Source organism: Lissotriton vulgaris, chromosome 3_2, assembly GCF_964263255.1.
Source record: "Lissotriton vulgaris chromosome 3_2, aLisVul1.2, whole genome shotgun sequence".
Lineage (NCBI taxonomy): Eukaryota > Metazoa > Chordata > Amphibia > Caudata > Salamandridae > Lissotriton > Lissotriton vulgaris.
Genome location: NC_141690.1, coordinates 299,527,972 through 299,600,060, shown reverse-complemented (window position 1 = coordinate 299,600,060; position 72,089 = coordinate 299,527,972).

Here is a 72,089-nt window from a genome sequence, read left to right as displayed (position 1 = left end):
TGTTGGATTTCCTGTGGCAAGGTGTTCCAAAGCCGTGCCGTACTTACGGAAAAAGTTCTTCCACCTAAGCGCGCCCTTTTCACTCGAGGAACGTGGAGATGGACCTTATAGCTAGACCTTAGGAGTCTGGCCTGAGAATATCTAGGCAGTCATTTTTTTAAGTAATTTGGGCAGGTCCTATGAAGGGCTCTGTAGGCCAAGGTGAGCGCCTTGAATTTTATGCGACTTGCCACAGGCAACCAGTGTAGCATGCGCAAATGGGGAGAAATGTGATGTCTAAAAGGGACCTGCCTGAGTAATCTAGCCGCTGAATTCTGAACGATTTGCATCTTTTGCAACAAAAACTTCGGAAGGCCTAAATAGAGGCCATTGGCATAGTCAAGCCTTGAAGTGATTGTGGCGTGGATAATCGTTTTGCGGCAGCTCACTGGGAGCAGTCGGAGAAATCTGCGTAGGCTCCTCAGTTTACCAATGCATCCTCCAACGACCTTCTGTATCTGGGGAGCAAAGGATAGGCCATTATCCCATGTAACCCCCAAATTCTTTGCCTTTATGCTCGGAGATGGAGCGGGACCCATCTCTTCCGGCCACCAAAACTCTGCGGGGGGGTGGTCGCTTGAGCCAAAGAAGATCACCTCCGTTTTGCCTGCGTTTAATTTCAGTTTGTTGGTATTCATCCAACAGGCCACGTCGCGGAGGCAGCCCTTACAGTTAGAAAATGCTGCCTCCGAAACCTCAGAGAATGGGAAGACCAGCTGGGTGTCATCAGCGTAGGAAATTGCAGTGACTCCCCAATTGGCAATCAGTGTGAACAGCGGGGCCAAGTAAATATTAAAAAGCAGCGGGCTCAGGGCAGAGCCCTGTGGGACCCCGCAGTTCAAACTCCTGGAATCTGAGGAGAAGGTACCAAGGGCCACCTTCTGCGATCTGTTGGACAGATAGGAGTGGAGCCAGCCTAATGCCTGGGCTTGGAGGCCGATCCCAGCCAGGCGTTGTAATAGCCTGTCGTGATCCACCGTATCAAAGGCGGCCGATAGATCCAAAGGGAGGACTCAGTACAGAGACTGAGATCTGATCCAGAGGGAGTGAGTGTTAGACAGGATTTACAGCAGCTGGTGTGAGACATTGAGACCTTTACAAAGGTATACTGGGACTGAGATCTGCTCCTGGGGTAGAGCCCACGAGGCAGAGAGAGAGGAGTCACAGCAGCAGGTGTGAGACACTGAGAAATTAATGAAGGATTTTGGCTAATTCCCAGATTTTCCATTACTGGTAACCCCGGGAATGATCCAAAATGCTGCAGCTTCCCAGGTGAGGCGTAAGGAGGAGAAATATCTTATCTTCCCCTCTTTACTTCCTCTGCATTCTGCAGCACACACAGAGAGAGGAATATGCCTCAGGGGATTGTTTTTGTACAGGAAGGTGTCACCAAAACAATCTTACTTACAAAGCAGGCACCCTTGCACCACGGTGCATGGGCGTCTGCATTGGCGCATGGCAGCACATTGTGGCCAGCAGTGGGGAATGACAGGAGCGCGCCGTATTATGTTAAGTACAGCGTATTCCTGCCTTTTTTCCTATCATGCAGCCCAGCACAGCTCAGAAATGGGACTTGCGGCACTGCGTGGCATTTTAATAAATATACCCGAAGACTACAGAGCACATGGTCAGCTCTCCTCTCTCATAAGAAATCATTTTCCCTTTCAACAATTATTAGTCAGTCAGATTTTGAATTTCACTGTGTGTGTATAAAATGTTTGATAACTTTGCTGGCTATCAGATATTGCTTTCAGAGATGCACATCTAAACCAATAGACATTTCTGTGGCTCTCGAAACATGTCATCTAAAAATTCTATCCAAAGGATTGGAAAAACTGACTGAGATTTTAGTTTGCATCCTTCCAGAAAAACACACGAGGACATTGCTATAATCAAACACTATCTCTGTGGGGACTTGAATAGCCTTACACACCATCACTATATGGACTTCAACACGATACTCTCCACACACACAATCGTCAGGGACTTGAACACCATTAAAATCACAGACTATGTGGAGGCGTGAACGTGCATATAATCACACACTATGTGGAGGCATGAACGTGCATATAATCACACACTATGTGGAGGCTTGAATGTGCATATATTCACACAGTATGTGGAGGCCTGAACATGCATGTAATTGCACACTATGTGGAGCAGTGAACGTCCATATAATCACACACTATGTGGAGGCTTGAACACCACTATGTGGAGGCTTGAATGTGCCTATAATCACACACTATGTGGAGGCGTGAACATGCCTATAATCACACACTATGTGGAGGCTTGAACATGCATATAATCACACACTATGTGGAGGCTTGAATGTGCATATAACCACACAATATTTGGAAGCCTGAATGTGCATCTAATCACACACTATGTGGAGGCTTGAACATGCTTGTAATCACACACTCTGTGGAGGTTCGAAAGAGCATATAATCACATACTATGTGGAGGCTTGAACATGCTTGTAATCACACACTATGTGGAGGTTCGAATGTGCATATAATCACACACTATGTGAGGTGAACATGCATGTAATCACACACTATGTGGAGGATTGAACATGCATGTAATCACACAGTATGTGGAAGCTTGAACGTGCATATAATCACCCACTATGTGGAGGCTTGAATGTGCATATAATCACACACTACGTGGATGCTTGAACTTGCATATAATCACTCACTATATGGAGGCTTGACTGTGCATATGATCACACACTATGTGGAGGCTTGAATGTGCATATAAACACACACTATGTGGAAGCTTGAACATCCATATAATCACACATTATGTGGAAGCTTGAACGTGCATATAATCACACACTATGTGGAGGCTTGACTGTGCATATAATCACACACTATGCGGAGGCTTGAATGGGCATATAATCACACACTATGTGGAGGCATGAACGTGCATATAATCACACACTATGTGAGGTGAACATGCATATAATCACACACTATGTGGAGGCTTGAACATGCATGTAATCACACACTATGTGGAAGCTTGAACGTGCATATAATCATACACTATGTGGAGGCTTCAATGTGCATATAATCACACACTATGTGGAGGCTTGAATGTGCATATTATCATACACTATGTGGAAGCTTGAACGTGCATATAATCACACACTATGTGGAGGCTTGACTGTGCATATAATTATACACTATGTGGAGGCTTGAATGTGCATATAATCACAAACTATGTGGAGGCTTGAACATGCTTGTAATCACACACTATATGGAGGCTTGAACGTGCATATATTCACACACTATATGGAGGCTTGAACATGCATATAATCACACACTATGTGGAGGCCTGAATGTGCATATAATCTCACACTATGTGGAGACTTGAACATGCTTGTAATCACACACTATGCGGAGGCTTGAATGTGCATATAATCACACGCTATGTGGAGGCTTGAACATGCATATAATCACACACTTTGTGAAGGCCTGAATGTGCATATAATCACATTCTATGTGGAGGCTTGAACATGCTCGTAATCACACATATGTGGAGGCTTGGACGTGCAAATAATCACACACTATGTGGAGTCTTGAACATGCTTGAAATCACACACTATCTGGAGGCTTGAACGTGCATATAATCACATACTATGTGGAGGGTTGAACATGCATATAATCACACACTGGGTCAGATTCACAAAGTACTCTAAGACAAAATCCTAACTTTACAACTTTCGGTATTCACTAAAGGCATTGAGTAGTAGTAGAATTCCTAACTTTACTACTACTAAACTGAAAGAAAATCCTAACTTTACGACTTTCGGTATTCACAAAAGGCATTTAGTAGTAGTGAAGTTAGGATTCCTAACTTTAATACTACTAAACTGAGAAAAATCCTAACTTTACGACTTTTGGTATTCACAGAAGGCATTTAGTAGTCTTAAATTAAGATGTTGTCTTAAGTTTAGGATTTTGTCCATCTTCGGTGTATTCCTTACAATTCTAGCATTAATGAGTAAAGTTATGATTAATACTTCATCCACAGAATGCCGTGGAACATTGATTAACAAATTCTGTTGCTCGTCATTGCTACTTCACACCAGTGAATTACTGGATTTAGCATCCAGCCGTTTGTATTTGTATTTGTATTTTATGGTATTTCTAAAGCGCAACAATCGCTCCGAAAGGAGCATCCTGGCGCTAAATATACAGTGTGCGGAAGTTGAAAATTAGAAGACTAGATGAAGGTCATTGCGTAATCATCAGGAAGAGAATAGATCCATGTTTTAAGCTGCTTTCTGAAGTGGTTTTCTTGAGTTAGGGATCTGAGATTATTGGGAATTGAGTTCCAGGCTTTTGCAGATAAAAAGGACAAGGACTTGCCTCCTTTAGTTTTGTATTTAAATTTCGGTAACTTAATCAGGTTTTGGTCTGAGGATCTTAAGGTCCTAGAAGGGTTGTAATGGGGAAATCTTCTGATGAGGTAGGGATGGGCCAGTGCAGTTGTATGCACGGAAAGTTATTGTTGGAATTTTAAACAAAATTCTTTTGGGGAGTGGCAGCCAGTGAAGGGTTTTTAAGGCGGGGGAAGCTGATGATCTCCTGGGTAACTTGAGGACAAGTCTAGCAGTTGCGTGTTTTACGCCTTGAAGCTTTTTGAGAGTGGTTTTCCTTTTGACACCTGCCATCAGACCATTGCAGTAGTCAAGACTTGCAAGGATTAGGGCCACCGCTACTGCCTTTCTTGAATCTATGGGCAAGAATTCAAAGAACTTTTTCAGTGATTTAATTATGTTGAAGCAACTTCCTGCAACATTCCTGACATGCTGGTCGAAGGATAATTCGGCATCAAATAGAACGCCCAGATTCCTTGCTGATGCCACAGCTTGCGGTGGCGCAGGGGTGTCCTCAGGCCACCATTTGCTGGGACAGAATTCGGGGTTTTTACCCATAGGGAGGATTTCTGTCTTATTGGTGTTGCATTTAAGGTGGTTTTGATCCATCCAGCGGAAGACATCTCTTAGACACTTTTTTAGATTTAGCTCAGCATCTGTGGAATCGTTCTCCAAGGGGACGATGAGCTGAGTGTCATCGGCATATGATGTTACTAATATGCCGTATGACTCTATTAAAGAGATGAGGGGGACCATATAGATGTTGAACAGTAATGGGCTTAATATTGAGCCCTGAGGGACTCCAGAGTGTACCTTTTTCTCTTTAGAAAGAAAAGGACCCAAGGAGATGGTTTGGTATCTATCTGTCAGGAAGGAGATTATCCAGTCTAATGCTACATCAGTGATTCCTATATCCCTCAATCTGTCTATCAGTATGGAGTGAGAGATGGTATCGAACGCCGCCGTGAGGTCTAATAAGATCAGGACGGCGTTCTTCCCTCCATCCTGTAATAGTTTTATTGAATCGGAGAGTTCTATCAAAGCAGTTTCCGTTGAGTGGTGTGGACGGAAACCCGATTGTTGGGGATGAAGGATGTGATGAGCTTCGACATAACTTTTTAGTTCTTTGTGGACCATTTGCTCGGTTATCTTGCCTAAAACAGGGAGGAGTGAAACTGGGCGTAGATTTGTGAGGTCTGTGGGGGATTTGTTAGATTTTTTCATGAGAGGTTTCACGATTGCATGTTTCCATTCGCGGGGCACAACGCCTGAGCTCAAGGAAGCGTTGATAATCTCATTTATGATGGGATTAACCACCTCAATTAATTGATGAAGGATTCGAGGGGGGCATGAATCACAGGGGGCACCTGATTTACATGTCAGAATTGCCTCCCGGGTCTGGAGGAGTGTGACCGGGGTGAAGGATCTAAGGCAACTCGACGAGTTCTCTCCACAGGCCGTTGGAATAGGGGGCAGGGCTTGACGAGGTGGTTGGAAGTCCTTTTGTATTGATAAGATTTTTTCCTCGAAGAAATCCGCAATCCGGTTCCAGAACTCTGAGGATGGTGGAATTTCAGGTTGTAGAGCTCTTGAATTGATAAAAGACTTGACAATGGAGAAAAACTTTTTTTGTTTTTGTTTGGCTGTATTGATGGCGTTGATGTAGAAGTTCTTCTTACCTATTTTAATAGCGTAGAGGTAAGTTTTCCTATGCTAAATGTATGAACTTCTGTCTATAGGGTGATAGGTTTTTCGCCAGCTGCGTTCTTTTTTCCTGCATAATAGATGGATTTTTGCTAGCTCAGAAGTAAACCAAGGGGAGTTTATCTTCCTGTTTTTCCCTTTTCCCTGGGGGCGGTTTGGAGGTATCCTGTCCTTGATCTCCTGTCGTAACCAAGTGTGAAAACATTTGGAGCCCTGGACAGCATCACCAGGCATATTCGGGATAGGTGCTTTGACAATGGGGTTGATTTTAAAATTAGCTTCTACTCGGGTCCAGTTGACTTGGTTCACTGGATTATGAGAAGGTTTAACTGGTGTTTGAGACTGTGGGAGTACAATGTGAAAGGGAATCAAGCAATGGTCTGACCAAATTTGGGGGATGGGATTCTGGATTTCCAGAGGGGGAAAGTTGGTGCATATTCCGTCTAGGGTGTGGCCAGCTTGATGGGTAGGCTGTGTCACTGCTTGTTGAAGATTGAAGATCTCTAAGGTTTGGAGAAAATTCAATGCATGCGTGTCAGATGTAGATTCTAACTGTAAATTAAAATCACCCAGAAGTGTAAAGTGTGGATAGCGAAGTAAAAGTTCTCACAAGGAGTCACTAAATGAATCTAAGAACCCCGTGGCGCTGCCGGGGGGGCGATAGATCAAGCCTCCTGAAAAAGAGGAGGACTCACTTAGCTTGATGGAAAAACCCAGTCCTTCGACGCCTTTTGGGGGAGCTAAAGTAAAGGTGTGACATTTTATATGGTTTTTGAGCACCACAGCTACTCCTCCTCCCTTCCCTTTCAGTCTATCTTGTCGAAAGATAGTATAACCAGGTGGGAGAGCAACTGCTAAGTCAGGGTTGCTGTTCTCTGTTAGCCATGTCTCAGTTATGAAGAGACAGTCTAACTTATTATTTACGATAAGATCGTTTATATCTTGACTAGGGCAGCCCATAGAGCCAGCGTTTATCAACCCCCCTTTAAAGTGTGAGTTGCAAGCCCTAGAGTTATTGGGAAGAGTTTGAGTCTTAACTGGAGCCCAAGGTGAGTACCAGTGACAAGACCGACATGAGAATGGCCCCTTAATTGTGTCCATGTCAATCTTACAGGGACAGCCTGTGAGCATATTGAGGCTCTTAAGCTCGCTCAACTGGTATGGTCGGGCAGAATGAAAAGGACCAGCCGTTCCTGTGCCTGGCGCGAACTTAGTGCGGACGGGCGCAGATGGGCTTTTCTTTGGGGCGCCTTCAGCGCACCGTCGTCACGCCCGCTGCGCCCGCCCGCTGCACGGACGGGGACTGTTGTTATTCATATAGTTCCTAGTTTCCCACTAGGCCCTGCGCATTGGAATAACATAAACAGTAGTATCGACGTGGAACTGCTTATATTCCAGGCCTCCACTGACTATGCTAAACTTAATTGGGTTGTGTTACCAACTAGCTCAGAGGTCACTGGAAACTTTCTTCTCTGCATAGGAAGTGATCAGCTTCCTTGGCACAGACAAGAAGGGATTCAGTTTTCCAACAACCGTGCAACATGACAACTTTGCTCCTCAGATCAAGAGTCAATCTCTAGGGTCGTGTGAAACAATAGACATGTATTTCACTCAGTCAGTCTAGTGCAGTTTACTTTCACGAGATGTAGAGAATAGAGAGACGGGCGTGTATCAATAAAGGGTTAACATTTATTGAACAGTCTTTCTTCTCGTACAAGAGAAATGTATTGCCACAATTGCAATAATTGTTATTATAAAAAGTACGTACAGTATGATAAGTATTGCGAAATAGAACTGTAAAAGCATTGATATGGTTTATTAGCCATACAATGGTTTAAAAGTAATAAAACATATATACAGTCATATATACATTAGGCTAACATACTCAACTGGTGCTTCTAACTAAACCTACCCCAGTGTGCCTGACCTAAGCCTAACACGTGAAAGGGGAGTAAGTAAGTAGCTTTAAGTTAAGTTGGTTTTGCCAAGGTTTGTTTCAAGAATTCTCGTCTAAGGGTTTAGTCAACACCATACCTCTGAATAGAATGATGGAGGATTGGTATCTCCTTCAGGGGTCTCTCTCGATATCCCAGTCACCCGCGAGGGTAAACCGGAAGCGCCGGGACTGGATTTCTCTGCACGAGAAAGGCAGCGGCTTCTCTTCAGCGCGTCGAGGAAGGAGGGGGGACAGCGTCCGCGGGCAGCTGGAATCTGCTGGATGTCTTCGCAGAGGACGGCTGTTCAGCTCCTTAAGCGTACTGCACCATAGTTCGCGCTGTAGCGGCGATAATGGTAATCAGCAGCTTCACCACCACAGGATAGCAGGCTGCAGCGACAGAGTGCTAGATTTACCAACACAGGGTCATGCAGGCAGCTGGCATCAGCAACAGGCAACGAACATTGCTTAAGGCAACGTTGGTAATATTTATACCTGACAGGTGCCGGGTTTGACGCAAGTTTGCTGGACATAAGACGTCAATTAAAGATGTCACTAGGAAGTGATAGTTATCAGTTGCTCATTAGAGTTCCATTACTAATCAAAACATAGCAAGCGGGGATTTCCAGGTTTGCTAAGTTTTTATCTTGTTGAAGAACTCGGAGTGTTATCTAGGAATATCAGATAGGGACTGCTGCACTGTCATTGCACTAATTGGTCGCAAAGGAAGTAGCAGAGAGTCATGCTGGAATGTGGCTCTGTTCGTGTGAGGCCAGAGATGACTTTCCAGAAAATCGCACTTGAACGTTTATGCCAATATAGGGAATAAATGGATTTATAGCCGAATAGGGGCATAAGGTCACAGTATCGATCAGGAACCTAGATAAACACGCAACACCCACTCCACGGGTTAATGTCCATCAAAATTACTAAAACTAAAGCAATTAGATGCATGTGTAACATTGCCCACCCCAAAATACATAAATGCATTCGAAATAGGCGTACTTGTAATACATGAAGTTAGGTACTGTACGTTTTTTAAAGCGTAGTAATCATTCAAAAAATTATTGCATATGAAATCAATGAGCGATTATGCAAAAGGAATTACACATGAAGTATCTCTGACAGAAGAAAAGCGAGATAAATCATCACATAAAAATGCATTGTAATAACATGTGTGCTAGAGGCTGGTGTAATGTTGTTATGTCTCTAGATGTGTTTAGAAATAGAAGTGTGAAGCTTCTGTTCTCTAAGAATAGTTTTTACGTTAAGCAAATAATTGTTCGTGCCAAAAAAGGGGTCAGTATTAGAAAAATTGTCCAATTCAAAGAAAAATAGATTTCCAAAGCTCTTGGCAGTTTTTGTTGATCAAAACTGAAGGCCGAATTCAGAGTTCATGGGAACGCTGTGTGTCGGAAAGCTTTTCAAAAGTTATTGTTTCTGTACGGGTGAGAACATCGTATCAGACAGGCTCTCAAAGAATTGGTCTACAAAATCAGGTGATAGTTCAAACAAATTAGATAGCGCTGTAACTTGGCAGGTGTGAGAATGATTGCTGTCATCGAAGGCAGGACCAGCAATGCTCACAGAACGTTGTACCTGGATGATGTTGCTTTTGTCACTCGCTCCACTGTTACCACTTGGCTGTAGTACAGGAGTCTCCACGAATGCCGTCATCAGGATTGGTAGCCGCTGGGGACAACACAATGCGTGAGCCGTTATTGGACTGAGCAAAGTATCGACGTCCATTGGTACTGCTGATGGAAGTGAAAGACAGATGTCCAACACGCATTCATCGCCGCAAAGCATACACCGTAGCACAGGTAAAATGCAATTTTGCCATATCGGTCTGAATGAAAGGAACCAGGTCATGTTTAGATCTCTCAGCCTGGCCAATCCAAGGACGTTAGTTATCCTGTCCCGGTAGCGCATTGCTAGGATTGTCTCTTCCATTCCCATGGGAGCTATGTCTGAGCCGAGGCTTGCCATAACGTAGCAGGAGGGTCAAAAATAGAATCCCTGCGACGAGTCCCAAAAATAATGGTATGCCGCCAAAAATGGAGTGCACAAAATTAGGAAAGATTCCCAAAATTGCCTGGAAGGGTGTTAGCAGTCCCGTAAAGACTGTCTTAAATATGCCTGGGATGCTTGTTGCACTAGACATGTTAAGGAGTTGGCTGAACATTTCTACGAAATGCACGGGGCAATTTGTTGATAAAAGGTCATGAACTTCAGTAGCCGTCCTTGCAACTAGAAGATCATACGTCTCTTTAGATGACGTTATAGGCACTGTTGTCTGTAAAAGTACAGATTTCATTTTGCTTAATGTATCAATTCGTATAGAATAGAGATTCAGACGAGGCCAGATGGGAGTCACTATGTCTGGAGGCCCACTCGGGAACAATGCTTGCATACAACATTTGACCATGGACGTTACTTGTACTAGATAACTTTTCCCTGGCGTCAGGCCACAACATCTGTGATCCGTTCTAAGAATGTAACTCCCGTTTGCGAGTTGCATAAAGAAGGGCTCTATCTGAGTTGCAGGTGTGACTAGCTGGTGGCATGAAAGGTTGTTTGAATTTCCATCACATGCTCCGTGTAAATTAATACCCTGACACAAAAGTATACCGCTTAGTGAGCGTTTACAATTCTCACCACTAAGAAATACATTTTTGTCACTGTCACTATAGCAAGAATGAGTGTATGGTAATTTCCATTCGGATTTTTCTGTTGAAATGTAAAATTTGTGACACGTCTAACTCAATATCTGTGGTTGCATTTTCAGGTATTGGCTTTGGAATAGACGGTGTTTTAAGGTCTTTGATCTTAGCTACGCCAAGACAAGATGTTTGGTGTATTGTGTCATTTAAAAATAACATTTGTTCAGGTATCATGCAGGTTCTAAATAGTGCTTCAATGCCTTGCACCTGCCAATCTTTTGTACCCCAAATTGTTTTCGTTTCAATATTATTTTTCCAATAATCAAAACCAAATGTCATCATTTTGTCATAAAATGCTTCTGAATATATCAATTTAGAATTTGTCAGCATTGTTTTCATTCCTGTTTTATCTAACAGTTTGTAAAAAAAACGTTTCTGCATCACTGGTGTTAAACCCTGAAAAATATTTGAATTTCTCAAAAAATGCTTTAGAACTGCTTTTAGGTGGTGTAGAACAATGTTCCCATTGATTATACATAAAAACATTTCTAGGCTGTGCAGATTTATGCAAGTAATGATCCCCATAATGGTTGTAACAGAATAACTGCTCATAACTAGATGAACCTTGTAAATAATCATGATCTGTGAATCTAGCTGACATTACTAAATCAGACATCATGTCATTAATACTGTTAAAGTCCCAATCTTCAGAGAATGTACTAGGTGTTACAAAGTCACTTAAGGAAACCTTTAGTTGATGAGGATACTTCAGGCTTTCTACCGGACCATAGATCTCATAGTCTGTTTTCTCCCATACTACCCCACCAGGTATTGGAATTGCTGTGACATTTACTGTTGACAGTTCTCTTTTCTTCACGTGGGATGATCTGTGTGGTTTCAGGACTAGGTTGATGTTCTGACTTGCTGTGTCCATTGTAATATATTTTCCTTCAATGAATTTTCCCAAACAAAGTACCATGATGATTTGTACGAAAAAGCAGCAGCGGACCTTAAAATGCCGCACCTAAACTCCAGTGCCAATAGGTTTATGTTCAAGTCAGTTTGATATTGTGCTGCCAACCCCGACACCAGCTGCTGTTTGGCGTCGCTGTGCTCTCCAGATCAGTTAAACAGTTTAGATACTCAAGGGGGCGCACCAAAATGAGAGTCCAAATAAAATAAGTAGAGAAATGTTCTTTATTTATCTTTGTTCGGCAACAAAAGGCATATCAATAAAATAAGTAGTGAGATCAGCCAACGCGTTTCACTCCCTACCAAGGAGTTTCTTCAGGGCGCTGCGAGTATATCCGGTAAGTTGTCTTTTGTAAGATCCCTCTGTAGTCACACTGGGAATTTTCTGGTCATTTCTTTATTCCAGCTTATTTCTTTAAAAGCCTTTGGAGTATCTCTCTTCCCTTATCTTTTCTTTGTATCGTGGACTTTGTAGGTTTTGTCCGAAAACGTTCTTGTATTTCAAAGAGCTACCCGTCCCTGGTTGTATTTGTTACAGGTGGGTACAGTGCTGTGGTTACCGTTGTCAGTTTCGGCGTCTCGGCATGGCTGGTTCTACTTATTTTATTTGGACTCTCATTTTGGTGCGCCCCCTTGAGTATCTAAAAAGTACCATGATGAGCCAAAGCAGGAGGAAAAATACACCTAGACCGAACCAGAACTCTAGCCAAGGGGAAATTAGGTAGATTTCCTTCAGTTGATGAAAGAGTTCCGTTGCTTTTTCTTTAAAAGTCTTTTTAGTTTCTGGCATCACTTCGGGGTCATTTAAATCTTCAGAGAAGTTGTCGAAGTTGATGAAATAACCAGAGGCAGTTCTGTCAATTGATGGGATTGTTCTTTCAATCTGTCTCTCGGTAGCACTTTCTGATGCCACATCATTGTAGACTGGTGTTGTTTCTTGACGAACTGTTTCAATCTGTGTTTCAAGAGGCACGAGTTCCATGGCATTATTGCATAGTCCTTCATTGTGCACTGCAGGCTGATCAAATGTGATTAGTCTTTCAGTTTGAACCTCTTGGATTGTTGCAAGTTTGGGTATTCTGTTGTTTCTTGGGAGTCCACTGGGCCTACTGTTGATTATAGGCCACATGCTTGTGGTTTTACCAGATCGATAGACACGATTCTGTTCTCCTTTTTACCAGCAAGGGGCGGTAGCACAACTGATCTTGTTCCGGTGACTGCCAAGACAGGTACTGCTTTTCTATAAGAAGGCCCAAATTCCTTCTTCACCGCGATCTTTTCTCTGACTAGATCCCCAATCTTTGGAATCCAGACAGGCCTTGCTGGGGCTGTTGCGGGTGGTGCCTCGTCAGTGGTACTTGGCTGTTGCTTTAACTTTATGTTGCTTAATGATTTTCTTGTTTCATTCAGTTCCTGTAAAACAGCCAAACGATCTTTTACATCAAAGTGCGTTGTTTCTTCTTGTACCACTGACATCTGACTATCGAGGTCCTGAACGCGCATTCTAATTCCGAACAATAGTTCGTATGGGCTGAAACCTTTTAGAGAATTTCTTGGCATGTTGTTAAGACTAGTCTGGACACTTATTAAATGTTTGACCCACCCAGCGCCTGAACCTAATACCTTCGCTGTTATAGATTGCTTTATGTCACGGTTTTTTCTTTCTACCACACTGTTCCCTTCCGGGGTATGACGGACAAGAATACCGCAACCCAATTCCCATGCTAGCCATGGCCTCCTTATAGGCTCGAGAGCTGAAAGCAGGACCCTGGTCAGAATGGAACGTGGTAATTGCGTATGTGCCGATATTGACTCGCAAATCTTTTATAACCGTTCTAGCGTCAGCCGAGCGCTGGAGGCCTCATTTTTTTAAGTGCTTTTCGTCTTAACTGTTAATAGGACGCAGGATGGGGTGTAGGCAGCGTTACGCTCTTTCTGACTGGTAGCCGGTAGCAAGGTTCCTTACTGCGATCCCTATTACAGTTTTCACAGTTGTTTGCATATATTTGGTGTTCTACACTCATTCCCGGCCACCAGAATACTGATTGTAATTCAGTCAGTGATTCCTTGATCTCTCTGTGCCTTAGACCCAAACCCATGTGTGCGTCTGCTATTAAAAATATTCTCCTGTTCATGTTTGGAATTACTCTGTCCCCCACTCCAGGGATTCGAGCAAAAGGAACGGAGTTTGCATCGATTATGTATGCATAATTGAGTGGATAGTTTACGGGTAGTGCTGCACAGTCGCCTTTTATGGTCGTTTTTACTGCTAGCATGGTTTCCCCGTCTATGTACTTATCTGTACGCTTTTTTGTGGCTACGGAAGCCGGTTTAGTTGCTTCCGCGGTGGCTGTATTAGCCAATGAATTCCCTGCAACGTGAACGCCATCACGTTGAAGACTTTGTGCGTGTATCACGTGAGTCTTTTGTAGTTCTTTGTGTAAAAGAGCTACCTCGTTCCAGAGCAATTTATGCTTTATTGTGGCACCTGTGTCATCTTTGTAGTCGTTTTCGATCCAACTCTGCAGTTTATTGTTGTAAGAGTTGACGCAAAAATGAGAATCGCACACTATAAGTGTCGGGAATTCACGTTCTGCATTTTCGAGCGCCATCTTTAAAGATCTGATTTCAGTTCTCTGAACCGAACAGTTTCTTACAGATTCAGTTTTTGTTACTTTTGGTCTGAATTTACCGCACAGCCAACGACCTTTAATGATCGCACATGCTGCATCGTAGGATTTTCTCTCTACGTTGAAATGCTGTACAAAGCTATCTGTATAGATTATACAGGCATATTGTGGGAGAGGCAGAATTTCGATTGGCAGAGGATATTCTTCTTCATATTCTAAATCATTCAGTTCTTCAAATTGCGGGGCGAAATAGTATTTCACATCTTCCGCTCCTAGAGAATCTATGCACTGTATCCATTTCGGGTCCAGTGACACTGTAGGCAGGTTTACTGGGCTGAATAGCGCCTCGAAGGCGGATTCCGCTGTAAGGATATTAATCCGTTTGCCGTGTGCTAGTTCTCGTTCATTTGCTAATGCGATTTGCACTGCGTTCACAGTTCTTTCTGTGCGACTGAATGCTTTTTCTGCTTGTGTGTACAAGTGAGATTTAATTGAAATTGGTACCTTTTCTCCCTCATTAGAGGTTAGGTACGTGAATCCGCATCTTCCTGGGATGACTCGGATTACAAGATCGATCGTGTTGTCACGTGTATCTAATTTTGTTTTTGCTAACATGTCTGTTTGCAGTGATCTCAAAATTTCTGTGTGTTTTTGAGTCCAATTGATTTGTTTTAAATCAGGTTTTATTAGTTCGTAGAGAGGTTTAACCCTCTCTGCGTAATTTAGAATGTAAGTTCTTCCGAAATTCAGAAAACCTAGTATTGATTGTAAATTCTTCAGCGTTTTTGGAGCTTGGAGTACAGCGCACTTCTCTAAGAAGTTGTCCGCTAGGCTTTTCCCTTCACTTGATAATTCGTACCCTAAAAATAGTACTGTCAGATGGGCAATTCGGGACTTTTTAAAGTTGAATTTGTAACCCTCTGCTGCGAACCCAAGTATAATGGTGTTCACTCTTTTCAAGTGAGTATCCAAGTCGTCGTCTGTGAGATAAATATCATCTACGTAAGATAATGCTTCATCATCATAGATTTGTAGTAACTCTGTTACCCTAGCTGAGAATAGTCCTGGGCTGTTCTTGAACCCCTGTGGGAGTCGACAGAATTTTTTCTGTGACCCAAATGCGGAGAAAGCGGTCAAATATCTGCTTTCTGGTGAAATGTTTTGACAAAAGAAACCATTAGATATGTCTAATGTTGTTTTGTATTTTTTCCTAACTATGTTATTCATTAGGGCTGCACTATGCGAGTTTTGTACTGCAAAAGTTTTGCAACATGTATTAAGGTGTCTGTAGTCCAAAACTAGACGATATGAATTGTCTGGCTTGGAGACAGGAAACAAAGGATTGTTCATTTGAGAGGTGCATGTTTCAATTACCCCCTGGTACTCAAGTTGATCTAAGATCTCCCTGACTTGTTTTTTAGCTTCTTGCTTTATGGGATACTGCCGTTGGGCAGTTGGTTCACTTTTTAATTGGATTTTGTGAGGTGGTGAATCCTCATCCCATCCTACATGATTTTTATATAATGCAGGTGCCTGGGCTACTGCCCATTTCCTTGCATATGTATATTTTTTGTGAATCGGAATGTGATTCGAGAAGGCAGGCATAATCACTTCTTCGCCACGAGGGCACTCCCTGACAAACTCTGGGGGCCAATCTTTTTCAGCTAACAGAATATCATAGCCTTTTGAGAGCTTATCCCAAAATAGACCCTTAATTTTCCTAGTCTTATCACCCTCTATACGCAAAGTTATTTCGTATATTTTATGGGGCTCGCTAAGTCTGGCGTCGGCAGTTTCAACCTGAATGTATTCATTCGTGTCCACTGTCTCCAGATGACTCATCAAGATCTTGCGCGCTATACTGATTTCTGCTGCACTGTCCAACATTGTCAATGCCCACTCCCCGTTTTTCAACTGTGTCCTCAGTATTCTCGGCATGGTTGATTACTCTAATACTGGCTACCTTCTTTTTCTGAAATTGAGATTTCCTATTTTGAGCAGGTTCCTTGTCTTTGGACTTGGTGTGCTCTCCTGGGTCTGACCGTCCTCTTCTTTCCGATTTCTGTGGAAAAGATCCAGAGGGACGTGTATCAATACTTTGATATCTATCAGGTTATTTCAGATTATCCCTATTTCTAAGGTTATATCTTTTCTCAGAGGGCTCCCTCTGGGGAGACTGGCGTTCTCGAGTCGGAGTTCTTTCCCTCCGTCGAGGAGACCTTCCTCTGGACTGGAAAACTTTTTCCTTGGGAGTGGATTGTTTATTTCCATCCCAGCTCTTTTTAGGAGTGTTTAAATTATTTTTAATAATTAATTTTTCAGGATTTTCGAGCAGTTGGAGCTTAACTGGTTTTCCACCCAGGCTGTCTCTACCTAATTCTTCATAGCATTTTTCTATGATTTTTGCAAGCTCAACAGGATCTTCTATAACTGTTTCCTTCAACTTCTGGCGAATCGCCACAGATGCTGCTTCTCCTCTAATGTTGGCTAATAATATAGCCGAGACCTGCTTGAAGTCTTTCAGTAATTTCATACCTAGATTTAAAGCGGGCTCTGGACCGAATTCATTTTGAATCTGTTTTAGCACTTCTGGTATTACCGCCATAGACGGAACACCGTGTGTTTTTGTGTAAATGGAAGCAAAGACTGTACCCCAAGTGTCGCAGTCCTCCACGTGTGGTGCGATTCCCATAGGAAGGCAGATGGTCAAGATTCTGTGTTTCTCAATAGGGGTAGTATCAGGAAATACTGCCTCTATTTGAGTGATTTTCTGTGCTAACCAGAAAGGAATCTGTTCCCGTTTTACGGGTGTTTTACCAAGACATGACTGTATGTTCTGTGGTGTAATTTTATTTGTGTTCCCCTGATGAGGGGTCAGCTGTGGTGTATTAACAGCTGGCTGGACTGTTGCAGTCCGCATTACATATTGGACTAATTGCCTATGCATTTTTATTAATGTGTTTAGCTGTACTAACAGCTCTTCCTTAGACATTTTTACAATGTCCGGATGTGGTGTGTAGCTGGCTAGAACCGGCCACGTTGCTCCTGGTCTACCTAGTGGACCGAGCCTGGTAATGTGATCATTGTGTTTTAGGGCGCCATTAAACCAGAGCAGGTGCTCTTGAAATTTAAGTGGAATTTCAATCTCCTCGAAAGGAGCGTACTCTTCCGGAGGTTTCTCTATTTTGTAATAGTGAAACTCTTTTGTTATAGCGTTTACCGCTGGAAAGTTTATCCATGAATAGAATACCTCTGTCTGCCGATATTCGTGAGCCTCTATCACGAAAATTACTGTACCACCTTGAGGTGTCAGTCCGTTTACTATAAGTTTTGAAGTTATAGATTTTCCTAAATGTGCCGGGATGATTATTGCATCCGGGTCTGTGTATTCGGGACCTTGCTGAGTCGCATCTGCTGCGGCCCCAGTGGTTCCGTTTTCTGGCATTGTAAAAATGCGAGGTTTGCAGAGTAGGTCTCCAAGGAGACAAAGATTAGATGCACAATATTTTGGAACACTGTATCCTTCAACGTTGAATAAACAAGAGCTTTACAAAGGAATCTCTTCCTACTAAGGTCGGGCGGATTTTAACCTTTCACCCACTCCAGACGTCTATTGGAGTATTTACGGGAGAAAGGGTTGTGAAATATGCACAACTGAGTTACTCTAAAAGTCTTGCGTTAGTTTATCGCCTTACCAAACGTTAGGGCGCCATGTAGTGTAGTTCCTAGTTTCCCACTAGGCCCTGCGCATTGGAATAACATAAACAGTAGTATCGACGTGGAACTGCTTATATTCCAGGCCTCCACTGACTATGCTAAACTTAATTGGGTTGTGTTACCAACTAGCTCAGAGGTCACTGGAAACTTTCTTCTCTGCATAGGAAGTGATCAGCTTCCTTGGCACAGACAAGAAGGGATTCAGTTTTCCAACAACCGTGCAACATGACAACTTTGCTCCTCAGATCAAGAGTCAATCTCTAGGGTCGGGCGTGTATCAATAAAGGGTTAACATTTATTGAACAGTCTTTCTTCTCGTACAAGAGAAATGTATTGCCACAATTGCAATAATTGTTATTATAAAAAGTACGTACAGTAAGATAAGTATTGCGAAATAGAACTGTAAAAGCATTGATATGGTTTCTTAGCCATACAATGGTTTAAAAGTAATAAAACATGTATACAGTCATATATACATTAGGCTAACATACTCAACTGGTGCTTCTAACTAAACCTACCCCAGTGTGCCTGACCTAAGCCTAACACGTGAAAGGGGAGTAAGTAAGTAGCTTTAAGTTAAGTTGGTTTTGCCAAGGTTTGTTTCAAGAATTCTCGTCTAAGGGTTTAGTCAACACCATACCTCTGAATAGAATGATGGAGGATTGGTATCTCCTTCAGGGGTCTCTCTCGATATCCCAGTCACCCGCGAGGGTAAACCGGAAGCGCCGGGACTGGATTTCTCTGCACGAGAAAGGCAGCGGCTTCTCTTCAGCGCGTCGAGGAAGGAGGGGGGACAGCGTCCGCGGGCAGCTGGAATCTGCTGGATGTCTTCGCAGAGGACGGCTGTTCAGCTCCTTAAGCGTACTGCACCATAGTTCGCGCTGTAGCGGCGATAATGGTAATCAGCAGCTTCACCACCACAGGATAGCAGGCTGCAGCGACAGAGTGCTAGATTTACCAACACAGGGTCATGCAGGCAGCTGGCATCAGCAACAGGCAACGAACATTGCTTAAGGCAACGTTGGTAATATTTATACCTGACAGGTGCCGGGTTTGACGCAAGTTTGCTGGACATAAGACGTCAATTAAAGATGTCACTAGGAAGTGATAGTTATCAGTTGCTCATTAGAGTTCCATTACTAATCAAAACATAGCAAGCGGGGATTTCCAGGTTTGCTAAGTTTTTATCTTGTTGAAGAACTCGGAGTGTTATCTAGGAATATCAGATAGGGACTGCTGCACTGTCATTGCACTAATTGGTCGCAAAGGAAGTAGCAGAGAGTCATGCTGGAATGTGGCTCTGTTCGTGTGAGGCCAGAGATGACTTTCCAGAAAATCGCACTTGAACGGTTATGTTAATATAGGGAATAAATGGATTTATAGCCGAATAGGGGCATAAGGTCACAGTATCGATCAGGAACCTAGATAAACACGCAACAATATATAGGTGGAGGAGGGTGGGAGGCGTCGCAAGACTGGAGCGCTACCCTTCTTCCACCCCAAGATGGCGGCCGTCCCTGTGTCCGATCGCGGCAGCTGCCAATCGCTGCGCGAGGACCAGGGTTCGAGGTGCTGCAAGGGCAGGGGTGAGTGCTTATTAAAAAGGGAACGTGAATCTTCCCAGAATTACACACAATAAGACTACAATTTGCGCAGTTAAAAAAGATAGCCTTACCCCCGGCTTTCCGCCTCAGGGGAAGAGTCCAAAGCACACTGAAATTTTGCGCGCTATGATGAATGCCGACTTTATACCTGGGAGGGCGGGAGGGGTCGCAAGACTGAAGCGCTACCCTTCTTCCACCCCAAGATGGCGGCCGTCCCTGTGTCCGATCGCGGCAGCTGCCAATCGCTGCGCGAGGAACAGGGTACGAGGTGCTGCGAGGGCAGGGGTGCGTGCTTATTAAAAAGGGAAAGTGAATCTTCCCAGAATTACACACAATAAATGACTACAATTTGCGCAGTTAAAAAAGATAGCCTTACCCCCGGCTTTCCACCTCAGGGGAAGAGTCCAAAGCACAATGAAATTTTGCGCGCTATGATGAATGCCGACTTTATACCTGGGAGGGCGGGAGGCCGGGAGACCGTTCAGTCTATTTGTATAACAGTGGAATAAAAATGTGTCTAAGAGGCCCAGCCAGGGATCTGTGCTTTCGGTTTGTTACTGATAGGGCTCCTTAGTACAAATGTAGGGTCTTGGGAGTGAACATCCCGTCACCCGGAGGGCTTCATCTTCGATGTAGGCGCAGTCTCCGAAGTCTGTTATTGAACATCTGGGAAGAGAAAGAAAACATCTGGAGTCAGAGAGTGTGAGGCAGAGAGAGGAGTCACCACAGCAGGAGAGAGAGGCAGAGACCTTTACGAAGATCCAAAGGGAGGACTCAGTACAGAGACTGAGATCTGATCCAAAGGGAGTGAGTGTTACACAGGATTTACAGCAGCTGGTGTGAGACATTGAGACCTTTACAAAGGTATACTGGGACTGAGATCTGCTCCTGGGGTAGAGCCCACGAGGCAGAGAGAGAGGAGTCACAGCAGCAGGTGTGAGACACTGAGAAATTAATGAAGGATTTTGGCTAATTCCCAGATTTTCCATTACTGGTAACCCCGGAAATGATCCAAAATGCTGCAGCTTCCCAGGTGAGGCGTAAGGAGGAGAAATATCTTATCTTCCCCTCTTTACTTCCTCTGCATTCTGCAGCACACACAGAGAGAGGAATATGCCTCAGGGGATTGTTTTTGTACAGGAAGGTGTCACCAAAACAATCTTACTTACAAAGCAGGCACCCTTGCACCACGGTGCATGGGCGTCTGCATTGGCGCTTGGCAGCACATTGTGGCCAGCAGTGGGGAATAACAGGAGCGCGCCGTATTATGTTAAGTACAGCGTATTCCTGCCTTTTTTCCTATCATGCAGCCCAGCACAGCTCAGAAATGGGACTTGCGGCACTGCGTGGCATTTTAATAAATATACCCGAAGACTACAGAGCACATGGTCAGCTCTCCTCTCTCATAAGAAATCATTTTCCCTTTCAACAATTATTAGTCAGTCAGATTTTGAATTTCTCTGTGTGTGTATAAAATGTTTGATAACTTTTCTGGCTATCAGATATTGCTTTCAGAGATGCACATCTAAACCAATAGACATTTCTGTGGCTCTCGAAACATGTCATCTAAAAATTCTATCCAAAGGATTGGAAAAACTGACTGAGATTTTAGTTTGCATCCTTCCAGAAAAACACACGAGGACATTGCTATAATCAAACACTATCTCTGTGGGGACTTGAATAGCCGTACACACCATCACTATATGGACTTCAACACGATACTCTCCACACACACAATCGGCAGGGACTTGGACACCATTAAAATCACAGACTATGTGGAGGCGTGAGCGTGCATATAATCACACACTATGTGGAGGCATGAACGTGCATATAATCACACACTATGTGGAGGCTTGAATGTGCATATAATCACACAGTATGTGGAGGCCTGAACATGCATGTAATTGCACACTATGTGGAGCAGTGAACGTCCATATAATCACACACTATGTGGAGGCTTGAACATCACTATGTGGAGGCTTGAACGTGCCTATAATCACACACTATGTGGAGGCATGAACATGCCTATAATCACACACTATGTGGAGGCTTGAACATGCATATAATCACACACTATGTGGAGGCTTGAATGTGCATATGACCACACAATATTTGGAAGCCTGAATGTGCATATAATCACACACTATGTGGAGGCTTGAACATGCTTGTAATCACACACTCTGTGGAGGTTCGAAAGAGCATATAATCACATACTATGTGGAGGCTTGAACATGCTTGTAATCACACACTATGTGGAGGTTCGAATGTGCATATAATTACACACTATGTGAGATGAACATGCATGTAATCACACACTATGTGGAGGATTGAACATGCATGTAATCACACACTATGTGGAAGCTTGAACGTGCATATAATCACCCACTATGTGGAGGCTTGAATGTGCATATAATCACACACTACGTGGATGCTTGAACTTGCATATAATCACTCACTATATGGAGGCTTGACTGTGCATATGATCGCACACTATGTGGAGGCTTGAATGTGCATATAAACACACACTATGTGGAAGCTTGAACATCCATATAATCACACACTATGTGGAAGCTTGAACGTGCATATAATCACACACTATGTGGAGGCTTGACTGTGCATATAATCACACACTATGCGGATGCTTGAATGGGCATATAATCACACACTATGTGGAGGCATGAACGTGCATATAATCACACACTATGTGAGGTGAACATGCATATAATCACACACTATGTGGAGGCTTGAACATGCATGTAATCACACACTATGTGGAAGCTTGAACGTGCATATAATCACACACTATGTGGAGGCTTGAATGTGCATATAATCACACACTATGTGGAGGCTTGAATGTGCATATTATCATACACTATGTGGAAGCTTGAATGTGCATATAATCACACACTATGTGGAGGCTTGAATGTGCATATAATTATACACTATGTGGAGGCTTGAATGTGCATATAATCACAAACTATGTGGAGGCTTGAACATGCTAGTAATCACACACTATATGGAGGCTTGAACGTGCATATATTCACACACTATATGGAGGCTTGAACATGCATATAATCACATACTATGTGGATGCCTGAATGTGCATATAATCACACACTATGTGGAGACTTGAACATGCTTGTAATCACACACTATGCGGAGGCTTGAATGTGCATATAATCACACGCTATGTGGAGGCTTGAACATGCATATAATCACACACTTTGTGAAGGCCTGAATGTGCATATAGTCACATTCTATGTGGAGGCTTGAACTTGCTCGTAATCACACACTATGTGGAGGCTTGGACGTGCAAATAATCACACACTATGTGGAGTCTTGAACATGCTTGAAATCACACACTATGTGGAGGCTTGAACGTGCATATAATCACATACTATGTGGAGGATTGAACATGCATATAATCACACACTGGTTCAGATTCACAAAGTACTCCAAGACAAAATCCTAACTTTACAACTTTCGGTATTCACTAAAGGCATTGAGTAGTAGTAGAATTCCTAACTTTACTACTACTAAACTGAAAGAAAATCCTAACTTTACGACTTTCGGTGTTCACAAAAGGCATTTAGTAGTAGTGAAGTTAGGATTCCTAACTTTAATACTACTAAACTGAGAAAAATCCTAACTTTACGACTTTTGGTATTCACAGAAGGCATTTAGTAGTCTTAAATTAAGATGTTGTCTTAAGTTTAGGATTTTGTCTTAAATTAGGACTTTGTCTCAGATTACTTTTGTGAATCAGGTCCACTATGTGGAGGCCTGAACATGCATATAATCATACACTATGTGGAGGCTTGAACATGCATGAAATCACACACTATGTGGAGGCTTGAACATCACTATGTGGAGGCTTGAACATGCCTATAATCACACACTATGTGTAGGCGTGAACATGCCAATAATCACACACTGTGTGGAGGCTTGAACATGCATATAATCACACACGATGTGGAGGCTTGAATGTGCATAAAATCACACACTATGTGGAGGCCTGAACGTGCATATAATCACACTCTATCTGGAGGCTTGTACATGCTTGTAATCACACACTATGTGGAGGCTTGAACGTGCATATAATCACACACTATGTGGAGGCTTGAATGTGCATATAATCACACACTATGTGGAGGCCTGAATGTGCATATAATCACACACTATGTGGAGGCCTGATTGTGCATATAAGCACCCACTATGTGGAGGCTTGAACATGCCTATAATCACACACTATGTGGAGGCTTGAATGTGCATATAATCATGCACTATGTGTAGACTTGAACATGCTTGTAATCACACACTATGTGGAGGTTTGAATGTGCATATAATCACACACTATGTGGAGGCTTGAATGTGCATACAATCATATACTATGTGGAGGCCTGAACATGCCTGAAATCGCACACTTTGTGGAGGCTTGAACATCACTATGTGGAGGCTTGACCATACCTACAATCACACACTATAAGGAGGCGTGAACATGCCTATAATCACACACTGTGTGGAGGCTTGCACATGCATGTATTACACACAGTGGGCCCGATTCACAAGCAAAGGTGGGATGAAAGTCTTAATTTACGACTTGAGGGCCCAGCAATTAACTCTCCTTTTAAAAAAATGAGATTCATAATTTCTATTATGATCATTGTTGAGATCAGGATCAGAGAACCTTTGAGGCAAAGGAAGACTCTCTTCAGAGTCTGAGCAAAGCTGGATACGCCCTCTCAGAGGTCCAGGTGAACGCGCCTGCGGGACAGCCGGTGACTGATTCACTTCAAAGTTTGAAACAACAATCAGTGCTTCTCTGGCATTGGAGATGGCAAGGATCGAGGCACGGGGTCGGTAGCTGAGATAGGTGTTGGTCCCTGAGTCAGGGTGGACTCCTTGGATCCTTGGGGTCCAGAGGCACACCAGAGGGAGCCAGCCGGATGCCAAATATCTGCAACATAGTTTCTTTGAAAGCTTCATCTTGCTGCAGAGTGTGCAATGGACCTGGGAATTTGGATTGTATTGGAATCAGTTGAGGGATCGGCTGCAAGGCAGACGGCTGAGACTGGGTGGCACCCTAAGGCAGGCGGCTGAGACTGGGTGGCACCCTAAGGCAGGCGGCTGAGACTGGGCGGCACCCTAGGGCAGGTGGCTAAGACTGGGTGGCACCCTAAGGCAGGCGGCTGAGACTCGGTGGTACCCTAAAGCTGGCGGCTGGGACTGGGCAGCACCCCAAGGCAGGCAGCTGAGACAGGGCGGCACCCCAAGGCAGGCGACTGAGACCGGGCGGCACCCTAAGGCAGGCGGCTGAGACCGGGCGGCACCCTAAGGCAGGCGGCTCCTAATGTCAGCCTAATTTCCCTTGACAAGACTGGTGAGAAGAAAGGGATTCATATTTTGACTTAATGTATTTCTTTTTGTACTTTGACTAACCTGACGATTTGGAGTGGAAAATGGACCTCTACCGAGAGCGACCTCATGAGCAAGAATATATTCATATCCGCAATTTTGAGAGACCTGCCCTTACACACTGTCTGACAGCGTTCGACAACAGGCTGTTGCATGACTTTGAGTCGTGTGAAGAGCCAAGGCACCAAAAGCAGGCCTCGCATGTGTTCGTCACCAACATGTGCTTGTGTTAGTCTTTAACAGGTATTTTAGGGGGAAACATTTCCCTTGAACATTGGAAATTTTGTGGAAATTAGTCTTCTGCCCCTAAAAGAAAAACTAGGGTGCGAGGTTGTGATCCACACTGGAAGGTGCAAAAAGAAAGGAACTGATATTGATGCCCAGGAGTGCAGGTATATCTGGCCTGATGTCACTTAATGGAGGGACAGACCAGACGCAGAGCTGCAAAATGCCATCCACTGGCGAGCAAGGGAATTGCTGAGAAATTCGCCAGGTCCTGTCTGGTACCCACGGATATTCACAAGGTGAGGATCCTCCGGTTAGAAGCATTCATCAAAAACGCTGTATTCTTACTCTAAAAGCAATAATTCGATTTGGCAACCAAGATTAATGTAGCTCATTTATGCATGGGATTTAACTTCAAGTAATTACCGTATCCCTTCTTGTCACTAAATATAATGCACACCACCACAAATGTTCTAGATCCAAGACGCAAATGTCCAATCCCCTGCTGGGTATGTGTGAACCATGTTCATGATGCACCCTCTGGAATGATGATTTCACCTCTTACCTCTTTCCATGCCCTGTCTCCATCTACCTTTGTCTTCTTGCATCTTTCTTTCCTTTTACTATGAAAACTGGGTACCCTAACTGGGATCCGCTCAGGTGTCCACATTTGCTTTATCTTATAAACACAGCTGTATCTATAATTAGAAATTACATATTCATTTTTTAACTTCTCTTTAAGGTTGAAGTTTATTTTTTTTAAACTAATAATATATGGTTAACTCCCCCACCTGCATTACTTTATAAGAATATTCCAAGTTCCATGACCTTATAGAGGATTGAGGTTGGATGTCGAGTTCATTCATAAAGTCCGGCAACTCCAAAGTGACTAGAAATGCTTTTTTAATGTACATCATGGGGTACTTTATTCCTTCTAATACATGCCTACACCATCACCCTTACCACAAAAAGCTTACATTTTTTGTGTGTTGCTCTTTCATATGGAGGAGATAGAATCTTTGTAAACATGAAGAATAAAATTAGAATCTCTAATGCAAAATTAAACAAAATAAAAAGTAATTATATATTTATTGTAAATAAATATAAGAACCAGCTAATGCGAGTCAAATTGTAAACAATGCTGATGCTCAGAATGTGTAGAAATATGCAGAGAGAATGTGTATGTCTTCGAATTACCTAAAGTGGAAAGATCAACATGTTGTCATACATTTCTCCTTTCTCCTTATCACTGCTTGTTTAGAAAACCAAGCAGAAGAAAAAGCCATTTTTTATTTTTGTCTCTGCAACTGCAGCTTTTATTATGATCCACGACCTGCCTTAACCCTCAACTGCTGGGTCTATGAGCAGGCATTACTGAAACATCAGAATTCAGCCGTAATATGTTTTTACAGTTGAGCATCTATGTAATTTCTTTATTACAGATGACTGGGTGCATCATAAGTCACCTGTAATAAGGAAATTAGAAATGGGCTTTTATACAAGGACTGCAGGTTACTACAGGGGTTTTTATTGTGTGTGCTCCCTGAATTGTGCGTCTATAATTGTGTTACAGTCTTGAGGACTATGTCTCGGTAAAGTCTGAAGCACTATATCTGGGTCTAGCTGCAGTACATTATCTCTGCTATCTAGCCAGCTGCAGAGATAGTACATGATCTCTGCTGTCTAGCCCGCTGCAGAGATAGTACATGGTCTCTGCTGTCTTGTCAGCTGCCGAGATAGTACATGGTCTCTGCTGTCTTCCCGCCTGCAGACATAGTACATGATCTCTGCTATCTGGCCGGCCACAGACATAGTACATGATCTCTGCTATCTAGTCGGCTGCAGAGATAGTACATTGTCTCTGCTGTCTTGTCGGCTACAGAGATATTGTCTCTGCTGTCTTGTCGGCTGCAGAGATAGTACATGATCTCTTCTGTCTTGTCGGCTGCAGAGATAGTACATGGTCTCTGCTGTCTTGTCACCTGCAGAGATAGTACATGATCTCTGCTGTCTAGCCGGCTGCAGAGATAGTACATGATCTCTACTGTCTAGCCGGCTACAGAGATAGTACATGATCTCTTCTGTCTAGTCGGCTGCAGAGATAGAACATGGTCTCTGCCATCTTGTCAGCTGCAGAGATAGTACATGATTACAAAATGGATACAAAGAAATTAACTTCAACTTGGGCACCTGCTGTAACCCTGTAAATGCTTCCTGAGCGGCGCCTTGTTGCCTACTTGCACCTATTCTCTCTCCCTGCTCTGACCCTCGAAGCAGGGTCAGAGAATAGTTACAATTAGGCTACAAGGCTCCTGTCATTAAAATTAAACCTCAGCAGGAAGCACTTACAGATAAATAAAGCAGGTGCCAGAGTTGAAGCTCAAATTCAGTAACGCATTATAATCAGCCCAAGAATCTAGTGAGCACGGTCGATGCTAGGCAGGTGTGCTTTCTCCCCAGATCTACTGTCTACAATTAGCTGTAATCCGTGATGGGGGTCTAGGCATCCATGAATTTCTCGAGCGCAATCCCCCTGTACTTCCAGTGACGAGCACTTACTGCTTTCTCCTCATTTGCTGCTCTGATCAGTCTCTGATCCTTTATAAACGAGAGGCATGTGAACTCGCACAGAAGCCCGGCCCCACACACACTAGGCTATGCAACCTCTCCCCTCCCTTTCCCCCACTGTGATGGACAGCTCACTCGAGGGACCTCGGCGCCTATGGGCGCAGCGACAGAGTCACAGACACACGTGGTGATAATCAGCCCAATAATATAGCGAGCACGGTCGATGCTAGGCAGGTGTGCTTTCTCCCCAGATCTACTGTCTACAATTAGCTGTAATCCGTGATGGGAGTCTAGGCATCCACGAGTTTCTCGAGCACAATCCCCCTGTATTTCCAGTGACCAGCACTTACTGCTTTCTCCTCATTTTCTGCTCTGATCGGTCTCTAACCCTTTATAAATGAGAGGCATGTGAACTCGCAAGAAGCCCAGCCCCACACACACTAGGCTATGCAACCTCTCCCCTCCCTTTCCCCCATTGTGAGGGACAGCTCACTCGAGGCACCTCGGCGCCTACGGGCGTGGTGGCAAAGTCACAGACACACGTGGTGATAATCAGCCCAAGAATCTAGTGAGCACGGTCGATGCTTGGAAGGTGTGCTTTCTCTCCAGATCTACTGTCTGCAATTAGCTGTAATCCGTGATGGGGGTCTAGGGATCCAAGAGTTTCTCGAGCGCAATCCCCCTGTACTTCCAGTGACCAGCACTTACTGCTTTCTCCTCATTTGCTGCTCTGATCAGTTTCTGACCCTTTATAAATAAGAGGCATGTGAACTTGCACAGAAGCCCGGCTCCACACACACTAGGCTATGCAACCTCTTCCCGCCATTTCCCCCACTTTGATGGTCAGCTTACTCGAGGGACCTCAGCGCCTATGGGTGCGGTGGCAAAGTCACATACACACGTGGTGACTTGCCACTCTTCTGGGCCTTTACGCAGCTGTAGTGTAGGAAAAGCACGATACATTTATCCAACGAGGTAGCACTTACTGCTTTCTCCTCATCTGCTGCTCTGATCGGTCTCTGACCCTTTATAAACAAGAGGCATGTGAACTCGCACAGAAGCCCGGCCCCACACACACTAGGCTATGCAACCTCTTACCGCCCTTTCCTCCACTGTGATGGACAGCTCACTCGAGGGACATCGGCGCCTTTGCGCGCGGTCGCAAAGTTACAGACACACGTGGTTACTGGCCAACTCTTCTAGGCCTTTACGCAGCTGTAGTGTAGGAAAAGCATGATACATTTACCCAACAAGGTAGCACTTAGTGATTAGCCAGTAGAAAGTACTGCAGTTAAGTATGGTGCAAATCTAAAAACAATCCGCGATTTTGCAGGAAAATCCACGGATTTTTTTGCGATTTTCCGCGAATTCGCGGACCGCTGATTCGCAAAATTCGCCTATACCTAATCAGTTCCAAACAGGGACATCTTTTCTGTATCAGCTCCAAGCAGGGACATCTCTTTGTGTCCGTTCCAAGCAGGGACATCTCTTCTGTGTCTGTTCCAAGCAGGGACATCTCTTTGTGTCTGTTCCAAGCAGGGACATCTCTTCTGTGTCTGTTCCAAGCAGGGACATCTCTTTGTGTCTGTTCCAAGCAGGGACATCTCTTCTGTGTCTGTTCCAAGCAGGTCTCTCTGGAGAGTGGATGAACCAGGGCACTTAAAGGGTAAAGCCAGTAATCTGCCAGTTGAGGCCCTTCAGGAATGGAAACTACATTCCCCAGCCTCCCCACTCACATTTTACAGTAATATGACCCTCTGCTGTCCTTGGGATGTACTTTGAGGAAGAAAGTTATCCTAGAGTCTTTTAACTCACAAACCTCAAAATGTAGATCCTTTGTTGCATTCAGCATGTCACTTCCGGTGCGGAAGCGTCTCCGTAGCTTGGCCGAGTCACTCCTGTGGAGCACTTCAGAAAGTCTTCTCCTCCCCAGCCCCAGTTGGTTCCAACGCTCTCTTCCGTGGTCTAGCCTGACAGTGCAGCGGTCGCCAGACAATTATGTGAGCATCCTTAGAGAGGGGCTTTGGCTCCTCCCACACGTTGGGAGCCAGGAGTACATGTTTTGATTAAGCAGGAGTTGTGTGCTTCTACAAAAGTGCTGGCCCTCCACACAGCTGTGACCCTATTGTTTATTTATTAAGTTGAAGGAACTGAGGGGCACAGACAAGACTTTTTTTTTTGCAGTTTAATTAAGCGCGAACCCAACTCATAAGTACTGGAGCACTTTACATGAGCGCTTTACATAAGCACTTTACATGAGCACTTTACATGAGCACTTTACATGAGCGCTTTACATGAGCACTTTACATGAGCGCTTTACATGAGCGCTTTACATGAGCACTTTAAATGAGCACTTTACATGAGCGCTTTACATGAGCGGTTTACATGAGCACTTTACAGGAGCGCTTTACATGAGCGCTTTACATGAGCATGTCATGTGCTTATCTAGGTTCCTGATCGATACTGTGACCTTATGCCCCTATTCGGCTATAAAGCCCCTTTTTCCCTATATTGGCATAACCGTTCAAGTACGATTTTCTGAAAAGTCATCTCTGGCCTCACACGAGCAGAGCCACAGAGCCACATTCCAGCATGACTCTCTGCTACTTCCTTTGCGACCAATTAGTGCAATGACAGAGCAGCAGCCACTATCTGATATTCCTAGATAACACTCCGAGTTCTTCAACAAGATAAAAACTTAGCAAACCTGGAAATCCCCGCTTGCTATGTTTTGATTAGTAATGGAACTCTAATGAGCAACTGATAACTATCACTTCCTAGTGACATCTTTAATTGACGTCTTATGTCCAGCAAACTTGCGTCAAACCCGGCACCTGTCAGGTATAAATATTACCAACGTTGCCTTAAGCAATGAGCGAACATGTTGCTGATGCCAGCTGCCTGCATGACCCCGTGTTGGTAACAACTAGCACTCTGTCGCTGCAGCCTGCTATCCTGTGGTGGTGAAGCTACTGATTACCATTATCGCCGCTACAGCGCGACCTATGGTGCAGTACGCTTGAGGAGCCGTGCAGCCGTCCTCTGCGAAGACATCCAGCCCAGCTGCCCGCGGACGCTGTCACCCCTCCTTCCTCGACGCGCTGAGAGAAGCCGCTGCCTTTCTCGTGCAGAGAAATCCAGTCCCGGCGCTTCCAGTTTACCCTCGCAGGTGACTGGGATATCGAGAGAGACCCCTGAAGGAGATACCAATCCTCCATCATTCTATTCAGAGGTATGGTGTTGACTAAACCCTTAGACGAGAATTCTTGAAACAAACCTTGGCAAAACCAACTTAACTTAAGCTACTTACTTACTCCCCTTCTCACGTGTTAGGCTTAGGTCAGGCACACAGGGGTAGGCTTAGTTAGAAGCACCAGTTGAGTATGTTAGCCTAATGTATATATGACTGTATCTATGTTTTATTTCTTTTAAACCATTGTATGGCTAAGAAACCATATCAATGCTTTTACAGTTCTATTTCGCTATTCTTATCTTACTGTACGTACTTTTTATAATAACAGTTATTGCAATTGTGGCAATACATTTCTCTTGTATGAGAAGAAAGACTGTTCAATAAATGTCAACCTTTATTGATACACGCCCGTCTCTCTATTCTCTACATACTGTGAAAGTAAACTGCACTAGACTGACTGAGTGAAATCTATGTCTATTGTTTCACACGACCCTAGAGATCGACTCTTGATCTGAGGAGCAAAGTTGTCATGTTGCACGGTTGTTGGAAAGCTGAATCCCTTCTTGTCTGTGCCAAGGAAGCTGATCACTTCCTATGCAGAGAAGAAAGTTTCCAGTGACCTCTGAGCTAGTTGGTAACACAACCCAATTAAGTTTAGCATAGTCAGTGGAGGCCTGGAATATAGCCAGTTCCACGTCGATACTACTGTTTATGTTATTCCAATGCGCAGGGCCTAGTGGGAAACTAGGAACTACACTACATGGCGCCCAAACGTTTGGTAAGGCGATAAACTAACGCAAGACTTGTAGAGTAACTCAGTCGTGCATATTTCACACCCCTTTCTCCCGTAAATACTCCAATAGACGTCTGGAGTGGGTGAAAGGTTAAAATCCGCCCGACCTTAGTAGGAAGAGATTCCTATGTAAAGCTCTGGTTTATTCAACGTTGAAGGATACAGTGTTCCAAAATATTGTGCATCTAATCTTTGTCTCCTTGGAGACCTACTCTGCAAACCTCGCATTTTTACAATGCCAGAAAACGGAACCTCTGGGGCCGCAGTAGATGCGACTCAACAAGGTCCCGAGTACACAGACCCGGGTGCTATTATCATCCCGGTCCAGTTAAGAAGATCTATAACTTTAAAACTTATAGAACACGGACTGACACCTCAGGGTGGTACAGTAATTTTCGTGATAGAGGCTCACGAGTATCGGCAGACAGAGGTATTCTATTCATGGATAAACTTTCCAGCGGTAAACGCTATAACACAAGAGTTTCACTATTACAAAATAGAGGAACCTCCGGGAGAGTACGCTCCTTTCGAGGAGGTTGAAATCCCACTTAAATTTCAAGAGCACCTGCTCTGGTTTAATGGCGCCCTAAAACACAATGATCACATAACCAGGCTCGGTCCACTAGGTAGACCAGGAGCCACGTGGCCGGTTCTAGCCAGCTACACACCACATCCTGACATTGCAAAAATGTCTAAGGAAGAGCTGTTAGAACAGCTAAACACATTAATAAAAATACATAGGCAATTAGTCCAATATGTGATATGGACTGCAACAGTCCAGCCAGCTGTTAATTCACCACAGCTGACCCCTCATCAGGGGAACACAAATAAAATTACGCCACAGAACATACAGTCATGTCTTGGTAAAACACCCGTAAAATGGGAACAAATTCCTTTCTGGTTAGCCCAGAAAATCACTCAAATAGAGGCAGTATTTCCTGATACTACCCCTATTGAGAAACACAGAATCTTGACCATCTGCCTTCCTATGGGAATCGCACCACACGTGGAGGACTGCGACACTTGGGGTACAGTCTTTGCTTCCATTTACACAAAAACACACGGTGTTCCGTCTATGGCGGTAATACCAGACGTGCTAAAACAGATTCAAAATGAATTCGGTCCAGAACCAGCTTTAAATCTAGGTATGAAATTACTGAAAGACTTCAAGCAGGTCACGGCTATATTATTAGCCAATGTAAAGGGAGAAGCAGCATCTGTGGCGATTCGCCAGAAGTTGAGGGAAACAGATATAAAAGATCCTGTTGAGCTAGCAAAAAATATAGAAAAATGCTATGAAGAATTAGGTAGAGACAGCTTGGGTGGGAAACCAGTTAAGCCCCAACTGCTCGAAAATCCTGAAAAATTATTTATTAAAAATAATTTAAATACTCCTAAAAAGAGCTGGGATGGAAATAAACAATCCACTCCCAAGGAAAAAGTTTTCCAGTCCAGAGGAAGGTCTCCTCGACGGAGGGAAAGAACTCCGACTCGAGAACGCCAGTCTCCCCAACGGGAGCCCTCTGAGAAAAGATATAACCTTAGAAATAGGGATAATATAAAAAGACCTGATAGATATCAAAGTATTGATACACGTCCCTCTCGATCTCTTCCACAGAATTCGGAAAGAAGAGGAGGTCAGACCCAGGAGAGCACACCAAGTCCAAAGACAAGGAACCTGCTCAGAGTAAAAAATCTCAATTTCAGAAAAAGAAGGTAGCCAGTATTAGAGTAATCAACCATGCCGAGAATACTGAGGACACAGTTGAAAAACGGGGAGTGGGCATTGACAATGTTGGACAGTGCAGCAGAAATCAGTATAGCGCGCAAGATCTTGATGAGTCATCTGGAGACAGTGGACACGAATGAATACATTCAGGTTGAAACTGCCGACGCCAGGCTTAGCGAGCCCCATAAAATATACGAAATAACATTGCGTATAGAGGGTGATAAGACTAGGAAAATTAAGGGTCTATTTTGGGATAAGCTCTCAAAAGGCTATGATATTCTGTTAGCTGAAAAAGATTGGCCCCCGGAGTTTATCAGGGGGTGCCCTCGTGGCGAAGAGGTAATTATGCCTGCCTTCTCGAATCACATTCCGATTCATAAAAAATACACATATGCAAGGAAATGGGCAGTAGCCCAGGCACCTGCATTGTATAAAAATCATGTAGGATGGGATGAGGATTCACCGCCTCACAAAATCCAACTAAAAAGTGAACCAACTGCCCAACGGCAGTATCCCATAAAGCAAGAAGCTAAAAAACAGGTCAGGGAGATCTTAGATCAACTTGAGTACCAGGGGGTGATTGAAACATGCACCTCTCAAATGAACAATCCTTTGTTTCCTGTCTCCAAGCCAGACAATTCATATCGTCTAGTTTTGGACTACAGACACCTTAATACATGTTGCAAAACTTTTGCAGTACAAAACTCGCATAGTGCAGCCCTAATGAATAACATAGTTAGGAAAAAATATAAAACGACATTAGACATTTCTAATGGTTTCTTTTGTCAAAACATTGCACCAGAAAGCAGATACTTGACCGCTTTCTCCGCATTTGGGTCACAGAAAAAATTCTGTCGACTCCCACAGGGGTTCAAGAACAGCCCAGGACTATTCTCAGCTAGGGTAACAGAGTTACTACAAATCTATGATGATGAAGCATTATCTTACGTAGATGATATTTATCTCACAGACGACGACTTGGATACTCACTTGAAAAGAGTGAACACCATTATACTTGGGTTCGCAGCAGAGGGTTACAAATTCAACTTTAAAAAGTCCCGAATTGCCCATCTGAAAGTACTATTTTTAGGGTACGAATTATCAAGTGAAGGGAAAAGCCTAGCGGACAACTTCTTAGAGAAGTGCGCTGTACTCCAAGCTCCAAAAACGCTGAAGAATTTACAATCCATACTAGGTTTTCTGAATTTCGGAAGAACTTACATTCTAAATTACGCAGAGAGGGTTAAACCTCTCTACGAACTAATTAAACCTGATTTAAAACAAATCAATTGGACTCAAAAACACACAGAAATTTTGAGGTCACTGCATACAGACATGTTAGCAAAAACAAAATTAGATACACGTGACAACACGATCGATCTTGTAATCCGAGTCATCCCAGGAAGATGCGGATTCACGTACCTAACCTCTAATGAGGGAGAAAAGGTACCTATTTCAATAAAATCTCACTTGTACACACAAGCAGAAAGAACATTCAGTCGCACAGAAAGAACTGTGAACGCAGTGCAAATCGCATTAGCAAATGAAAGAGAACTAGCACACGGCAAACGGATTAATATCCTTACAGCGGAATCCGCCTTCGAAGCGCTATTCAGCCCAGTAAACCTGCCTACAGTGTCACTGGATCCAAAATGGATACAGTGCATAGATTCTCTAGGAGCGGAAGACGTGAAATACTATTTCGCCCCGCAATACGAAGAACTGAATGATTTAGAATATGAAGAAGAATATCCTCTGCCAATCGAAATCCTGCCTCTCCCACAATATGCATGTATAATCTATACAGATAGCTTTGTACAGCATTTTAATGTAGAGAGTAAATCCTACAATGCAGCATGTGCGATTATTAAAGGTCGTTGGCTGTGCGGTAAATTCAGACCGAAAGTAACAAAAACTGAATCTGTAAGAAACTGTTCGGTTCAAAGAACTGAAATCAGATCTCTAAAGATGGCGCTCGAAAATGCAGAACGCGAATTCCCCACACTCATCGTGTGCGATTCTCATTTTTGCGTCAATTCTTACAACAATAAACTGCAGAGTTGGATCGAAAACGACTACAAAGATGACACAGGTGCCACAATAAAGCATAAATTGCTTTGGGAACAAGTAGCTCTTTTACACAAAGAACTACAAAAGACTCACGTGATTCACGCACAGAGTCTTCAACGTGATGGCGTTCACGTTGCAGGGAATTCATTGGCTAATACAGCCACCACGGAAGCAACTAAACCGGCTTCCGTAGCCACAAAAAAGCGTACAGATAAGTATATAGACGGGGAAACCATGCTAGCAGTAAAAACGACCGTAAAAGGCGACTGTGCAGCACTACCCGTAAACTATCCACTCAATTATGCATACATAATCGATGCAAACTCCGTTCCTTTTGCTCGAATCCCTGGAGTGGGGGATAGAGTAATTCCAAACAGGAGCAGGAGGGGCTTCCTCCTACTGGAAGCACACATGGGGTTGGGTCTGAAACACCAAACAATCAAAGCCTCTCTGAAAGAATTGCAATCAGAGTACTGGTGGCCAGGAATGAGTATAGATATTCAATGTTTTGCTCAAAATTGTGAAGACTGCAATAGAGATCGCAGTAATGAACAGGCCAGTGTAGTTTCAGGATCCCTTCTAGACAGCATAAGGCGGTCTATCTGCGCAATCAAAGAAGAGAAGCGCGTCCCAGTGTACAACGTTTAAGACAAAATGCACTTAAATAATGAGGCCTCCAGCGCTCGGCTGACGCTAGAACGGTTATAAAAGATTAGCGAGTCCATATCGGCATATACGCAATTACCACGTTCCATTCTGACCAGGGTCCTGCTTTCAGCTCTCGAGCTTATGGGGGGGCCATGGCTAGCATGGGAATTGGGTTGCGGTATTCTTGTCCGTCGCACAAGTGTGGTAGAAAGAAAAAGCCGGGATATAAAGCAATCTATAACAGCGAAGGTATTAGGTTCAGGCGCTGGGTGGGTCAAACATTTAATAAGTGTCCAGACTAGTCTTAACAACATGCCAAGAAATTCTCTAAAAGGTTTCAGCCCATACGAACTATTGTTCGGAATTAGAATGAACGTTCAGGACCTCGATAGTCAGATGTCAGTGGTACAAGCAGAAACAAAGCAGTTTGAAGTAAAAGACCGTTTGGCTGTTTTACAGGAACTGAATGAAACAAGAAAATCATTAAGCAACATAAAGTTAAAGCAACAGCCAAATACCACTGACGAGGCACCACCCGCAACAGCCCCAGCAAGGCCTGTCTGGATTCCAAAGATTGGGGATCTAGTCAGAGAAAAGATCGCGGTTAAGAAGGAATTTGGGCCTTCTTACAGAAAAGCAGTACCTGTCTTAGCAGTCACCGGAACAAGATCAGTTGTGCTACCGCCCCTTGCTGGTAAAAAGGAGAACAGAGTCGTGTCTATCGATCTGGTAAAACCACAAGCATGTGGCCTATAATCAACAGTAGGCCCAGTGGACTCCCAAGAAACAACAGAATACCCAAACTTGCAACAATCCAAGAGGTTCAAACTGAAAGACTCATCACATTCGATCAGCCTGCAGTGCACAATGAAGGACTATGCAATAATGCCATGGAACTCGTGCCTCTTGAAACACAGATTGAAACAGTTCGTCAAGAAACAGCACCAGTCTACAATGATGTGGCATCAGAAAGTGCTACCGAGAGACAGATTGAAAGAACAATCCCATCAATTGACAGAACTGCCTCTGGTTATTTCATCAACTTCGACAACTTCTCTGAAGATTTAAATGACCCGGAAGTGATGCCAGAAACAAAAAAGTCTTTTAAAGAAAAAGCAACGGAACTCTTTCATCAACTGAAGGAAATCTACCTCATTTCCCCTTGGCTAGAGTTCTGGTTCGGTCTAGGTGTATTTTTCCTCCTGCTTTGGCTCATCATGGTGCTGTGTTTGGGAAAATTCATTGAAGGAAAATATATTACAATGGACACAGCAAGTCAGAACATCAACCTAGTCCTGAAACCACACAGATCATCCCACGTGAAGAAAAGAGAACTGTCAACAGTAAATGTCACAGCAATTCCAATACCTGGTGGGGTAGTATGGGAGAAAACAGACTATGAGATCTATGGTCCGGTCGAAATCCTGAAGTATCCTCATCAACTAAAGGTTTCCTTAAGTGACTTTGTTACACCAAGCACATTCTCTGATGATTGGGACTTTAACAGTATTAATGACATGATGTCTGATTTAGTAATGTCAGCTAGATTCACAGATCATGATTATTTACAAGGTTCATCTAGTTATGAGCAGTTATTCTGTTATACCCACTATGGGGATCATTACTTGCATAAATCTGCACAGCCTAGAAATGTTTTTATGTATAATCAATGGGAACATTGTTCTACACCACCTAAAAGCAGTTCTAAAGCATTTTTTGAGAAATTCAAATATTTTTCAGGGTTTAACACCAGTGATGCAGAAACGTTTTATTATAAACTGTTAGATAAAACAGGAATGAAAACGATGCTGACAAATTCTAAATTGATATATTCAGAAGCATTTTATGACAAAATGATGACATTTGGTTTTGATTATTGGAAAAATAATATTGAAACGAAAACAATTTGGGGTACAAAAGATTGGCAGGTGCAAGGCATAGAAGCACTGTTTAGAACCTGCATGATATCAGAACAAATGTTATTTTTAAATGACACTGTACACCAAACATCTTGTCTTGGCCTAGCCAAGAACAAAGAAATGAAAACACCGTCTATACCAAAGCCAATACCTGAAAATGCAACAGCTGATAATGAGTTAGACGTGTCACACATTTTACATTTCAACAGAACACATCCTGATTGGAAAAAATGGTTAATCTGGCCTACAGACACAAATAGCTGTCAAGATCGATTCCTGAATAAAACACAGGGGTTAAAAATGACCAGATTAGACCCTAGATACTCCCAGAGACAACATCCAGGGATTATAACCACATACAGTGTAGGGAAACTCTGCCTAGAATGGCTAACTACATCCACACTGGCTGAAATTAAGCAACACTTGTCTTTATTAAAAGATGGTGCTGATTTGCGCAACTTCATTCTTGGACCACGCAAACAGCGTCAAAAGCGTTTCATAGCGACCAGCATCTATGCTGCTTACAACGAGGCTTGGAAAGTAAAGCAAATTGAAACTGCTGAAAAAATACGAGAAATTGATCGTATTAATTTGGAGAAATCACTTTCTGTAGTAGACAATGGGTTAATGACTCTATCTTCCAGAATATATTCTTTGGACAATATTGTATCCTCTGCCTTTGATGTGATAGACAGAGATTTGCTAATGTTACAACATGGCCAGTCTCAATTACGCTCTATTATAGAACTAGGCTGGACGCTGCAAAATCTTCGTTCAGGCTATGTGCCTTGGCGTCTGATAAACACAACGTCATTATTTTCCATTTTTAACCTTACTGATAAACAGATCAGTTTGGCACAGAAAGGAGCAGACTATACAATCTTGAGCATCGAGAAACTCGAGAGATTACCATTGACAATGTCAGAGAGTCCTGTCATTGAATGGATAATACACGGAATTATCACAATTCCGATAACAACTTTCCGTTTTAAAAAGTGCCTTGAATACATACCTGCTGGCCAATATGAACAATTGGGTAAGGGATATGTTAAATCCGAATGGAAATTACCATACACTCATTCTTGCTATAGTGACAGCGACAAAAATGTATTTCTTAGTGGTGAAAATTGTAAACACTCACTAAGCGGTATACTTTTGTGTCAGGGTATTAATTTACACGGAGCATGTGATGGCAATTCAAACAACCTTTCATGCCACCAGCTAGTCACACCTGCAACTCAGATAGAGCCCTTCTTTATGCAACTCGCAAACGGGAGTTACATTCTTAGAACGGATCACAGGTGCTGTGGCCTCGCGCCCGGAAAAAGTTATCTAGTACAAGTAACGTCCATGGTCAAATGTTGCATGCAAGCATTGTTCCCGAGCGGGCCTCCAGACTTAGTGACTCCCCTCTGGCCTCGTCTGAATCTCTATTCTATACGAATTGATACATTAAGCAAAATGAAATCTGTGCTTTTACAGACAACAGTGCCTATAACGTCATCTAAAGAGACGTATGATCTTCTAGTCGCAAGGACGGCTACTGAGGTCCATGACCTTTTATCAACAAATTGCCCCGTGCATTTCGTACAAATGCTCGACCAACTCCTTAACATGTCTAGTGCTACAAGCATCCCAGGCATATTTAAGACAGTCTTTACGGGACTGCTAACACCCTTCCAGGCAATTTTGGGAATCTTTCCTAATTTTGTGCACTCCATCTTTGGTGGTATCCCACTATTTTTGGGACTCATCGCAGGGATTCTATTTTTGACCATCCTGCTACGTTATGGCAAACCTCGGCTCAGACATAGCTCCCATGGGAATGGAAGAAACAATCCTAAGCAATGCGCTACAGGGACAGGATAACTAACGTCCTTGGATTGGCCAGGCTGAGAGATCTAAACATGACCTGGTTCCTTTCATTCAGACCAATATGGCAAAATTGCATTTTACCTGTGCTACGGTGTATGCTTTGCGGCGAGGAATGCGTGTTGGACATCTGTCTTTCACTTCCATCAGCAGTACCAATGGACGTCGATACTTTGCTAAGTCCAATAACGGCTCACGCATTGTGTTGTCCCCAGCGGCTACCAATCCTGATGACAGCATTCGTGGAGACTCCTGTACTACAGCCAAGTGGTAACAGTGGAGCGAGTGACAAAAGCAACATCATCCAGGTACAACGTTCTGTGAGCAGGGCTGGTCCTGTCTTCGATGACAGCAATCATTCTCACACCTGCCAAGTTACAGCGCTATCTAATTTGATTGAACTATCACCTGATTTTGTAGACCAATTCTTTGCGAGCCTGTCTGATACGATGTTCTCACCCACAGAGAAACAATAACTTTTGAAAAGCTTTCCGACACACGGCGTTCCCATGAACTCTGAATTCGGCCTTCAGTTTTTATCAACATAAAACTGCCAGGAGCTTCGGTAAACTGATTTTTCTTTGAATTGGACAATTTTTTTAATATTGACCTTTTTTGGCACGAACAAATTCTTTGCTTAACGTAAAAACTATTCTTAGAGAACAGAAGCTTCACACTTCTATTTCTAAACACATCTAGAGACATAACAACATAACACCAGCCTCTAGCACACATATTATTACAATGCATTTTTATGTGATGATTTATCTCGCATTTCTTCTGTCAGAGATACTTCATGTGTAATTCCTTATGCATAATCGTTCATTGATTTCATATGCAATAATTTTTTGAATGATTACTATGCTTTTAAAAAACGTACAGTACCTAAATTCCATGTATTACAAGTACGCCTATTTCGAATGCATTTATGTATTTTGGGGTGGGCTATGTTACACAATGTTACACATGCATCTAATTGCTTAGTTTTAGTAATTTTGATGGACATGAATTCGTGGAGTGGGTGTCATGTGCTTATCTAGGTTCCTGATCGATACTGTGACCTTATGCCCCTATTCGGCTATAAAGCCCCTTTTTCCCTATATTGGCATAACCGTTCAAGTACGATTTTCTGAAAAGTCATCTCTGGCCTCACACGAGCAGAGCCACAGAGCCACATTCCAGCATGACTCTCTGCTACTTCCTTTGCGACCAATTAGTGCAATGACAGAGCAGCAGCCACTATCTGATATTCCTAGATAACACTCCGAGTTCTTCAACAAGATAAAAACTTAGCAAACCTGGAAATCCCCGCTTGCTATGTTTTGATTAGTAATGGAACTCTAATGAGCAACTGATAACTATCACTTCCTAGTGACATCTTTAATTGACGTCTTATGTCCAGCAAACTTGCGTCAAACCCGGCACCTGTCAGGTATAAATATTACCAACGTTGCCTTAAGCAATGAGCGAACATGTTGCTGATGCCAGCTGCCTGCATGACCCCGTGTTGGTAACAACTAGCACTCTGTCGCTGCAGCCTGCTATCCTGTGGTGGTGAAGCTACTGATTACCATTATCGCCGCTACAGCGCGACCTATGGTGCAGTACGCTTGAGGAGCCGTGCAGCCGTCCTCTGCGAAGACATCCAGCCCAGCTGCCCGCGGACGCTGTCACCCCTCCTTCCTCGACGCGCTGAGAGAAGCCGCTGCCTTTCTCGTGCAGAGAAATCCAGTCCCGGCGCTTCCAGTTTACCCTCGCAGGTGACTGGGATATCGAGAGAGACCCCTGAAGGAGATACCAATCCTCCATCATTCTATTCAGAGGTATGGTGTTGACTAAACCCTTAGACGAGAATTCTTGAAACAAACCTTGGCAAAACCAACTTAACTTAAGCTACTTACTTACTCCCCTTCTCACGTGTTAGGCTTAGGTCAGGCACACAGGGGTAGGCTTAGTTAGAAGCACCAGTTGAGTATGTTAGCCTAATGTATATATGACTGTATCTATGTTTTATTTCTTTTAAACCATTGTATGGCTAAGAAACCATATCAATGCTTTTACAGTTCTATTTCGCTATTCTTATCTTACTGTACGTACTTTTTATAATAACAGTTATTGCAATTGTGGCAATACATTTCTCTTGTATGAGAAGAAAGACTGTTCAATAAATGTCAACCTTTATTGATACATGCCCGTCTCTCTATTCTCTACATACTGTGAAAGTAAACTGCACTAGACTGACTGAGTGAAATCTATGTCTATTGTTTCACACGACCCTAGAGATCGACTCTTGATCTGAGGAGCAAAGTTGTCATGTTGCACGGTTGTTGGAAAGCTGAATCCCTTCTTGTCTGTGCCAAGGAAGCTGATCACTTCCTATGCAGAGAAGAAAGTTTCCAGTGACCTCTGAGCTAGTTGGTAACACAACCCAATTAAGTTTAGCATAGTCAGTGGAGGCCTGGAATATAGCCAGTTCCACGTCGATACTACTGTTTATGTTATTCCAATGCGCAGGGCCTAGTGGGAAACTAGGAACTACACTACAAGCACTTTACATGAGCGCTTTACATGAGCGCTTTACATGAGCGCTTTACATGAGCGCTTTACATGAGCGCTTTACATGAGCGCTTTACATCAGCACTTTACATCAGCACTTTACATGAGCGCTTTACATGAGCGCTTTACATGAGCACTTTACATGAGCACTTTACACGAGCACTTTACATGAGCACTTTACATGAGCGCTTTACATGAGCACTTTACACGAGCACTTTACATGAGCACTTTACATGAGCGCTTTACATGAGCACTTTACATGCGCACTTTATATGAGCGCTTTACATGAGCGCTTTACATGAGCGCTTTACATGAGCGCCTTACATGAGCACCAGTTACAATACACAAGAGCACAATAATTTTTGTTTTTTGGGCACAGGGAGATTTTGTGATTTTCCCAGAATCCACGGATGCTGAGACATTGTAATGCTATTAAAGAGTTTTAGATAACTGGCTCATTTACGGCGTTTTCTCTGGCAGCAGCACAGATGGGGGAGGGCAGTCATTAACCGAGGTGGATGTTTAGATCTGACTTGACAGTGCGACAGTCCCCTGACCTTTTACTTAGACCAATATTATTCTACAATTCTTTGCTTCCACACAAATACAGATCTATTACCCTGCTATTTACATGTAATGCGTCACATTACCATACAATGCTCCTTTAAAGCCAGATCTATTGGCATTGCCAATGCTAGTTTGAACATGGCCCGATGCTCACAGGAGAAGTACTCTATAAAGGCAGATGTAATAAGGAAGTCCTAGAAGCTAATCCTTCACCCCTGTCCTGGACTTTGTGTGAGTTTTCCTGGTTCTTCCATGTGGTGCTTCTTGCTGTCTAGGGCTCAGGAGGGCGTCCTTTGACAATCCAAGACTGGCTTAAGGCCAACGGGTATTAAAAACTAATCTACATCAGTTATCCTTTCGTTCTCTACTCAAGTTTCTTTGCTTTTGCTACCACTTTCATAAAAACGTTTACAAAATTAAAGTTTTATTCTGTTAGGCTTTCTATTGGAAGTAGTGATTACGGTTTCCTGTGTGGTGGTTGCTGGGACTAGGGTTGGGACTAGGGCTAGGGCTTGTATTCGATGTAGGGATTATGGTTTTTAGCCTGATTTAGTGATTGGACTAGGGCTATGATTGGCTGTTCTAGAGTTTAGGGTAGTGTTGTGATTGGTTAGGGCTAGGGTTCCCATTGGCTGAAGCGGTCACCTGACTATAAGGGCTATAAAAGGTCAAGGCTTAGGGTGTCTCAGCCGGGATGTTGAGGCTAAGGGCAGAGAGGACAAGGGTGAGTGCCTGTTTGTGCCTCTTTGAGACTAGTCGGGACCAGGGCCAGAAATACTGCCCATTTTCTCATTCACAAATGCCCATCCTACACCACCCACATCCACAAACAGAATAACACACACACACCAAATTTACACTACATGTACTATAAACAAACCCTAGACACAAATCAATCGACCAACACACACTACAAAACCACACAAACCACACCTATATACCCTTCTACCTCAGCTACCACACATTTCCACCATCACCTGCAAACAGATGTATTCAATTCAATTCAATTTAATTCAATAATTTATATAGCGCGCTACATACCCAGAGGGTCTCAAGGCGCTTGAAAAAGGGGGGAATTACATGTCGAATATCCAGGTTTTAAGTTGCTTTCTGAATGCTAGGTGGTTCTGAGTGAGGCGAAGGTGAATGGGAAGTGAGTTCCAGGTTTTGGCTGCTAGGTAGGAGAAGGATCTTCCTCCCATGGTGGTTTTGTTGATGCGAGGAACAGCAGCCAGGGCTTGGTTGGAAGAGCTTAACTGGCGGGAGGGGGTGTAGAAGGAAAGTCGTGTGTTGAGGCATTCGGGTCCAAGTTCGTAGAGTGCTTTGTGTGCGTGGGTTAGCATGCTTTTACCACGCATGCCTTTACAACGTGGTTTTTACATCGCAATCCATTACAACGCATAGCGCTTTGGGGTGCTGGATAGTGAAAAGTTTAATTTACTATTCCAACACCAGTCCCCGTGGACACTAGGGAAGGTGTTGGATAGTAAATTAAACTTATTCCCTATCCTAGAGCGCCCCCCAGCGCAATGCGTTGTAATAGTTTGCGTTGTAAATACCGCGTTGTAAAGGCACTGCGTGGTAAAAGTTGCATTGTAAAGGTTGTTTACCCCTGCAAACAGTACACAACTCTATCCTATACCGCTAACCAATCCACTCATCACTAACAACCAAAATCCATACCATATTTAACTACTACCCATCCAGACACACACTCCTCACTCTAATTACTCCTAACAGACCCCCTTTTATCATTAACAAACACATACTCAGCCTTCCATCATTTATCCAACCAACACCCTCCTTTTCTTTCTATCACAATAACACAACAACACAACACGTACATGCCAAAGCACAACACATTTTAACTCTTGCAGCAAACAGGTCTAATACGAACAGTCTTGACTCTACTTCATCCCCTCCTACACACAACATACACTCTACTCACAAACACATCATCACCACCTCTACCTTACAAGTTCCACTCACAAACATTACTATACAAACAAATCAATCTCACAAAACAAGTACATTAGCACCTCTTTTCACGACTCCTCAAAACCAAACATTTCACACACACCAGCACAACAAAATCTCTCAGAAACAACACCTCATAATACTTACAATCACAAAATACAATCATACACCCACCTTTCAAACTACACAAATGAACAAACTACAATGCAAAGCTTTATCTCTCCCAACACACCTAACACACATACAGAAACACAGCAACTCTTCTAACCGCCTCTCATCCATTGGACAATTTAGAACCTTACTACATGACCCACATGCTGCACCACAACCCCTAAATCATACACCTTCCACCCTAAACATACACAAACAATATAAGAAACGTGCCACACATCACAACTTTGCTTCTCCATTTCTACTGCACAACAAGGTTACACCACAATAACAATGCAGCACACCTGCTCACTCTCAAACACCTTCTCCACCACATACACACGCAGACCCTTCAAAATGCCTTCTTAGCATGCTGGACGAGGAACACATTACAGGACAGCTACACGATTGCTATACTAATGCAGGTAATAACAGCTCTAAAAACACACCTGCTACAAACCCACACAATACTGATCACTCTTCCACAAAGCAAAGTCTCACTGTCACCATAGCACATTCTCTAAACTATCTACTAATAAATGGTTGATCGCTCTCTAAAAACAAACATCACATCTACGACCTTCTCACTGATGCAAAACCAAACATACTATTCATACCTGAATCCTGGTTGGGAGATGATTTGGCTCCAGTCCTGCATGAAGCCGTAACTCTAGGCTATCAAACAATCACCCAAAATCATACAGGTAAAAAAGGGGGTAACCTAGCTGTTGTGTTCAGGCAAACATTACATATCACAAAAGTTAACAACATCTCCATAAAGAATTGTGAGGCTCTTCTCACCAGATGCAATCCTACACCATCTTCCTCGTTTAACTTCCTGCTCCTTTGCAGACCTCCACCTAGCAAGGCGAGACTCCCAGGCGCACCTCTAGACACAGTTTCAAACCTGATAACAATACACTCCAACTAAGCATGGGCGAATTTTGAGTGAGCCACACCACTCCACCTTGGGAATTCCCAGTAGGGACCATCCCACAGGGAAAGCCAGGACGGGTTCCCCAGCGGTATACAGCGCCGGGACGCCCCTTTGCTGGGGCAGCTGTGCGCTTTACAAGTATACGACATTTAACATTTAACATTTGAAGTTTTTTTAATCTATTTTACTTATTATCTATCTCTCTATTTTTCTTGCTCTATATTTTTATGTTTTCTGCTACTTTTGGTTAATTTTAAACTACTTTTTTCAACTCTTTAGTTTTCTTCTCTTCCCTATTCTATTTTCTTTATTATTTAGCTTCCTTTCTGCCCAGACCATGGTGAAGGGAGCCGGGAAGCATCCCGAGAAGGGGAAGGGTCCCGCACCCCGTGCCCGGCTCCCGTGCGGGTGTTTGAGGGGGGAGAAGGTCGTACCCCGGGAGATCTTCAGCCCGGAGGAGGTGGGCGCAATAATTTTTTATGTTCAGCGCCGCCTCCCCAGGACCATCATGGCAGGCGGCAGGATCGGTAGTGGGTACGGGATCCGGGAGCGCCGGAAGCGGTGGGAGAAGGTGTGCCGGGCCATGTACCAACACTCTTGGGTCCGGCGCACCTACAACCAGGCCACCCACCGCTGGACGGATGTCCTGGACTGTGAACGCGATCTGCTCGACCTGCTTGGCCTTGAGATCCCCGGGCTTGGTGAGTAGTAGTAGCTATTTCTTTGCTACTCTGTTTTCTCCTGCTCTGTGTGTTATATTATATTGCAAATTTTTGTTTTTTACCAAGAGCAATAATGCTGCTCATTACATTGTAGGTAAATTATATTTCAAAATCTTCTGTGCATTTCAGGTGCACTGCTCTCCTTCTCAGTAGTGTTGCTACTATGCTTATTTGTTTTCGATTGTGTGTTCATTTCATTGGCCTGTGAAATTATGTATGAGTGTAATTTAAAGAACTGCATAATGCTAGACACTAAGGTTCAGATTTTTAATTACCGGCGCATCCCTGCAAAGTAGCAGGGATGCGCCAGTAATTGTGCGCCACGCCACCATCACCCATGGTGCGCCGTATTTACAATGCGGCACACCATGGGCCCAAAATGTCACCAAAGCGTTACGCATCTGTGCCGTAAAGGCGGCGCATTGCTGGAGTTGCGTCGCAACGATGGCGCAGCTCCATCAATGCTCTGGGGTGCCCTATCTCCCCAATGCTGCGTGAAGCCGTACGTCTGCTATAAGCAGGCGCAGGGTTTGAGTCACGCATCATTGTCGTTAAAGTGAGTGATTGAAATCTTGTAGATTTCCCTCAGCCACTTTTAGGATGCGTTCATGCGCAGAACGCCCTCCCTTGCGCCGGAACACCCCCTGATGGCGCAGGGCTTTACAACGTGATGCATCTCCCATATGCGTCACGTTGTTAATATACGCCGCACCATTGCGCCTCTTTTGTTCTGCCGCTGCATCACAAAAGTCACGCAACAATGGAGCAAAAGAGCCGCAAGGGGCTTCTAAATCAGCCCCTACAGATTCAAGTCCAGTCCTTCCTTTGTACACATGGCGATAAGAAGAAATAGTGGTGGTGGATTGATAGTTTGAGTATTTTAATGACTGGTTAATGTAGTAGGAAACTTTAGTGTTGTCGCTGATCTGCAATCACGATGGACTTTGTCTGTCACTTCGCGTGCTGCAGACTGCTGCCTGCCAATCCTAGGCAAACCTTTTTAGTACTTTGTTTAGTGAGTTACATAAGAAGTTTCCAATTCGACAGTCCGCAAATCAAGCAATACTAATAACGTAGTAGACCACATGAGATCGGTCAATATATCCAGTGGAATAGTTGTCTATTTGCTATTTCGTCAAAATATTTTGATATTGTTCTTTTGAAATGTTTGATTTGGTTGACAAATATCATCCATGTTTTCTGGTCTTTCTTTCTTTCATGTTGTACATCAGCTCCCCCCAGGGGCAAGAGGACACAGAAGGAGGAGGAGGAGGAGGAGGGTGCTGTTCAGGATGCAGGCCAGGATCGGGGAGGCGAGGGCTCCTTTGCTGGCCCCAGTAAGTTTTAATTTTAATATAGAGTACTTATTTTTTCCTAGTGTTACTCATTCGATTTTTTCTAAATCGTCTTTGATCTTCTTGTAGACTGGATCTAGATTCATATCCTGCCTCGACTATGACTCCCTGTGGTATTACTAGATTATTCTTATTAGTCTGTCTGTGTAGCTAACTAAGATTGCACATTTGGCAATTCCATTGGACTCCCATTCTAGTCAGCAATAGCTCTATGCACTGAGTGCAGTCCTCTGGGATTGTCCATAATGTCTTTTCAAGTCTTCTAAATGTTTATGGTTTGACAATTGCCAATAATAAAAAGGTGAATGACCACCAAGAAAGAATAAGATACAACTTTACTTTTGGTTTGGATAGTAGGACAATCCATTCTACTACTGTTGCAGGGACAAATCTGCACAAACAGAACTATGGACACTAAATAATGCATTGCTTAGCTTATCAATTATAATAGGTGCTGTTAGACTTTCCACATACCTCAGTGATAATAGACTTTGTAGTTGAACCTCCAATCTCCTTACTGACTAGATAGTGTGGCAGAGTCATTTAGCTCCCAAAGTCACCGATGATTGATCCCCAATGATGTCAGAGGCACGGACTCATGCTTGCAAAAATTCCAAAACCTTTAGCTCATCCACTCTAGTCTGGAGGACCAAAAACCACAGAGTCTATTTAAGTTTAAAAGCTTTATTAAAACTAAACACATTTCTTAAAATCAAGTTTGTCATAAAACTAAACGTTTAACTGAAAATGGAAAAGTGCTTAGTGCTGACGATTAATTGGACACATTTCTTGTGGTCGAGCCGAGCTCTCACCTGGTTTGAACTTGATCCTCCTCGTGTTCTTAGAAGTCAAGCTTCTGTCTGTTGGGAGAAAAATAGGTGCGTGTTAAAAATAAAAAGCAAGCATTCATCAGTTGTGCCAAAAAGTGCAGCAAGACAACAGCCTTCCCTGGAAAAAGGGATATTTTTACTTTAGAGTAGACAGTCACAAATTATTACATTGTATTCTGTTTTTTTTCACATTTCTTTCTTCCTCCTAGACCAAATATTATATAGTAGTGAGTGGTGTATTTTAACATTCTTAAATGTACTTTGTAGGTGGAACATCTGGAGGCGGGGCCACCGCGGAGGTGCTGGTATTGGACGAGGGGAACAACTCTGGGGAGGAGGCGGTGCAAATGCCGAACATGCCTGTGAGGGTTACCACGGTGGTGGCGGGCAGAGGTAAGCTATATATTCCTTATTTATTGAGATTGAAGACTGCAGAGTGTGCTTTCTGCATGGGTGTATTATAAATCAACCAGGTAGTAGCCTCCTCTAAATGTACTTCGACTTAGCTGTGAAGTTTTTGGTGAGAAGAATCCCAATCAGATCTGAGATGAACTTGATGGATGGGATGAACGAAAAGCGAAAGAAGGGTGTGAGTAAGTGTGGAAGGACGAGAAATGTAATGATGACTGGCAAAGAAGAATGATATGTGTTTGCTTGGTCCCCGAGGTGGCTGGGAAGGAAAGAATATGGTATGGTGCATGGCTGGGTGAATGATGAAGCAAGGATGGGTGGAAAGAGAACAGCCTGGGTGGGTGAAACAGAAACTGTATGTGTGCATATACTTTGAATGGATGGATGCCTGGATCATGGTACTATCTGACTCTTAGATAGCATATGTGTATCTAGAGAGAGTAAAAAAAGAGAAGAAACAAAAAGCACAGCATGGACAAACAATAATTGAAGATAAAGAAATCTTTGGGTACAAAGCTAACCATAAATCTTTTAAGTGACATTAAGGAAGTGCATGCACTACTGCATGCATTGTTACTGAAAAGTAAGTAGTACTAGAATGCGACAGTACAGGGCTTCAGCGTTTTCACTTGCCTATCTCTGCACTCAGAGAAACACTTCTTAGATTAAATTAGGTTTAAAAAATAGCCGAATTAAAACCTATAGAATGGCTGTAGGGATCAATTTAGAAGCAGAGAGAGATCCAAGAAATGCAGTCACACTCATAGAAGGAAACAATGGATACTGTATCTGTATGTTGTTGTAGTTGTCCTGTTGAATTTGGTAAGTAAGTTGCATGCAGCAAACAATTCCTCTTATTAGCGGCACTCCTCCATTCCAGCTGACGCTTCGTCCATCAATGTTGGTGACCAGAAGACACCCTGTCCACTGCCTGCCTGGCGGATGCTGAATTGCGGCTCGCTAATGTGAAGCCTGACTCCATCCTTTTTTCCCCATTGCACAGACTGAAACCCAGCCTGTAATTATTGAACGAAAAACAGGAAGTGATATATTACAACACCACTGATAAATAAATATAAGGTATGTACGCTGTGTAGTGCAAAAAGTCACACTTTGATTTTCCTAATAGACAGTACAATATTTTTGAAAGTGCGTACTCTGTCTGAGTCACCTTTTGAAGGATAAATAAGTATGGGCAAATTAATTTAGCGGATCTTTCCCCTCAAGCTAGGTGTACGGTAAAATGTGTTTTAGAACAAAATTTGACCTTCCCAGCAGTGTTCCCACCCAGACCCTTACTAAAGTCAGTCGCAAAAATGTAGAAGACCCCCAATCAGATCTCAAAAAACGAGGCCTAGCAGAAAACTGGTGACAAAACGTACTTTGAAAGTAAAAGTAGGCCCAAATACCCCCTTACCCACTGTGGATTGTATTCAAACCACTTGCAAGCAAGCAAAAGTATCCACATCGCTCCAAGACTCGAAAACACCCCCACCCAAACACATGCAATAGAAATACTGCTAACCCTAATGAGCCCTAAGTTAAGAATAGTGGCAAAGGCTTTATTTAACTATGCCAAATCCACCCTTTCCCACCATGGATTTTCTTCAAATGACTTGCAACCAAAATTACACACTCTCACGAGTGCTCTAAGACCCCAGAACTCAGTTGCAAAAATCTAGAACACCCCGAAACACATGCAATCTTGCTGCTAGGGCTAACCCTAATGAACCCTAAGTTACAAAAAGTGCTAAAAGGTTTTTCCTTATGGATTTTTTCCAAACCACTTCTATCTGGTATTAGACCTTCCCAGGAATGCCCCAAGACCCGCCAACCCACCCGCCAAAACGCACAACACCCCAAAACAGCCAAAAAGGAAAATCTCATACTTACAATATTTCTCGGCCTTCGGTCCAAACGCGCTGTCCAGCTAGGTCATAACTCCCGTTTTCCACCACGGATTTCCTGAAAAGCAAATTCAATCAAGATTAGACTGTCCCAGCAGTGCTCCCAGACCCCGAAACTCACCCATAAACACCCGGAACCCCCCCAAAGAGCACCTGAAAGGCAAGCAAGTCAGCAAAAACACCCCAAAAATTCCGCCTCCGATTTGGTCCAAACCACTTTTATCCGGTATTAGAGCTTCCCAGCAATGGCCCCAGAGCCATCAACCCAGGAGAAAACTAGTAGAAGACCCCCAAACAGCCAAAAAGCAAAAGTACAAAAATGGGGACTTAGTCATTTTCTTGCCAATTTCCAAAATCACTCAGCGCGCGCTCTGCAGCTAGGCCCTAACTACCCTCTGCCACCATGGATTTGCTTCAAACCTCTTGCAAACTAAAGTATCCATAGCCAGCAGTGCTCCCAGACCCCGAAACCCACCCACAAACACCAGGACCCCCCCCAACAGGCCCCCGAGAACGCTACATTGAGCAAAATGTCAGAAATAGCCAAAACAATTCTGCATGGATTTTGTCCAAACCACTTCTATCAGGTATTAGACCTTCCCAGGAATGCCCCAAGACCCGCCAACCCACCCGCCAAAAAGCACAACATCCCCAAACAGCCAAAAAGGAAAATCTCATACTTACCATATTTCTCAGCATTTGGTCCAAACGCGCTGTGAAGCTAGGTCATAACTCCCATTTTCCACCACGGATTTCCTGAAAAGCAAATGCAATCAAGATTAGACTGTCCCAGCAGTGCTCCCAGACCCCGAAACTCACCCACAAACACCCAGAACCCCCCTAAAGAGCACCTGAAAGGCAAGCAAGTCAGCAAAAACACCAAAACATTTCCGCCTCCGATTTGGTCCAAACCACTTTTATCCGGTATTAGAGCTTCCCAGCAATGTCCTAAGAGCCGTCAACTCACCCGCAAAGAAGTAGAACACCCCCACAAGTGCTGAGTCTTTCTTCATTGGGCGTAATCCAGCTCTCTGCTTTGAGGGAAATAGGAGTCTGGAGGAGGAGGATAGAGGAGCATGTTCTTCTGAACTTGTGAACCTGAGGAATGCAGACTGCGGCACCTTCAAATCAATAGGCAAACAAGTGAAGACAGTTCTGCTGATGGGCTTGTTTTTGTGATTAGGTGATTAAAGTTTGAATTAAATTAACTGTGCAAAACAAAGAAAGATAGACACACAGGAATAAAAGTGAATAAGGACGAAAAAGAAAGTTATTGATTCATTATCTCATTTTCAGGGCTCGGTGTCAGGGAATAAGAGTTCGTCATCATACTCTGCGAAATGAGGCAGGGTGAGGTCAGTGTCACCGAACAGAGAACAAATGCCCTCATCTACGTTGCTGTCCTCCTCGTCTTCATGTGGCGTGCTTTCTCGTACTTTGTAATCTGGTGGTATGAGGTGCTGATTCATCTTGATCATTGTTAACCTCTCCACATTTTTGGGCGAGAGGCGGCTCCGTTTGGGAGTTACAATGCCACCAGCAGCACTGAAAACACGTTCAGAAGACACATTTGCGAGTGGGCAAGATAAGTAGTTTATAGCCAGGTTGGAGAGCTGTGGCCACAATTCTTTTTTCCCATGCCAATACGCCAATGGGTCAGCATGAAGAGACCTCTGTTGAGTCATTCAGATAGTCCTGCACCATCGACTCAAGGTCCTCAGAGGTTCCTCCACTTTGCTTACTTTTTGCTGGGACCTTTTGAGAACCATACCCAAGCCAAATTAGCCAATCCTCTTCAGCATCCAATGTTACTGTTGTGTCTGGTGCAGATGATCCGGTTGCCGGTGTCTTTAACGGCTGAGAGGTCACTTGTGCTACAGCCACAGGTGCAGAAGTGGATTGTTTTGACTGGGGATGGCCTGCTGATGCTGATGTACTGCCTTTTCCTTCAATATCCTGCCGTTCTCTTTCAAACCTCTTGGCTGACAAGGCTAGCCAACGTTTTTAACATCTTCATCAGCAAAAGGAAAGAATGCTTAGCCTGCCAGCGCCTTTTTGTAGCGTGGATCCAGAATAGTAGCACAAATGTAATGCTGTTCTGAGTGGATCATTTTAAGACGTTCATCACCACGTAGCCGCTCTAATAATTGCTCCGCCAAAACAAAAGGGTCTTGTTTTTTTTCATCTTTTTGAAACACAGAAGACACCGTCTTCAGTTGGTGCTCCAGCTTGCACAACAATGGGATAGCTTTTCCCAAATTACAGTTCTCCTTGCTGACTGCACGCGTGAAGACCTCAAAAGGACAAAGCATGTCTGTCAGGCTTTTAACTATGTCCCATTGCGCCGCAACCATTCTCAGGTCCTTCTGAGCTGTACCCTGTTTTAAGAAATAGTGATTGAGTACCGTATACTGCTCATACAGACGCTCAAGCATGTAGAAGGTTGAGTTCCAATGTGTTGCCACCTCCTGGATGAGTGCTTTCACTGGCATTCGACGTTCATGTAGCAGGCTCCTCAGATGCTTCCAGGCCTTAAAAGAATGGCTGAAATGCTTGCACATTTTTCGGCAGGTGTCCACTACCTCGCACGCTGGACTGTCTTCATCACTCAAGAATTTTTTAACAACCAGTTTATACAGTGCGCCAAACACGGCACTCTGAAATAGTGACCCAGATTCATGGCCTTAACTACATTGGCGCCATTATCCGTGGAAACATAACCAATCTGGTGTTTTTTTGGGGACAGCCAGTGAAAGACCTTTGTGTTAAACTCATCCAAAATGTTTTGTGCTGTGTGACGTTTCTCCAAGCCAAACATGGCTAGTGTTGCATGTTTCCGAGCAGCTTTAAAAACTTGGTCCAGGTCAACACCTGCGTTTAGCTTTGATTTAACCCCTGAAAAAGAGACCCAGTGTGCAGTGATGCACATGTAATCAGCACCTGCGCCACTGGTCCACATGTCTTTTGTCAGATGTATAGTGTGAACAGCACTCTTCTGCAAAGCTGCCCCAATCACCGCCAGCACATCTTCATGTAGTGCTGGAACCGCAACTCTGGCAAAATAGAACCGGCTAGGAACCTTCCATTTAGGGCAGAGCGCTGCCACTAATTCTAGAAAACCAACCCCTTCTACAAAAGAAAAAGGGAGAAGGTCCAGCGCTAGCATTTTAGCCAGCTTAGTGTTATACAGACGCGTCAGTGGGTGGTTGCGTTCATATGGCGCTTCTGTACACAACATGGTTCTAATGGTGCCCTGGACCAAGCATTTACGGGATGCTGATGACTTCTTTGACCCACTTATGCTCGCTGCTGAACTTTTTCGCATTGGTGTCTCACTCGCTCCCACACTCTTAGTGTGGCTCACATGGGGTCTGCTGCTGACAGGGGTACTGGGTGTAAGTGAAATGTTTGACACGTCTTCTTCCTCCTCGTCATCATCAGATGAAACATCAACATTTTCTTGACTTGCAATTCGGGCTTCCTTGATCTGCTTTAGGTGCGCAAACCATTGGACAGCGTGCTGTCTCTCAAGATGACCTCTCTGGCCTCCGGTACCATAGTTGGTACCAAACTTACCACGACTAACTGCAAGCTTACAAATGCTACAAATGGCAAAGTTTTCCTTTTTTGGGCAAACACTAAAGAAGTCCCAAACTGGGGACTTGAAATGTCTGTGGGGGCCGGAGGAGGCGGCGATACTGGTGGTGGTGGCGGTCATGCTGCTAATGCCACATGAAGTGGAGGATGTGGATTGCCGAACTTTAGTACGTTGTCCACTTTCACCACCAATAATTGAGGTCGAGGTGGATGGAGGTCCCTTCTGGCGAGGAAGAAATATGGAAGCGGTACGTGTTGGTGTACTAGTTAACTCCAATGATTGTGGTGTTTCCACTGCCTCCTCGTCGAACAACATCATCATCACGCTCAGCAGCTTTTTGGGCTAGGGTCAAAATGTCTGTTTGCTGCATGCCCGCTGGGGCTGCAGTAACCTTTATGATGACTGGGTCGTCGTTGTGAGAGTCTTCATCAGCAGCAGTATCCGCCACTTCTTGTTGAGCCTCATCACACTCTATAACTACGAGACTTTGGACGAGCTTCCTTTTACGCTTAACTACCTTTGTCAGATCATGGTGTGCCTCACTCTCAGACGGCAGTGGTACTGGTTCCCAATTTTGATCCGTATCATCAGAAGGAGGTGTGCTTGAAGAAGATGTAGACAGTGACACCACCCTTGATTTCTTCCTTGCTAGGGGTGTGGAAGACAATGAATGATCATCAGGAGGAGTGGCTTCCTCAAATGATACCTCGCCTTGATTGTCAATTTCCTGATGTGCCCCTACTTCGGGAGGAAATGAACAATTGTGCACCGAGCACTCCAATATAATTCCAATTTTTTTTAAGTCTAAACCTGATATTGTGATCTGTGTGCTGCGACTGATTGAGTGTACCCTAACACTCTGTAAAGTAGCATGAAAATATGGTTGGTTAACAGGCAGTTAACACAGGCTCAGTTGCGCACAACTATAGTGAATTCTATTGATCAAACCTTTTTAAACCTTTTAACACATATTTTTATTCATATGTTTTTACTCATCAGTCAAACTTATTTCAACACGACATATTGTGCTTATACATAAACACATGAATTTCCATTTGCTAAACCAAAATCAAACATATATATACATTGAGAACACATTAAATTTTCTTGTATGCATCGTAGTCCGCCCAATGCATTTCGGGACAAATGTAGAGTCCCTTCGTCAGGGGCAATGCTGCAAAATAACATATACAGGCACATCAGTCTCTTTTATATATCTTGCACATGGTTCAGTTCAATTTTAATATTTCCACCACCAAAGAAAAACCAAAATGAAAAACACACCCATAGTGCAATTACCAACAAGAACTCCTTAGCCCGAAAAGCATAACAATCTACTCACATTTACACACAAGTAAATGTACTTCTTGTGAGCTTCGTTCTTCCTAGGTCCAAACAAACTATGAAAAAGCAAAGTTGAAAAGAATCAGGCTGCCGCCTCTAAAAGCGTGCGTAAAGACTTTAACCACAGTGCACTCAAGCGTTATGTGAAGGCATACCTGTATATCCTTCAGATACCTGCGTTCTGAAAACCCTTCTCCACTCAATGTGTGATCATTAGTTCAATTCCTATCTGCAACAAAAAAGTGGAATACTCAATATGCTATACGTTTCCGTGGTTAGCACTACCAAAGGCTCAATACCTCACTCTATGAAGGATCCTTACCGTTTCAAAACAGCAAGCGCAGCTCATCAAACAATCCACACGAAAACCTTCCGACATTCGGAGTCTCCCGCGTTTGCGCTACCAGTGTCAGTTCCTGGTTAAACTACTATAACCTTCATCCCAATTGGTTGCATCGAAGATGCTCTACACCAATCAAATGCGAGCTGCCAATCCTGATCTTATACGTCATGCGTAACTACGGTAACAGAGCTCTAACACTTATCGTACTTGCCAGCCTTAACTGTCTACCTGCTACGAGCAAAGAAAACGGGCTGATAGAATACAGATTGCTAGTTGCACTCATGATATTCAGACAATGTTTAAATATCAGTGTTCTGTTTACAACCCAACTGGAAGGACTCGTAGCATATCCTAATGCAACAGAACGCGAACACACGTGCTGGTTCCAACCTCGTATTACCTCAAGTTTCAAAAAACTTTATTAAACGCAATAGGCACGCGGCAATCACTGTCTTTGATCAATGTCAATAAAGAAACCACCAGATGTGAAGCACCTCTGCTTGCGCATCTCCTTGCGCTGCCTCTCCTTCCACATGTACTTGGGCTTGTACTTGCACATGTGGTTTTTGTTGCGGCTGTGGTTGTTCAACACTCGTCAGATGAGTTACAACAACCTGTGTTGATTGAGGGACATTGCTGCTACTTTCTTGCGATGAGCCAACATCACTGGTCGATGGTGATTGAACAACTAGACTAAGTGCCTCTGCAGCACTCAAGGGCTTGGACTTAAGTTGGCGTGGTGGTGGTGGTGGCACTGAGCCCAATGGAGCGGGGGTGCTGCTCCCAGCTTGGTCCCCAGCAGATCCCGCTGCTGCTGCATGCGTACTTTTTTTTTTACTCCCAAAAAATGTGGCGGGCGGCACACCAGTCTCCTTTGTAACTTGCTTCTTCTGCTCCTTACTGGCAACTTTCTTGCTAGAGGAGCTACGGGGAACTTTTTTGGGGGCCATCTTCTTCAGAGCAGGTCAGAACAGCAGGCCGCAGTTGCACGAGTTGCAGAGTTGTCTGAGGCCAGACGTGACGTCGCGTGACGTTATGCTGCACACACACACCGCTGCAGGACTTCTTCCTGGCACTGGTGGTTCTCTTGAGTCTTGTGCACCTAAAAGCAATGGAAGACAGAGGAACATCAGTTCAGTTATACACCCCAAAAAATCGAAAAACACAGAAAAATCAGCACAATCCCATGCCATCTATGATGTTTAAATTCAAGACACCTCATAGAAAGACTAGGCCCATGCACCACTCACTACCCCTGGTGAAAAGTCCACAACAACAGCCCAAAAAAACGAAAATCACAGAAAAATCTGCACAATCCCATGCCATCCAGGCCCTCCATGATGTTTAAATTCAAGACACCCCATAGAAAGACTAGGCCCATGCACCACTCACTACCCCTGGTGAAAAGGCCACAACAGCAGCCCAAAAAAACGAAAATCACAGAACAATCAGCACAATCCCAAGCCCTCCATGATGTTTAAATTCAAGACACCCCACAGAAAGACTAGGCCTATGCACCACTCACTACCCCTGGGCATAAAGGTTGAAAGCTAGGCAAAATGGTTGCAGACCTAAGAACACTGCCTGCATTCAAAATGGCGCCCTCCCTCCCAGCACATGGCCAGGGCCTGTAGCAGCACTCAAAATGGCCTCCACCCACATGGCCTGTCCCCATGAACACCCCAAAAAATCAAAAATCACAGAAAAATCAGCACAATCTCATGCCATCCAGGCTCTCCATGATGTTTAAATTCAAGACACCCCACAGAAAGACTAGGCCCATGCACCACTCACTACCCCTGGTGAAAAGGCCACAACAGCAGCACAAAAAAAAACAAAATCACAGAAAAATCCGCACAATACCAAGCCCTCCATGAAGTTTAAATTCAAGACACCCCACAGAAAGACTAGGCCCATGCACCACTCACTAGCCCTGGTGAAAAGGCCAGAACAGAAGCCCAACAAAACAAAAATCACAGAAAAATCAGCACAATCCCAAGACATCCAGGCCCTCTATGATGTTTTTATTAAAGAGACGCCACAGAAAGACTCAGTCCACCCACCACTGAGTACCCCTGGGCAAAAGGCCCCAACAACAGCCCAAAAATCGAAAATTACAAAATTGTAGTTGCAGCAACTGTAATGCCCCAAACAAACTTACTTGTGAAATTTCTAATCCAAAAGTGATCCAAAGAAAGTCAAAAAGGCCTCAAATCCAAATATCCAGCAGCATCCACAAAAAGTAATCCTTCCAGGTGAAGAATCCGAATGAAAGTGACCAGCACATGAAGAAAGCACTGGGAGGAGCCTGCTGGACAGGAACAGGAAGTTGGAGACTGTGGGGCACTTCCTTCCTCCCACCCCCCCCCCAAAAATGGACTCCTTGCAAAAAAAAGTGCAGGCAAATGTCAACTTGAGGAGTTATTCTGATAAAAATCATCATTTTCAGAAGGTTTATGCTGCTTGCTGGTGGATTTCTTGTGCAGAATTGCAAATTTTATATTTTCGCGAGTGCGAGATTGTTGCTGCCCGCCGCAAGTACGGATTCGCGATTGCGAACTCTCGCGATACGTGATCACGGCGTACTCGCGTTGACAAACTCTCGCTGTGTAAGGTGGCGAGCGCAATGACGTAATCGCGGTCGCCAAACGCCCACGGGATCTCGCAGCAAGATTCAAAATGGCGCAGCACTCGCAAAATATCGAGAAAAACATCTCGGCAAACGCTGAATGACGGTAAGTGAACGCCGCGCACCGCAAAATTGTATCACCAAGAAAAAAAAATCCGCCGCGTGCGAATTTGCGGATTTTCGGTAAATTCGCGAGCGTTCGCGGATTGCGAATTTACCGAATATCCGCAAAATCCGCGAGCGGAACGGATTTTCCGCCCATGCTTAATGCCTGTCTGGCTTCGGTTACAGATACCTTATTACCTTCTTTGAGTGCCATAAGCAGTGCACACTTCCCGTCCCTGCAGCCCCTATTGAACCAGGGGTTTCTTTTACCTTGCATTCTAGGCTTGTTGGGGGATGTTTTATAAAAACAGTCCGCCAATATTGCAGTTAGATCCTTATGAATTCTAGAAAGGGCGCTCCCTACACCATTTTCAAAGAGGATATCAATGGTTAATTTTGCCCTTTCTAGCAGGGGAATTAAACTCAAGTACATTTTGGCCATATTTTCGATGGACATCTTCATAGTTGCCCATCGGATTCTCCTCCCTCCTTGAATTATTCTAATATCACCGCTTGAGGGGGTTTCTCGATCTTGGCCCTCATTGGTCAGGTGAAAGTCCATCTCTATGGCCAGGGGATTGTGGTCGCTTTCTGTACGGTTCGTTATTTGAAAGTTGAGGACTCTAGGCCACAATGCCATACTAACCATAAAGTAATCAATTACAGATGTGTGTCCCATTCCACTGTAAGTTGGCTGCCCAGGACTATCCCCCTGAAGTCGCCCATTACAAGCTCTGCTAGCGAAGGAATAGGTGAGGGAAGTTAGCTGAATTAGCAGGGGTGACCAATATTTCGCTGGGTTGATGTTTGGGGGCGGGACTAGCCAAGTTTCATCTTCTTCTGTTGTAATCTGGGAAACACCATTAAGTGGTTCGAAATGGCAGTTAAAGTCTCCACCAATCAGCAGAGCACTGTCACCCAGAAGAGAATGTAATAGGGTGGTCAGAGAGTCTAGAGTCTGGGAAGTTCCTCCTGGACGGGCTGGCCGCGAATAGATATTAGATATTAATAAGTGCTAGTTTTGGTGTTTATAATGTGGGACATAAGGATACATGTTAGATCAGGACTTTTGGTATCAATTTGTTTCAGCGTGAATCCAAGGTGAACACCTACCCATATGCACAACCCCCCCGATGGTCTACCTCCTGGGCCCTTTATAGCTGGCTCCATATAGGTCACAAATCCCATTCTATGTGTAGGAATAAGAGCCCAAGTTTCCTAGAATAGGCAGATCCCATGGAGATCTACAAATGCACACCAATCAGGGATTTCTAAGTTGGCAGCAAGTCCCACTATATTCCAGGATAAAAATGTTAGGGTCCCGTTTGAGGGGGGACGGTCTGGATGCCGTATTAACCCGATGACCCTGGGTATTAGATCCCGCCGCTAAAGTGCTGGGCACATGTTGGACTAAATCTAGATGTAAAGACGAACTTTGGACAGGAAGTGTGGCATTTTGGATCTTAAAAAATGTGGGAATTAGTGGAGTAACCCCGGTCTCCCTCTTGGCTGGGGGGCGGGGGATTTTCCCCCATCATGGAAGCATTCTTCCATGGTGGGTGGGAATTACAACTATTGAGGATCGGGATTAGGTCCCCTAAAAACAAATTGAACAGTGTGGGAGCAAAGACACAGCCCTGTTTAATACCCTTATTGGTTGCTATTCGTCTTGACATGAGTGTACGATCACCCAACTTTATCTGGATACACGTCTCATGTGCAGGTTGATCAGCAGGTCTAACAGTGGTCTTGGTATGCCCCATCTCTTTAATTTGGACCATAAGATGTTCCGGTCAATGTGGTCGAATGCAGCCTTATAATCCATAAAACAAAAGTGAGTCTGCATTTTAGTTGTTTCAGTCTTGTCTATTAGCATGCCCATTGTTAAGATGTTGGAGGTTGTCCCCACCGATTTGGCGAACCCGGTCTGGTTTACTGGAATTAAGGATTTCTCTGTAGCCCATTCCTGCAGTTCTTCTAAAAGTATTCCTGCAAAATATTTTGCCTCGTTATCCATAAGGGCAACTAGAAGATAATTTTGAGGAAGAGACCTGTCCCCAGATTTGAAAATGGGAGAGATAATTGAGCCCTTCCAAGAGCTGGGCAATATATTAAAGTGCCTTTTTTCCAAGAATAATGGCTTGAGCGCTACAGCCCATTCTTTTCCTCTTGTTTATAAAGGATGGGCGCAATTCCGTTCTGCCCTTTTTGATTTGACGCCTGATAATTATTTGTAGACTTGACTCTCCTTCGTTTGTGGTTGGTGCAGGGTCTTCTGAATTACCTGTGGCCCTATGTAATGTCAGTGATTTTATTTTGACAGAATTTTCGTTCACATTAACAACTTATGTCTCCAAATAAGTCTTTATCCTGATTAAAATGACTTCTAAGATGGAATGCCCAGACTTCTTTGGTGATATTAGAGAAAACTCCCTCATGCATAGGTCTTAAAAATTGATTCATGGTTCTCCAGAAACTTGTGCCATCACTCTGTTTGGAATCTGCATGTAGCTTTGCCCATATGTTTTCCTCCACAGATCTGTTGGCTTCCCATTTTGTTTTTTTCAGCAATGCCTTTGATTTCCGTAACTGGTCATGTATTACAATATCCGTAAGATTGTACAGTATTTGTCTCATCATATGATAGATTGATTTTGTTTGCGATGGGAAATGCGGCAAAGTTCAGATACAAAGAAATAAAGATGTGAAGATCTTCCAGATGCGGCACGCTTCTCGGAGATGCGAGAAACTCTCGGTTCGATGCGTGTACTGCAGCAGCGACACCCTTACAATGCGACGGCAACAGCTCCAGCGGCAACACTCTTATCCACGATGCGTGAAGCTGCTGCACGATGCGACAACTACAGCGGCGACATCCAAGATGCGACGGAAGCAGCTCATACGGAGGTGCGCTTCTCGAGGATGCGAGGTGCTCATGGTCAATGCGGTGCAGTGCGGCAGTTCCAGCGGCGACACCCTCCTTCTTCAGAGTTGCGACGGCAGCAGCAGGGACGGCGACACGCTTCCTCTTCGTTGTGGCACGCTTCTCTCCGATGCGGTGCAGTGCGACAGTTCCAGCGGTGACACACTCCTTTCTCCGGAGTTGCGACGGCAGGCGCAGCAACGGCGACAAGCTTCTTCTCGTTGAGTCGCGCTTCCAGCTCCTTGCGACACGCAGTTCCTCAGAAGGCCCAAAACAGCAGCAGCCACTTCCGCAAGAACTCTGGGGAGCTCGGGGTGAAGTCTGTTGTCCCTGAGACTTCAGCAGGAGGCAAGCTCTTTTCCAAGCCCTTGGAGATCCTTCACAAGTTGAAAGCAAAGTTACTCAAAAGTTCCTTTCTCCTTCATTTGGCAGTAAGGCAACCACTGTAGGCCAAATCCCCAAGCAGCACTTCAGCTTGGGAATAGTCTCCCCTCAGTTTCTTCAGGGTCCTTTCCTCAGTCAAGGTTTCTTCTAGTTGTTCAGCGTGATCTAATTTCATGGGAGCAGGGTCCCAATATTTATACCCCAAAATCCTTTGTTCTCTGAGGGGAGAGGGGCCTTTGCCCTAGTCCAAACCAGTTCTGAAGCACTCTGATTACCAGACTTCTTCTTTCCTTTCACAGTGCAAGGCAGAAACATCAGACGCCCCACAGGAGGTGGAGCCAGCATTGTGGAAGGCAAGTACAGTCCTGGAGTACTCTGTTGACAGTCTTCCTTCTCTTCTTTCAGTGTGCAGGGCAGAGACATCAGCCGCTCCCCATGGGGCGGAGCCAGCATTGTGGAAGGCAGGCACAGCCCCATTCAGAGTTCAGGTGCACTCCTCCCTCCCATCAAGAGGCAGATCTCTCTATTCATCACTGGGGGACTCAGCCTGTCTCCTGGAATTCCCCAGCCCTGTCCCTCTCAAGAACCAGACATAGGAATGCACAACCTAGCAGAGGCAGGTTTGAATGGTTAGACAAGCAAATACCTACTTTCTAAAAGTGGTATTTGCAAACACAGAATATTAAAATAAACTTTACTAAAAGATTAATTTTATTATTCTGAGTTCAGGCATACTAAACTTGATTTTCTACCATTTTCTTTGAGCCTGTTAGGATTTTAAAATGTAACAATTCTAACAGCCCATTCTGGCCTATGGAGAACAGGTAACCTTGCAATAGTGAAAAATGAAAATGGCTGTAATTCACTATTAGGACATGCCACACACACAAGGGCTTGTCCTACCTTATACTTACAATGCACCCTGCCCTTGGGCCTACCATAGGGGTGACTGATATGAAGAAAAGGGAAGGTTAGGGACTGGGAAGTGGGTGCACTTGTCCAGTCAGCATGACAGTACCAGACTGCACGCAGGCTCTGCAATGGCAGACCTTAGACACATTTTACATGGCTGCTACTGTGGGTGGCACGACCAGTGCTGCAGGCCCACCAGCAGCATTTGGATTACACGCCCTGGCACACTCAGTGCACTAGACTAGGGTCTGACAAGTAAACCAAAATAGCCAAACATGGAGTCACTAATCCATACATCACTTTACAATAGGGAACACTTGCACTGTGGCACTGAATAGCAGTGGCACAGTGCCCAAAGCATCTAACCCCAGCAAAAATACATGAGGAAACAGCAAAAAATGGAAGGGAGACTCACGCCAATGGTGCCAGGTCTAACAGGCTTGATATTATTAAGAACAGTTTCTTGGGGGCAATGATCACTGTCTGCTTTTTCCCCTATATGAAATGAAACAATGTGTTTAAATAAGTATAAGGAGATAAAAGTATAATCCAGGGTTGTATTGATTCTAGTTGAATGAACAGTAGTAGCTGGGGGTTATCTTCAGTAAATCTTCCATTTAATGCTCTAATGTTAAAAGCTTCAAGATCCTGTACTATCTACTTATCCAGTTTAGTCTGTTTCATTATTTGCGATTTCCCTTGGAGTGGTATGTCCCAGGTTGAATTTTGAGTTAGGTTCTCATCATCTGACGAGATTCCTATAAGATTGCGATTGAAGTCCCCGGTGATGATAAGATCTGTTGATGGTAATTCCTGTATGCAATCCTCCAAGAACTTACATAGTTCTTTAGTTGCCTTTGATTATCGTTTCGGATGGACATAGGCATTGATCAAGGTGAGATTAGTTCTCCCACTGCCTATTTCTGATTGCGAGATGTAAAAGTTGACTGCCATTGAATCAGAGGAAGTTGTTCCAACTTCTTTGACCGCATGGGCACATGTGGCTGAAACATAGGTTACTAAATCACCTTGAAGGTGGCCATATTTCGCCCTCCGTATTGCACCAGTAAAAAAACGCAAGAATCCATGAAGGTGCGGGGGGTCTGCTTGCCATGTTTCTTGCAATGCCAAAATGTCAAACAACCTTATATCGTTTATAAAGTCAGGATCAGTCATTTTGGAGGCCAGACCATTGACATTCCATGAGCATATTCTTAGATGATTGTCCTCAGTCGATCGCAAGTGTGAGACTGTTTGTCAATTTACATGGGTGTTTATTGTTCTTGCGATCCATCTTAGGTCATTTAGTCCTGTTGGAGATGATGCCCCATCTTTGTTACTGATTGTACTGTGGTGTTGCAAATTTCTTACTCCACTTGTCCGTACTGCACCCCTAAGTACCGATGTTCCGTGCCTGACTGCAGAAGCGTGTGCTCCTTCTGTAGCTACAGGAATTAATAATTCCTGGTATCTTGGTTTTATTTAAGGAGTTAATGTGCCACTGTGACGTGGTGTTGTTTCCGGGGCTTCAAATGGGATGAAAAAACTGGGGTGGTCTCTCCAAAGGGGGTGTTCGATGTAATTAAGTGCATGGCTTACAAACACTTAATGTAAAAATCTGTGCCTAGCATAGTGTGCCGCCCGACTGGTAATTTGCTGCCTCTGTCATTGCATCCGGATATATAACACAACAAGTAGCATTACACCAACAAGCCAGAATGATTGGATTTGTCAATGGTTGCTAGTTGCATAAAATAAAAAAAAGCAGCAACCATGGCTTTGTTGAATATAACATTGAAAATGCACCAGTTTTAAAATGATGAGACAGTGAAAGTCCCATAACCCTTTCTTTTAAACTTGTTTCACCTCCTTCTTTTCATGAACTGCATTGTCACCTAGCAGCATGGACGTTTTTGTTCATTTATTCCACCTGACTGACGTCTTGCCCTAGACCGAGGCTAGAGGAGGCCACTGCATGCAGTAAGAGCACAGACCGGCCCATTGTCATTCTGTATGTGGCAAATACCCGGCAGACAGATTGACAATGGATGGGTGGGGCTACTCTTGAGCTCTGAGGAGTGTGAGGCGGCCCCATCAGGGAGCTGAGGCTTCTCGCAGGGATCAGTGCTGTTCCCCAATGCCCAAAATTACGGACAAAAGGCGTCAGTAAAATGGATCGTCACGTACAACAGATGTGGGATCCAAATTACTGACGGTCCGTGAAATATACAGACGGTTGGTCACCATTGCTCAGGTAAACGGAGTCAAGGAATGAGACCGTCAGTGCGGTTCTGCGTACTTCACCATAACTTTGTGCCTAGGTGAGATGCGGTGGGCACCGGTCCATTCAGCTTAGAAGCAGGAATCCCAGTGTGGAGGAGGTGGCAGGGTCACTTCCATTCATTTCTCACTGATGAGACGCGTCTCGCTCACGTCGGGCACACCAGGTTCAACAGCATCATCTGCCGGTGGGGGGAAGGCGATGCTGCCCCGTCCTCAGCTCATGCTCAGTTGAGTCACGTGTCAAATTTTTCACAGTCCTCTGAGCACAAGAGCAGCCCCACCCGCCCATTGTCATTCTGTCTGCGGCTGATTGCCACATCCAGATACGTCACAGATACGTCAACTCTTAAACAGAAAGTAGCAGACCTCCAAGTTCGTATGGAAAGAATGGAAAACCGCCTGGACGATTACGAGGGAAGGTCGAGCTGGAATAATGTCTGGATCAGAGGTGTGCTGGAACGAGTAGAGGGACAAACATCTGGCCTGTTCATGGAGGAATTTGCAACCCATAAGCCTGTCAATGTTTTCACAATAGAGAGTGCACACAGGGGACGGGGGGGAGGCCGAAGCCTGGGGCGCCCCCTAGACCACAGTGGCCAGAGCGTCCAATCATCATTAGGCCTGGGCAGTAAATTCCGTTCCGCTTACGGAATTTGCTAAATTTGGGTAATTTTGAGTTCTGCAGAGAAAGCGGAATTGCCAACAATTCCACAATCTGCGGCTTCACAGAATTTTTTGCATTTTTGTGCTTTCAAAATGCGTGTTAGCATGATATTTCCCGCAGAACAGTCAAAAAGCGTTCGCGAACAGGAAAAAAGCATCACGAACGGGCAAAACAGGCAAATCCGCTTGTTCGCAGAACTTTTGCGTGCTCGCAGGGATTTTTTACCGTTTCGCTGAGCTTTGTGTTGCGCGAATATGCCAATTCTGCCCACACCTAATTATCATGACAGGGACAATATACTGCAGACGGCAAGTGCGGCGCCACCGGTCGACTATGAGAACTGTAAAGTGAACGTCTTTCTGGATTTTACTTTAAAAGTCCAGTGCCAATGCCGCAGCTTCCTCGAGGTGCAGAGAGCCCTGCGGGAGCAGGAGATAAAATATGCAATGATTTTCCACGCCAAGCTCCAAGTCGAGGCGGAGGGGAAGGTGTGTTTTTTTAATAGCTCGGAGGAAGCGTGGGACTGGCTTGAGGCATGGCACACAGTGTGGAGAAGGGCCGCATTGATCATCGAGGAGTCCCAGCCAACCCTGCCCGGACCGAGATGCAGCAGCGTCACTGGGAGTTGGCCAGAGAAAGACTCATGATACTGACTAGATTATTGTTAAAGCTGTGGGTCAAGACCTGTACATTTTGTGACACTCTTTGGGATGGTTGTGTGGTAGGCCCATCAATGCGGGTGCTCAGGGCATTGATATGATTCTGGCTCTGGGCTACCTGTTATGACGCCTGAAGCTTGGTGATGGTTGTCTGGTGCTGGATAGGCCATGCACCACAAATCTATTCGGGTGGGCAATAGACACTCTGCAGAGTTGGGGAGGCGGGAGGTTTGAATCCAGCAACGCAGGGAGGCAGGTAGGGGTGACGGGGGTGGGGTTTGTTAGGGGTGGAAATACCTGTTGTCTGGGCGACATTGTTGTTGTTAGGGGAACATGGAAGAGTTTGCAGCCTAGGAAACATTGGGTTAGGAGGGGGGACAGGGGAGCTTGACAAGACTTACACATAGTTTAGGAGACACTAACACAAAGCATCAGGAAGGACACAGTCCCCTCTTACAGCCAGGCAAGGAAACACATCTCTCATTGAACACCAAAGTATTCAATCCCTTGCACCACAGTTATACTTCACCGTTATAACCCCACTGATAGGATCAGGTATCAACTCGGACAGTAAGGGACCTATGCTGAGACGAAGTATTAATATAATGCCCTGGAATGTCAACTGGCTGGGCGACAAAATAAAGAGGTCCGTTGTACTGCAATATATAAAGCAGCATGCCCCGGACGTAATCTTTTTACAGGAGACACACTTAATGGGGAATGCCTGTAAGGCACTGAACAGGTGGGGATACCACCTAGCGGTCCATTCCACATTCAGCTCGGGTTCCAGGGGCGTCGCAATACTGATGAAAAAAAGCTTTCAGGTGGTAATTGAACGTGCGTCGACAGATAACTTGGGCAGGTTTGCAGCAGTCTTGGGGAGGTGGGAGGGCCAAACTCTCATTCTTGCCTCTGTGTATGTGCCACTGGGTCTCCAAACATTAGCCTCCAATACCTTGGAGATCTACTACCTGACTCTCCAGAGGAGGCTCCTTGTGGGTGAGGACTTTAATTCTATTGTCTTGGGCCAATTGGACCGGTGCCGGCTGAGGGTACTGCCACCCTCGCATACGCAAATACATGACTTTCTGGGGTTGAAGGGATTGGTAGATGTCTGGCGGGCTCTCCATCCGGTGGAAACCCAAAACACATTTTACTAGGGGCTCATTATAGCTTTTCTAAGATTGATTATATTATCGATGCCTGCGGGTCAGCAAAGACAGCTTAGTGGGGTGTGCCATTTGGCGAGGGACATTTTGGACCATTCCCTGTTTGGGTACGGGTGAAGGTTGGAGAGCCACAGGTGGGCAGGATCGCTCCAATAAACCTGTGGTTACTCAAAATCCATTGATCCAGGAAAAAATCATCAAAGAATTTGACCTTCAATACCGGGAAAACAAGGGCTCGGTTGCATTTGCATTGTACAGTTGGGAGGACTTCAATGTAGGGATAAGGGGCTCTGCGGTCTCCCCGATAGCGGTACTCAGAAAGAGACAGCCGCAGAGTTAGTAGGACTGGAGGCAGATATACTGTGCCTGGAAAGGACATCGAATTATATAAATTTGCTCCAAGTAAGTTGGCCCCACACCTCACAAGAATGTGTCTAGAGAGTCGAGAGCGGGGGTCCCTCCCATTCGACCAGAGACTGGCCACTATCGTGGTCTTCCATAAAAGTGGAAAACCCAAAAGACCAGTGTCCCTCGTATCACCCTATTTCTCTGCTTAACTCGGAGGTGAAAATCCTCGCAAAACTATTGGAAACCCGTCTGCTGCATGCCTTAACCAAGCTCATGCACCCCGATCAGTCTGGCTTCATGCCAGCAAGGAATACCTCTCTTAATCTCCGGCGGCTACATGGGGTAATGGGCCATTTGCATACGCTACTTGAGGATGCTGTGGTGGTGTCCCTTGATGCGGCAATGCCATTTGATGCTACCGAATGGCCCTAATTGTTTGCAGTTCTGAAGAACTTTGGGTTTGGCAAGGGATTAATGAGTTTGGTCCAGCCCTTATATACGGATCCAATGGCTCAGGTCCTGGTAAACTATCGGAGGTCCCCGGTGTTTATCCTAGAGAGGGGGACCAGACAAGGTTGCTCCCTCTCCCCATTGCTCTTTGCTTTACTGATGGAACCATTGGTGATGTGGATAAGGAAAGATCCCGTAATGAGGGGCCTCCGGTGGTCTGCGGACTGGGAGGACCGTTTCTCTCTGTACGCTGATGATATCTTATTATATATGGTGGCACCTGGACCCTCTCTCAACAGTGTTACATATATTCAATAGTTTTGGGAAGCACTCATGTTATCGTATAAATTGGTCAAGTCAGTGACCAATTCCCTCCCCTACCCGGCATGGTTCTATGTGCGGAATCTTTTGCCCCAATACAAAGGCTTGGACGTGATATTAGACACTGGCAATTGCTTTCACTCCCTCTACTGGGGCGCACAGCACTTTTTAAAATGATGTCTTTGCCACGCTTTTTGTACATCCTACACAACACCCCAAGTCCAGTTGGACTTGAGTACTTCAATGCTATCGAGATCTCAAAGGGAACTCCTGTGGGATGGCAAACCACCCTGAATATCCAACCTTGAAGCTTACAAGGAGACGGTACGATGGGGGGGTGGGTCTCCCTGATGTCAAAAGGTATTACTGGGTAGCGCAACTGCCCATTAATAATCATTGCATCTATAGGCCCCAAGGGGATCCAGGGTACCAGATTGACAGGTGGCAGCTTTCTGGAGGGGATTTTTACGAGAGTACTATATACCAAGCCAACTAGGGTACACCTGACGGGCCCCACTGCTTATGCGGTGCACATACGGAGAGAAGCTACAAGGAGTCTAGGATGGGAGGTACATGTTACACGGGCCACCCCACTCTGGGATGCAGACAAGTTTAGTAGTTTGCAAAATACATAGGGATTTGACCGGTTGGACTTAATAGGCATCTCAATGGTCGGTGATTTATGGAGGATGGACGGTATGGTCACATTCACATAGCTTCAGACTGAATACAAGATGGCAGACAAAGAGCGCTTCCGATATTTGCAGATACAGCACGCCCTGCAGGCAGTGTATGTATTGTATTGGCATTTATATAGCGCACTACTTACCCGTAGGGTCCCAAGGTGCTTCGACCGCTGCGAAACCCTTCCTGGCTTCCCTGAGAGATGGTCCCTTAATGGGTATCTCCAGGGTGAGACCAGGCATCCCCGGCGGTCTGGTGGGGCCGTTAGTGAAGATGAGGCAAGCTAATGCCCAGAGTTGCCGAGTGTGATCGCTGATCAGAGTGGGCACCGAGGCGAGAGAATTATCGAGTCCGCTGACCCTGGTCCAGAAACCTGCCGCGCCGGGAATAGAACCCTGGTCCCGGGCCGTCCTCTGCTCTCGGGTCTGCGGCCTCTAACCAGTGAGCCACACTACTTCACTACAGTGGTCCCTAGGGTGGAATCGCTCCCCGAGTCCTCTCCGCTAGAAGACAGGGTGTTAGATGGTTACATGCCCGAAAAGTCTATCTCCCTGACGTATAAAAAATTCATCAACAACATGTCAGATGCCCTGGTGAGGCTTCAGGCCAAATGGGAACATGACGTAGCAGGACTGGAAGACGATATGTGGATGGAGGCCCTGGCCTCCCCAAAGAGATAGCTATTTCCTCCAGACTCTGATTAGTTCAACTGAAAATACTTCACAGAATTTGCCTCACTGGCCTGAACTAGTGTGCATGGGCTATAACTGACTGACCCTGGGTGCGTGAGGAGATGTGGAAAGGAGGGCGCCTTTGCTCACATTAACTGGTAATGTGTATCTATACAGGACTAGTGGTCGGAATTGACAAAGTGCATGGAAGACGTTATGCGTGTTAAAATTGAACCTAATATAAAGCTGTGCCTCTTGAATATATGGGGTCCTAAATGACCTAACCAGTAAGGAGAAACTCTGGGTGATGTGGGGGCCATGATTGCAAAGATAAATATTGTCAAAAGATGGGGGGCTCAAGAGTTGCCAACCATTGTAGAATGGCAGAAAGACATGGACTGGTGTATGTTGATGGAGCTCACAATTGAATCTAGAGGATGTCCTAAAAAATGGACGCAGATGTGAGGAAAGTGAAACGCTTACAAGGGGTGAATCTGCGATCCTCTGAGGGTGGAACAGGAGCTGGGCCTCATGGAGTGAGGGTGCATACACTTCAGCGGGTCCTTGTATGACTAGGTACAAACCATGGTTGACGGTCATAGTAACTGCACAGAAGTAGCCCTTACTGATTATGATTATTAAGTATGGGCGAATTTTGCGGATCTGCGGTCCGCGAATTTGCACAAAATCGCAAAAAAGTCCGCAAAATCGCGGATTTTCTGGTGAAATCGCGGATTGTTTTGCGATTTCCATCTACTCAACTGGAGAACTTTCTACTGGCTAATCAGTAAGTGCTACCTCCTGTGGAGGAGTGTGGCTCAATGGTTAGAGCGGCAGACCCTGATGCAGAGTTCTGGCCTGGGACCAGGGTTCAATTCCTGTCTCGGCGGGTCTTGGGTTCAATTTCCTCGGACCTGACAATTCTCGCCTCGGTGCCTATTCTAATCATGGGCCCCACGATGCAACTCTGGACAATAGCTTGCTTAACCTCCACACCGGCCCCAACAGCGCTAGGATGCCTGGCTTCTCCCTGGGGGTGCCCAGGAGTGGACACTTCACAGGGAAAGCCAGGAAGGGTTCCACAGCGGTATGAGTAATAGCGCCAGGAAACC